At 34.6% G+C, this 72,089-nt stretch overlaps 3 protein-coding genes across 5 annotated transcripts; 2 read left to right on the top strand and 1 right to left on the bottom strand.

Moving 5' to 3' along the window:
* Positions 1–44,443: 44,443 nt before the first annotated feature.
* On the top strand, positions 44,444–48,925 carry LOC110645420 (probable sodium/metabolite cotransporter BASS6, chloroplastic). Of its 2 annotated transcripts, XM_021798590.2 has the most exons (9): positions 44,444–44,676; positions 44,770–44,817; positions 44,929–45,032; positions 45,534–45,664; positions 46,678–46,871; positions 46,942–47,194; positions 47,281–47,534; positions 47,612–47,694; positions 48,403–48,925. In XM_021798590.2, exons 1-9 carry the CDS (start codon positions 44,544–44,546, stop codon positions 48,466–48,468), a joined length of 1,266 nt encoding a protein of 421 aa, XP_021654282.2. In that variant the 5' UTR covers positions 44,444–44,543; the 3' UTR covers positions 48,469–48,925. The 2 variants fall into 2 exon arrangements, with proteins under 2 accessions (XP_021654282.2, XP_058009586.1); XM_058153603.1 differs by lacking the exons at positions 44,444–44,676; positions 44,770–44,817 and adding an exon at positions 45,273–45,357.
* Positions 48,926–49,140: 215 nt separating this feature from the next.
* On the top strand, positions 49,141–53,540 carry LOC131183233 (uncharacterized). Its single transcript, XM_058153604.1, has 2 exons — positions 49,141–49,429; positions 53,315–53,540. The coding sequence occupies exons 1-2, from the start codon at positions 49,156–49,158 to the stop codon at positions 53,446–53,448; spliced, it is 408 nt and encodes a 135-aa protein (XP_058009587.1). The 5' UTR covers positions 49,141–49,155; the 3' UTR covers positions 53,449–53,540.
* A 920-nt stretch (positions 53,541–54,460) lies between these two features.
* On the bottom strand, positions 54,461–55,408 carry LOC110644867 (protein LITTLE ZIPPER 2-like). 2 transcript variants are annotated; one of them, XM_058153605.1, is made up of 2 exons: positions 55,017–55,408; positions 54,461–54,919 (listed from the first exon to the last, which is right to left on the bottom strand). In XM_058153605.1, exons 1-2 carry the CDS (start codon positions 55,118–55,120, stop codon positions 54,697–54,699), a joined length of 327 nt encoding a protein of 108 aa, XP_058009588.1. In that variant the 5' UTR covers positions 55,121–55,408; the 3' UTR covers positions 54,461–54,696. The 2 variants fall into 2 exon arrangements, with proteins under 2 accessions (XP_058009588.1, XP_021653521.1); XM_021797829.2 differs by having other exon boundaries at positions 54,461–54,916; positions 55,017–55,401.
* Between the last annotated feature and the right edge of the window lie 16,681 nt (positions 55,409–72,089).

Here is a 72,089-nt window from a genome sequence, read left to right as displayed (position 1 = left end):
TCACTATTAAATGAAATATAGTGTTTAAAGTTAATTGTAAAATTATAAAAATAGATAATAATTGTAAAATTATTAAAATATGAGAATATGCTACATAGTCCTATTTAATTAGACTTATTATAATTTGATTTGAAATTAAAATCACATCAATCTAATTTATAATTGAAATTAAATTAAAATAGATTAAATTTAAATTTAAATTTCTTAAAATTAATATTAAACCATATTAAAAAATATCAGTATGATTAAAATGAAAATTTTTTTTCATTTAAAGATTTTCAATTATTAAAATAGAATAAAGTTAAATCAGACGAAATTAGGACTAACTTAATAGATTAAGAGATACTACTATTTTATTTAAAAAAAAAGAAAAAAGAAAAAACAGCCCGCCGGCTGGCTTGTATACGTAATTAATTTATCTTGGCTTATATACGTAATTAATTTATCTTTTTATGCACTTATTTAAATATAATTAGTTAATTAATTAAATTATTTTTAATTGTTTTATATTTTAAGGTAAAATTTTATTAGAGAGTTTTTTATATTAAAATTCCAATTTTAATTAGTATTTTTATAAGTATTAATTTTCAATTATTTTTTATACTAAAAATTAAATGTAGAAGATTACAAGAATTAAATGGCAAACTTGTCAACAAATAAAAATATTTTTATTTAAAAATTTTAATTTCATAAAAACATAATTAAAATATAACTCTAAATAAAATAAAAAGAAAAAAAATAAACGTATCCTAATTTAATTAGAGCCATAATCTAAAATTATTCCAATTTGTTAAAATTCTATCAATTTAGGAATTAGTGATCCATATATATATATATATAGCTTGGCAATTTGAATTATAGATGATAGATGGTGGATACTGCATCTTTGATTTTTTTTTTTAATTTGTTAATAAATTTTTGTGAATGGTGGATACAAATAAAAATATAGAGATAATGATTATTTAAAATTTATTTGAGTTAATTTATTCTTTTAAATTTTAAAATTTAGATTAAACAAGGATATTGAATATTGATTATGTTTTTTTTATTCAATAATATGTATATTTAAATTAATTGGAAAAAGCAAATAATCTATTATTTATTTTGTAATAACCTGAATTTCTTTTAAAATATAAATTTTGTATTTTCTACAGTATTCAAATATTATTTTAATGCTATCTAGCTAAATTATAATTTTTGTAATATATTCATCTATGCATAAATTTTAATGTTATTCTTAAACATATTTTGCAAAATCATTTTAAGGTTTCAATTTTAAATAAAAAATATATAAATTTGTTTTAAAGTATTAATATTATCATGCTTTTTAATTATACTTATATTTTCATTTATACTTAGTTAAATGAAATAAAATAAATATTTGGTTACAGTATTTAAATTATTAATTAGTGCATTTTAAGGGAATTTAATTAAAAGTTATTTAATTGTTTGTTTTAATGGATTTGGTGAAATAATAATAATAATAATAATAATAATAATAATAATAATAATAATAATAAGTTAAAATGAATTTGGACTAATTTGAAAAAGTTTTGGGTTTACATGAAAGGTCCTTAAAAGTTTAGGATTTAAAATAAAATTTTTCATAGATTTGTGCATGTATAGAATGAACCTAGACACCACTATATCTAGGGCTGAGCAGAATTCGGTTCAAACCGAAAAATCGAACTGAATCGAGTAAATTCGGTTCAATCGGTTCGGTTTTAAATTATAAAAATTTTGATTATTTCGGTTCGGTTCGGTTCGGTTTTGAAGAGAAAAAAATCTGTTAAACTGAACCGAACCGAATAGTAATTTATATAGTCAAATCAAACTAAATCGAACCGAATCGATTTTTGAATTGATTTATTTTTATGAAAAATTTGTGAATTATATTTAATATTATATATATATGTATATATATTAATTGTTTAATTTCATTGATTAATGGTTATTAGGTTCAAACCAAAGTTAAAATTAGACAAAATAACTTGAAAATCAAGTCCAAATTCAAAAATCAATAAAAAATCAAACTGATCGGTTTGATTTTTTATTGATTTTTGAATTTGGACTTGAAACCGAAATAGAACGGTTCGGTTCGATTCGATTTTTCACCCATTTCAGTTCGGTTCGGTTTCTAAAATTTACGGTTCGATTTTTATAATTTAATTCGGTTCAGTTCGAACCGAATGCTCACCCCTAACTATATCCAGGTTCATCCCTGCCAACAACTCTCCTTTTTTTTTTCTTTTTCCTTCCCTCTCGTCGGCTCTCTCTTCCTCCTCCCTTTCTTCATTCTTCTTCTCCGTTCAAGGGCCACAACGCCAGCGTACCTCACACCTCCTCCCTTAGAAGACACTAGTAAGAGCTCTAAGCGGCAAGGACGCAATCAGTGGGTGAAGCAGCCACATTTTCCGGCAATGGCAGCAGCTCCAATGCCGAGCGAAAAGAGAGAAACGCTGAAACTTCTCCGGCCCATTCCGAGCGATTCCGACCTCAGTTTCATGCGAGACGAGTGGCTATGGACTCTTAACGAAACAGACTCCCTTTTTTGACCAGTGGTGTCGCAAACCATCACCGGATTTGGGAAAATCGAGGAGAGAGAAAAATGGGCATTTTCGACCTTTCCGGCCACTTTTTCGACGATTCGGCCGTTGGATCGGAAATCTAATACCACTGGTGGACTCAGGGCGACGAAATCTTCGAGATGAAATCGGCCCCACTCCGATCAGACACCGTTAGAAAAAGGTGATCATCGAACGGTCCAGATCGCTTGGTGAGATTTTCGAACTTTTTCAATTTTCAAAAATTAAAAATAATTTTATAATAATTGTTAACAAATTTTGTACTTAATTTAGGTGTAATCGGACGAAGATACCGGCATTGGAACCGCATTTTCAGCCAGGTCCGGTTGCCCTGTCATAACTTACCCCTCCGTAAGGTACAACATGATCCCGTAGTATACCTAATGAATTACCGAACTTCGCCTACTGATAACTCATTAAATACACTACAAAGGATTTTAAACAAATTCAATTCATTTTAAAGTGAAAAGTGATGTTAAAACATTATTAAAAGTCTTTAATTGGAGTTTATGTCATAAGTAAATATTTTGGTAAATTTGATTTTTCACAATTTTTATAAAAATTTCGGCAGAGTGCTAGCTGTAATTTGAGAAAATAGTTCTTCAAAACCTGAAAAGAAAGCACTTCCAATAAAATTTTTCCCAATCTCAACTTCAATAATCCCCAATTCAACACAATTTCAACACAATCTCAATACATTTTCAATATCCATCAATTCTCAATTCAATACAATTTAAAATAAACATCAATTTTATTTAATATATCCAATATAAACACAAAAGTATAAATTTTACAGAAAAGAAAAGAAAAATAATATCATTACATATTATACTGTATAACTGCTCAACAGGTACAAAAGATACATATGAACAAAAATATTTACATCAAACTAAATGATAAGGGTATACCTAATATACCCGTACAAAAATCCTCAATATGTGCTGTTATCACTGTAGCAACTCACTCTGCTATTTTGTCCTTTCCCTTATCTGCGACAGCAAATAAATGCTATCGCTGAGTAACTTTTGCTCAGTGGTGTACGATAAAAATTTAAAGTTGTTGAACATAAAAATATACATTGATAACACATATTTAAATCCTTTTACAATCACATTTCATAAAATTGATGTCAACTTTTATAACACTATTTTATCAAAATAATTTATAAATCACAGTGTTGCCAATCAATACTGTCACGACCCAACCTATGAGCCGGACCGGCACTAGGACTTGGGCCAGCCTAAAGCCCCCGAGGCCCGTAGTAAGCCTAACTGTTCATTAACCCAACTCTAAGGCCCATTGGGCCCAAATTCAAGAAAACAAACGGACAGAGTCCGGCCATAAAATGGACTTTCCAACGGGGAGTTTTCGACTCACCCGACCTGTAAACACAATAAACCATCCATTGGGGAGCTCAGCTCACCCTCCACATACTCATCAACATAATAATAAATGGGAGCTCAGCTCCCTCATCCAATCCATCAAAACAGACTTAAAATATTAAGTTTACAGGTCCAACATGAATATAATATTACAGACCAAATTCAAATAATTACTGCTAACACATGCGGAAATTCTAGGAGTAAATAAAATTACACAAATATCGATAAACAACCTGCGAAGTATAAAAGCAGGTTAACCCAGAATAAATATCCTCCTGTGGCCTGTAAAAATTTTTGAACAGGAGTGAGCGTTCGACTCAGAGAGTAAAATATCAATCTTAACTATAATCTCTATAACTATCTGAACTAATGCACCCTGTAGAGTGAAATGCAACATAAACAACATTTTCACATCATAACATCAAAAAGGTAATTTGGAGCACTCACACACCCTGTAGTATCAATCATAACATATGGGAGCTGATCCCCTATACAGCTCTCTTAAATCCAAACTGTGCCGGTAATTACTCAAGCTCGGACTTCCACTTAATAACCAAATCGAGGGTCCCAGCGAATTACTCAAGCCGTGACTACCCCTCGAAGGAACGGGTCCCAGCGAATTACTCAAGCCGTGACTACCCCGTCCTATCCATAGTCCACACCACATCACACGCACGCCAACGCACGCACACTGCTCCAAATTACCACAACAACATCCATGGCATATTAACAGTTATGAATGCAACATAAATCGTGCCTAGAGTTTAACTAAATAAATATATGCATATAAGTGATGCATGGGCATCTTGAACATATAATAATATCGAAATTACAATTAAAATTAATATTTTACTCACAAACTTGACGACAAATTCTTGTGTGGCGGGCGGAGGAAGAAGGTCATCAGCTCACGACAATTATATTACATTTATTTAATACAAGTGACTCAATACAAGCAAAGCAAAGACCAATTACGTCCTAAGTCGTGCCGAAAATCCGGCAGAGTCTCCCCTATACCTAGGACCTACCCAACCTGCAAAAGGGTTCAAAACACACTTCTAAACTCACAATCCATATATCCACAGTTCAAACATATCACACAGTCCCTCACAGGCCCATCAAATCGATCATCCATCACAATTCGCAAAAGTAGAATTTAGTCCTTATTATTGATCATTTTTGCAAAAAGCGCCCAAACCAATACTAAAAATTATAAAACTTTGCACAGAGTTCATTATCAATATTAATAAGATATTTAAAAAAGAATCGAAATTTTATAAGCTACCACGATTATTTTATGGATTTTTAATCCTATTTAAGCTCTAGAAAATTTCGAAAAAACCAGGTTGGGTTTACCTTTGCGATTCCGACTTAGGCAGCGCTCGGGGCGTCGACAATGGGGCTAGCCAAAACCTCGGTCAATTCGGAGACTTTTCCGTGCAGTGCATGCGGCGAAATTTGCGAACCGGTCAATCGCCGAATTTCGCGAATCGAGGATACCTACACGAAGCCCATAACACGGGGTTAGTACATAAATTTTCAGAATTTTCTAAGCTCATTTAATGCTCGAAAATACCTGCGAAGTTCAGTGGGACCCACCAAAGCGGTGTCGGAAAAATTCGAAATTTATGTCGTTGCGAAGCTCTCGGCGAATGGAGCGTCTGGTGGCCTCGGTTTCTCGTGGGATTCACGGTTTTGAGAAATCTAGCCCAAAAGTCGAAATGGGCTAAAATCTTCCCGAGCAAAAATCGGACAATCCGCTCGATGGATTTGGCGTTCTTGGTGTCTATGGAAAGCTCTCGCGAGTAGATGATTTTGGACACAAGACCGGTCCAATTAGTAGCCGGATCGGCGGATTTGGCGGGAAGTCAACGCCTTGGCGCGAGGAAGGAGATCGCGTTTTCAGCGTTCCGTGGCCATTGGCCGAGCAGTGGGAGGCGGCGCCAGGAGGGAGGCGGAGGCGGTGGCGGCGGCGAGGAGGAGAGAAAGCGAGAGAGAAAAGGGAGAGGACGCGCGGGAAAGAAAAAGGAAGAAGGAAAGGGTCGGTCCGATTCGGTCCGTCCGTCCATCGGTCGATTCGATTCGATTCGAGATACAAAATTTTGAATTTTACTGCGCCTCGGGACCAGCGAGGTCCAAAAATTCTGAAAAAATTTCAGAAAACTTCGAGAAAAATCGTAGATTCCAAATATATTTTTAGTTTTGCCACGTGGTCTTTAAATTAATTTTTAAAAATCATCAAAGTTTATATTTTCGAAAAATCGAACCCGATTTTTAAAATCCGAAAAATCTCAAAAAAATTCCTAAAATTTAAATAAAATTAAAATACCAGAAATGCTCATAAAATTTAAAATTTTGGGGTGTTACATTCTTCCCCCCTTACAGAAAATTCGTCCTCGAATTTTACACAAGGCAGAATAAAGCACATGATTATACATTGAACAAGTAAGGGTACTTGCTACGCATGTCCCGCTCTGACTCCCAGGTGCACTCTTCCACTGACTGACTCCTCCACAAAACCTTAACCATAGGGATCTGCTTTGATCTCAGCTGTCTCACTTGGTAGTCCACTATGGCTACAGGCTGCTCCTCAAATGTCAAGTTCTCTTTTAGCTCTATCACATCCGGCTGCAGTACATGAGAAGGATCGGGAATGTATTTCCTGAGCATGGAGATGTGAAACACGGGATGAACATGAGAAAGGTTGGGTGGTAGCTCCAACTGGTAAGCAACTGCTCCAACTCTATCAGTAACCTCAAAAGGTCCAATATACCGAGGTGCCAACTTGCCCTTCTTTCCAAATCTCATGACTCCCTTCATTGGAGAAACCTTCAGGAATACATAGTCGCCCACTGCAAACTCCACATCCCTCCGTCTGGGGTCTGCATAACTCTTACATCTCATCGAAAGCTGTCCTCGATCGTTCTCGATTAAAGGAACTACCTCGAAGTGTCTTGCACTGCATCTACATCATGCACCTTCGCTTCCCCCATTTCTGTCCAACACAGAGGAGACCTACACTTTCTTCCATATAATGCTTCATAGGGTGCCATCCCTATGCTGGAGTGGTAACTGTTGTTGTAGGCAAACTCCACCAAAGCTAGCTGCTCATCCCATTGACCTCCAAAATCCAAGACACTCATGCGAAGCATGTCTTCCAGTGTTTGGATTGTCCTTTCAATTTGTCCGTCTGCGAGGGTGGAAAGCCGTCTTGAAGTTCAGCTGTGTGCCAAGTGCCTCCTGCAACTTTCTCCAAAATCGAAGTGAATCGGGGCCTCTGTCGATATTATGGAAGGAACTCCATGCAATCGACTATTTCTCGAATGTAGAGCCGGGCATCTTGTGCCACGTAATATGTAGTCTTCACGGTAAGAAGTGAGTGATTTGGTCAAGCGGTCTACAATTACCCATATCGAATCATATCCTCGCGTGGTACGAGGCAACCCATCCACAAAATCCATAGTGATCATTTCCCACTTCCATTCCGGGATAGGAGCTCTTGCAGCTTTCCCGACGGTCTCCGTGTTCAAACTTCACCTTACGACAAGTCAAGCACTTGGACACAAAGTCCGCTATGTCTCTCTTCATGCCATTCCACCAATAGCTATCCTTCACATCATGGTACATCTTGGTGGAACACAGGTGGACAGCATGCAGTGTATAGTGTGCCTCTTGCATGATTTCATTTCTGAGATTGTCCACATCGGGCACACATATCCTAGAACCTTGCACTAGGGCGCCATCATTGGCAAATCCAAACTCACCACCTTCGCCTTGCTGTACTCTTTCTATGATCTTCATCAATTGTTGGTCTCGTCTTTGGGAAACTCTAACTCTGTCCCTCAAGTCCGACCTCACCAAAAGTGAGCCAACAATACCCCCTCATCTGACAGATCTAGGATTAAACCTTGATCCATCAACTCATGTACCTCCCGAATCAACGGTCTCTTCTCTACTGAAATGTGCGCCAAACTGCCAGAAGATTTTCTGCTCAGAGCATCTGCCACAACATTGGCCTTCCCAGGGTGGTACTGGATGGTGCAATCATAGTCTTTCAGAAGCTCCATCCATCTCCTCTGTCTTAAGTTTAAATCCCTCTGCTGGAAGATGTACTTCAAACTTTTGTGGTCGGTGTATATCTCGCACACTTCACCATACAGATAGTGTCTCCAGATCTTTAGTGCAAAGATTACAGCCGCCATTTCCAAATCATGGGTGGGGTAGTTCTGCTCATGCCTCTTCAGCTGCCTTGAAGCATAAGCCACTACCTTTCCATTCTGCATCAAAACACACCCTAGGCCAACTCTGGAGGCGTCACAATACACGGTGTATCCTTCACCACTCACAGGTAGTGTCAACACAGGGGCAGTGGTTAGACACTCCTTAAGCTTCTGGAAACTCACCTCACAGTCATCTGTCCAAATGAATGGAACATTCTTCCTGGTCAACTTAGTTAGGGGAGCCGCTATCCTGGAGAAATCTTGTACAAAACGCCTGTAGTAGCTTGACTAAACCCGAAAACTTCGCACCTCGGTGGATCGTTGTAGGCCTAAGCCAATGAGTTTCATCTTCAAGTTTCTTGGGATCCACTTGAATACCGTCACTTGAAACCACGTGTCCCAAGAATGAGATGCTTTCTAGCCAAAATTCACATTTTGAAAATTTGGCATATAGCTGGTGCTCCCTCAACGTCTGCAACACCATCCTCAAGTGCCACACGTGTTCTTCCTCGGTCCGAGAGTATACCAAAATGTCATCTATGAATACGATGACAAAACGGTCCATAATGGCTTGAACACCTGTTCATCAGGTCCATGAAGGTCTTTGGTGCATTAGTGAGTCCAAAAGACATCACCAAGAACTCATAATGAACATATCTTGTCCTGAATGCCGTTTTGGACACATCCTCATTCCTGATTCTCAACTGATGGTAGCCTGATCGCAGGTCTATCTTGGAAAAGAATCTAGCTCCTTGAGTGATCAAACAAATCATCGATCAGGAAGTGGATACTTGTTCTTCACAGTCACCTTGTTCGGTATGCTGTAGTCGATACACAACCTCAATGACCCATCCTTCTTTCTCACAAATAAAACAGGAGCACCCCAGGGTGAAGTGCTCGGACGTATGAAACCCTTGTCCAAAAGCTCCTGTAGTTGCTCCTTCAGCTCTTTCAATTCTGTGGTGCCATCCTGTAAGGTGGCATGGATATGGGGTTTGTACGGCACAACATCAATACAAAACTCTATTCCCTTTCTCGTAGCAACCACGAAGCTCTTCAGGAAGACATCCATGAATTCTCGACAACAGAACATTTTCCATGCCGACACCTTCTACGGATGTATCTCTCACCAATGCCAAATACCCTTGGCATCCACGCCTCAACATTTTTCTAGCACTAATTCTCGACACCAAATTATATGGAGCCACACTCCTGTCACCATCAAAGCTAAACTCTTCCACACGGTATGTGGAAATACACCTTTGTTCCTGCGGTCTAAAGTGGCATAGTGAGTTGCCAACCAATCCATCCCCAAGATTACATCGAAATCCATTCTTGGTAGAGGAACCAAGTCTGCTGGGAGGATCTTTCCATCCACTACTCTTTGGGCTATCGGAAAAACCATATCTACATCTATGTTGTCACTAAGTGGGGTAGCTACCGACAAAGGGCATTCTAAGGTTGTAGGGTTTCTACCCAACATCATGGAAAACACGGGGGAGACAAATGAGTGCGTAGCACCTGGATCTATCAAAACACGAGCCTCATAAGAGCAGACCAGAAGAATACCGCCACAGCGCATTTGAAGCTTGAGCATCCCGGTGGGTCAAGGTGAAAACCCGAGCTTGACCCCTACCCCGAGTGGCGTAACCTTGATCACGACTTCTACCTCGACCGCCTCCAAATCCACGCCCACGGTCCTCGGCTCTATTAGCCATCGAATCGACGCTGCCATGTTGGAAGCGCCGGATACAAGCCGAGGAACATTCGCAATAGAACCTGTGACCCCATCGTGGCTCATTGAACATGGGGCATTCTCTAGCAAAGTGACCGGTTGGCCACACTGAAGCATACTCTGATCCCATCAAACAAGGTCTTGAATGTCCTCTTCCACACTGCACAAGGTGCCAAGGAGGATCTGAACAGGACCAGGCTTGTACCCAGCTGTGACCACTTCTTTGGATCCGTACCACAGTGCAGATCCTCGTGGTGCGTATCAAAACCACTTCTCTTGCTCCTACCCTTTCCTCTGTAATTACCACAGCCACCATCCCGGAGTACCCATGGAAGGGACACGAGGAACCCTACGCTCTGTTTTTCTTTGCTCTCCCACTTTGTCATCCACGGATAGCTAATCTCAATCTGCGGCTCGATCAACCACCACATCAAAAGATCGATCCGACATCATGGCCAGTTCGCATACCTCTGTCAAGCCCCTTTAGGAACCTCTTCACCTTCATAGTTTACGTAGCCCCGCTGTAGGGGCATATCTCGCTCAATTCGAAAGTGCAGAGCATATTCATCTCTGCACTGCCATTCTGTCTTAGGGCCTCAAAGGCCCACTGCTTCGATCTCTGAAGCTTTCGCACAAACCGATTGATAAAAGTTCCACAACCGAGCCCATGTCAATCCCTCCATCCGGGTAACACGTAGTCATTCATCCATTGTCTAGGCATAGGCCCCATGACATCTTGCACACACTCTATCAATCTTCTATCGATCAATCAGTAATTCTATTCTGCTGTCTGCAGGAATCCGTAAACCGATATGCATTGTCGACACATCATAAGTACCGTGCACCAACTTCTTAAAATTTATGATCTGCTTGTAAGGTTCCCCTCTTGGTGCCGTGGATCGCTGCTTTGTGGAGGGTGGACCATATCTTTGCGCCATCATGTCGATGGTTCTCTGAGACCAGCTAGAGTAGGCGCCATGGGGTCCATAGGACCTGTGCCATGAAAGATCGTTCTGACCGTGGGTAGTGCTCTTCTACTTGAGCGGCTCTAGGCCTCCTACCCCGCCTCCTGGCGGCGCCTCATCTGTCTTGACACCTCGTCAGCACATCCGCTCGTGCGATGGCGGCTCTCCTGCTTCTACGCATTTTCCTGAAATTCAGCAGCATTAGCCCACAAAATTCAAAACTGCACATTGCACAGCTCTATAGACTCATATTTACACACAATATATGAAGCAGAAACTAGAAGCAAAGACGACAATGCAAGACGAATGTAAACCCTATTTTTCCGCATGTGACTCCTAGTAGACTCTTCCCAACACTTAGACTACTTTTCCCTAGGAATCTGGAGCCTAAGCTCTGATACCACATTTGTCACGACCCAACCTATGGGCCGGACCGGCACTAGGACCTGGGCCAGCCTAAAGCCCCCGAGGCCCGTAGTAAGCCTAATTGTTCATTAACCCAACTCTAAGGCCCATTGGGCCCAAATTCAAGAAAACAAACGGACAGAGTCCGGCCATAAAATGGACTTTCCAACGGGGAGTTTTCGACTCACCCGACCTGTAAACACAATAAACCATCCATTGGGGAGCTCAGCTCACCCTCCACATACTCATCAACATAATAATAAATGGGAGCTCAGCTCCCTCATCCAATCCATCAAAACAGACTTAAAATATTAAGTTTACAGGTCCAACATGAATATAATATTACAGACCAAATTCAAATAATTACTGCTAACACATGCGGAAATTCTAGGAGTAAATAAAATTACACAAATATCGATAAACAACCTGCGAAGTATAAAAGCAGGTTAACCCAGAATAAATATCCTCCTGTGGCCTGTAAAAATTTTTGAACAGGAGTGAGCGTTCGACTCAGAGAGTAAAATATCAATCTTAACTATAATCTCTATAACTATCTGAACTAATGCACCCTGTAGAGTGAAATGCAACATAAATAACATTTTCACATCATAACATCAAAAAGGTAATTTGGAGCACTCACACACCCTGTAGTATCAATCATAACATATGGGAGTGATCCCTATCTGACTCTCTTAAATCCAACCTGGTGCCAGCGAATTACTCAAGCTCGGACTTCCACTTAATAACCAAATCGAGGGTCCCAGCGAATTACTCAAGCCGTGACTACCCCTCGAAGGAACGGGTCCCAGCGAATTACTCAAGCCGTGACTACCCCGTCCGATCCATAGTCCACACCACATCACACGCACGCCAACGCACGCACACTGCTCCAAATTACCACAACAACATCCATGGCATATTAACTGTTATGAATGCAACATAAATCGTGCCTAGAGTTTAACTAAATAAATATATGCATATAAGTGATGCATGGGCGTACTGAACATATAATAATATCGAAATTACAATTAAAATTAATATTTTACTCACAAACTTGACGACAAATTACTTGTGGCGGTGGCGAGGAGAAGGCTGTCGCTCACGACAATTATATTACAATTATTTAATACAATCGACTCAATACAAACAAAGAAAAAGACCAATTACGTCCTAAGTCGTGCGAAAATCCGTGAGTTTCCCTATACCTAGGACCTACCCAACTGCAAAGGGTTCAAAACACACTTCTATACTCACAATCCATATATCCACAGTTCAATCATATCACACAGCCCCTCACAGGGCCCATCAAATCGATCATCCATCACAATACGCAAAATTTCAATTTAGTCCTTATTATTGATCATTTTTGCAAAAAGCGCCCAAACCAATTCTAAAAATTATAAAACTTTGCCTCATGTCCTTAGCAATATTACTAAGCTATTGCAAAAAGAATCGAAATTTTCTAAGCTACCACGAATATTTTATGGATTTTTAATCCTATTTAAGCACTAGAAAATTATGAAAAAACAAGGTTCGGGTTTACCTTTGCCGATTCCGACTTCTGGAACGCGCTCGGGACGTCTGACAATGGGGGGCTAGCCAAAACCTCGGTCCAATTCGGAGACTTTTAGAGTAGCAGTGCATTTGGCGAAATTTGCGAATCAGGTCAGCTGCCGAATTTCCGCGAATCGAGGATACCTACGAAGCCCATAACACGGGGTTAGTACATAAATTTTTGAATTTTCTAAGCTCATTTAATGCTCGAAAATACCTGCGAAGTTAGTGGGACCCACCAGAAAAAGCGGTGTCGGATAATTTCGATATTTATGTCGTTGAGAAGGTCTCGACTAATGGAGCGTCTTTGGTGGCCTCGGTTTTCTCGTGGGATTCACGGTTTTTGAGAAATCTAGCCCAAAATTCGAAATGGGCTAAAATCTTCCCGAGCAAAAATCGGACAATCCGCTCGATAGATTTCGGCGTTCTTGGTGTCTATGGAAAGCTCTCGCCGAGTAGATGATTTTGGACACAAGACCCGGTCCAATTGGTGGCGGATCGGCCGGTTGGCGGGAAGCGAAACGCCAGCGAGGAAGGGAGATCGCGCGTTTTTGGCCGTTACAGGCGTGCCAGTGTGGGGCAGTGGGAGCGGCCCGGCGAGGAGAGGGGAGGCGGGCGTGGCAGCGAGGAGGAGGAGAAACGAGAGAGAAAAGGGAGAGGGACGCGCGAGCGGGGAAAGAAAAAGGAAGAAGGAAAAGGGCCGGTCCGATTCGACATGTCCGATCTGGTCCGATTCGATTCGGTCGGTTCGATTCAGGATACAAAATTTTGAATTTTTACTCTGCCTCGGGACCGAAAACGAGGTCCAAAAATTCCGAAAAAATTTCCAGAAAACTCAGAAAAATACGTAGACTCCAAATATATTTTTAGTTTTGCCACGTGGTCTTTAAATTAATTTTTAAAAATCATCAAAGTTTATATTTTCGGAAAATCGAACCCGATTTTTAAAATTCGAAAAATCTCAAAAAAATTCCTAAAATTTAAATAAAATTAAAATACCAAAAATGCTCATAAAATTTAAAATTTTGGGGTGTTACAAATACACAACTTAGGTCATGACACAAAATTTTCAATCGATGCCGTGTTATACACCACGACAAGGCAATCTCAACCCCACTAATCGAAATCAATGAGGGAGGTGGCTAGCTAGTTATATGAGTACTGATCCAATCTCAACCTCAAACTGGAAAGCCGAAAAGGGAGGAATATAACCAATCTCAATCCCATGAATGGAGGAGGAATACAACGATACTGTCATGCTAAGTGTGAATCCAAAACCAAATTCAAAATCATATTATTCAAACATTTCATGCAAAACACTAATCAATTTTCATTTCAAATTCACATTTACAAAGTAGGCAACACAATATTTCTCAAAGCATTATTTTAGCGCAAATTGTTCGAAAAAGTGTTCAAATAATTTTCTAATAGTAAACCAAAAGTGAAAAGTTTTTGTGCACAAACCTCTAATGAGTCGCCTCTCTACCTTGACTTACTTGTTCCCTATCCTTTCCAGTATCTTTTTCTACTGAAATACACAATTTAAAACATTTTAATATTCATTCAACTCATTTCCCATAATTGATTCAACAATTAAATTTATGCATACTAAATTTTCCTTATAAGTTTCCTATAAGGGTTGAATTCTTTGTATGTGGTATGTTTATGGTTACTATTTATTTGATCAATTAGATAAAATGTTGACTTTTTCATACTTAATAGGTATACTAGTTTTAATTGCACCCATATACCACATTTTGGGTTACAATTATATTGGCATTGATTGCCAATTGAAATTTCAAACTCTTTAAGTAAAATTCCAAAATTTCAGTTTTGAGTCACTTGGTTTTACTATTCCATTGGACCTTCTACAGTGGAAACATGACCAACTTTCCTTCATCAAAATTGTTCCTTAATGTCTTAGCTTTAATTTCATTTTTGAATCACTCCATTTGGAGTTCTGTAACTTAAGTTATGCTACTTTTTCTAAGGCTGGCCGGATTGGTTAAAAATCCAAAATTCTGGGCCAATTCTGGTTCTGGCAGATTTAGGAACCTAAGTTTGGTTGCCAATTTGACTTGGTTATGGTCAAAATTTGGGTTTGTGTTCTTCATGAAGGTTGTTATACTATGTCTAAGCTTTCCAATGGTATAAAAATAAGGTCATTTGGACCTTTCTACACTAAGTAATGACAATTTGAACAAGTACTGTTCATATAGTCAATTCTGTATAGTGATAAGATACCAAATCCATATTTAACCAAATTTTACACTAACTTATGGTTAGTTTTAGGGCAAGGTTTCTACATGAAAATTGTTGCTTTGGGTCTTAAGTTTCATCTCCAATTGGCCTTACACCAATTGGAGTAACAGAATTTCAGTTATGGCCATTTGAATGGGCAATGGTCAAGCTGTCCAGAATTGGACATTACCACATTCACTATTCAAGTCCATTCCATGCAATCAATCACACTCCTAAACATACCAATTGACCAATTTAAGCATCAATTTATGTCAATTGGCATCAATTCACTAAATTTACACATTTTCTCCCAAATTTCCAATTATTAAGAACCCTAATTCACCAATTGCTTTAATTCATGATATCCAAATGCATAAATCATCTCTAACTACTCAATTAAGCTTCCCTACACCTTTAATTTCATAAATTCACATCAATTTCAACTTCTTCCTAGGTTGGCCGAATTTCATGGGTTTCTAAATATGCATGATCTTTCATGTTTTCCATGCAATTCTCGCTTATTCAACCTCATCTCCATACATTATACTTAATTTAAATGGAAAGAAGGACTTACCTTATTCAAGAAATTTTCCTCTTCTCCAATCTTCTTTCTTTCTTCTTCTTTTTGTTGCCAATAGCTCTACCAAGGTCCAAAAGCAAAGTTTACTTGAGGAAGTTAGGGAAATTATGGCTAAAACTAGGGTTTACAAGAGCTTGGAGTAAACTTTCCTGGTGAAAGAAAATGAGAGAGAGAGGAGAGAAAAGTCGGGCGGCACAAGGTCGAAGAAGAAGTGTTTTAATTTTTTTTTTTCCTTTTAATTGGTTACTTTATGTAGGCATTATCCCAAATTTTCAAATTTTAAAAATTATATTTATTGTGTCATGCATACCTGATGGGTGATGTCATAATTCTTTTTGAATTTGAATTTTTCCTTTTCTTTTCTCTTTTCCTTTCACACACCTCTTCACTTTTAATCAAACTTTCATAATTTTAATTTTTTTATATTTTAATGGACATTTAGGCCAAAAGTCACCTCTAAGGGTGAATTGACCATTTTGCCCTTTTCCGGTTTGATTCCTTTTTCCAATAACATAAAATTGCTTTCAGAACTCTAGTTCAATTATTTGAACTGGTTCTCTATTCTTTTATGTGGTTTTCACATTACCATTAGCTTTGCAATAATCCTTAGGCCTAGGGTGCCATAAGGTTTCACTCAAAAATAGAGCAGCGACTGACCTCGCAGTCACTTCCTAGTTCGGTCACCCATCACTGTGACCTTGGCTCATTTAACCCATTATGCTTTGTTTTCTTTATTTTCATTTCACCTTCATATAATTTCTATTAATTTTTGTTTATAGCTTTTTTAGATTACTTAATTATGGTTCTAAGCCTCTTGACTGTCTGGACCGACACTGATAACCGGAATAGTAAAATGTACGAAACTACTGAACATAGGGATGTTACAACTCCCCCCCCCCCCCCCTTAAAATAAATTTCATCTCAAAATTTTACCTGGTGCCAGTCTCTAAACAGCTGTGGATGCTATCTTCTCATATCCTCCTCGCGCTCCCAAGTAGCTTTCTGGCCTGAATGATGGTTCCACAGCACTTTTACCAGTGGTATCTGCTTGTTCCTTAGTTGCGTCACCTCATGTGCCAGAATCTCTATGGGTTCTTCTTCATAAGTGAGGTCTGAATTTACCTCAATCTCCTTAACATGTTTGATCTATACCTCCTCTACATAGACACATGGAAGACATTATGTATCTTTTCTAACTCTGGAGGTAGTACCAATCTGTATGCCAGAGGACCCACTATCTTCAGAACCTCATATGGTCCAATAAAGCGAGGACTCAGTTTTCCCTTTTTGCCAAATCTCATAATCTTTTTCCAAGGGAAAACCTTGAGAAATACCTTGTCACCCACTGTGTACTCAATATCTCTCCTCTTCAAATCAATATAGAACTTCTGCCAGTCTGATGTGGCCTTGAGTTGATCTTTGATAAGTTTAATCTTCTCCTCTGTCTGTTAAACAATCTCTAGGCCTATCAGCTTCCTTTCACCCACTTCATCCTAACACAGAGAAGTTCTACACTTCCTACCATACAAGGCTTCATATGGAGGTATCCCGATGCTTGATTGATAGTTGTTGTTGTAAGCAAACTCAATCAAAGGCAAGTGTGTATCCTAGCTACCTTCAAACTCAATCACACAAGCCCATAGCATATCCTCCAATATCTGAATCACCCTTTTAGACTGACCATCTGTTTGTGGATGGAATGTCGTACTGAAGTTCAATCTAGTTCCTAAAGCTCTTTGCAAACTACCCCAGAATCTAAAAGTGAGCATTGGATCTCTGTCTGACACAATCGATACTGGCACTCCATGAAGTCTCACTATCTCATCAAGGTACCGTTTAGCCAATCTATCCAAGCTATAATCCATTCTCACAGGCAAAAAGTGAGCAGACTTAGTTAATCTGTCCATAATGACCCACACTACATCATTGTTCTTCTGTATTCTCGAAAGTCCCATCACAAAGTCCATCGTGATTCTTTCCCATTTCCACTCGGGTACTGGCAGTGGATGTAGCAAACCAGCTGGCACTTGATGCTCTGCTTTCACTTGCTGACAAGTTAGGCATTTGGATACGTACTCAGCTATGTCCTTCTTTATCCCATTCCACCAATAATGTTCTTTTACCCCTCTGTACATCTTAGTGCCACCAGGGTGCATAGTAAAAGCAGAATCATGTGCTTCCTTCATAATGATTTGCTTCAATTCCATGTCATTTAGAACACACATGCTGCCCTGATATAGCAGCAAGCCATCATCATTCACTATAAAGCTTGGTTTCTTGCCATCCCGAGTCTCTTCCATTAATTTCTGATACTTTTCATCATTTTATGCAGTCATTTTTATTTGATCAATCAACATTGGCTTCACTTGCCAACCTACTATCATTTGTCCCTTATCATCTATCTCCAAACTAGCATGTAGTGCTCTCAATTCATGCACCATAAATAAAGGAGAAATCCTCAAACTTGCCATAGTTTTACGACTCAAGGCATCAGCTACCACATTTGCTTTCCCGGGTTGGTAGTTTATTAGGCAGTCATAGTCTTTAATCAATTCTAACCACCTCCTCTGCCTTAAATTCAGCTCTTTCTGGGTGCCCAAATACTTTAAGTTTTTGTGATTTGTATAGATGTAACATTTTTTCCCATACAGATAGTGTCTCTAGATCTTCAGAACAAATACTATGGCAGCAAGCTCCAAGTCATGTGCAGGATAGTTTCTCTTATGTGGTTTCAGCTGACGTGATGCATAAGCAATGGCATTTCGATTTTGCATCAGTACACAACCTAACCCATTGTGAGAAGCATCACTATATACAATGTATTCTTTACCTGGAGTAGGTAGAGTCAGGACTGGAGCTTCAATCAAACATCTCTTCAGTTCATCAAAACTCTGCTGACATTTATTAGTCCACTAAAAATTGACATCTTTCTGAAGCAGCTTGGTTAGTAGAGATGCCAACATAGAAAATCCCTTAACAAAGCGACGGTAGTATCCAGCTAAACCCAAAAAATTGCGAACTTCTGTAATATTCCTGGGCGGCTTCCAATTGAGGATAGCTTCTACCTTGCTGGGATCTACCTTAATCCCTTCAGCTGACACAATATGCACTAAGAAAGAGATTTCCTTCAGCCAAAATTCACACTTCGATAGCTTGGCATACAACTATTTCTCCCTTAGTGTATGTAGCATAATCTGCAGATGCCTATCATTCTCCTCTGAATTCTTTGAATACACCAAGATGTCATCAATGAATACCACAACAAACTGATCTAAAAATGGCCTGAAGATAGTGTTCATCAGGTCCATAAAAGTAGTTGGAGTATTAGTTAACTCAAATGGCATAACCAGAAACTCATAATAGCCACATCGAGTTCTAAAAGCAGTTTTTGGAATGCTTTACTCTTGCATCTTCAACTGATAATAGCTCGATCTCAAATCAATTTTAGAGAACACAACTGCACCCTTCAATTGATCAAACAAATCATCTATACGGGGCAGTGAGTGTCTATTCTTTATGGTCACCTTATTTAACTGTCTGTAGTCAATACACAGGTGGAGAGTGTCATCTTTCTTCTTAACAAACAACACTAGCGCTCCCCAAGGTGACACAGTGGGGCGAATGAAGCCCTTATCAAGCAATTCTTGCAATTTCACCTTCAACTCCTTCAACTCTGCAGGTGCCATTCTGTAAGGTGTAATAGAGATTGGGTCCACACCAGGCATAACCTCTATTTCAACCTGCACTTCTCTTTCCGGAGGTAACCCTAGCAATTCTTTAGGAAATACATTCGAAAAGTCGCATATTATAGGAATATCTCTCACTGTGGGACTCTCTACTTGGGTGTCTATCACATGAGCTAGGTAAGCTTCACACCCCTTTCTGATCATTTTTCTAGCAAGTGCAGCAGAAATAAGGTTTGATGGCAGTAGCTGCCTCTCCCCATGTATTACCATATCACCATACTGTGGGGACTAAAAGTGACTGTCTTCAGTTTACAGTCAATCATGACGTAATGTCTGGCTAACCAATCCATGACCAAGATAATATCATAATCTCTGAAGGGCATTTTAATCAAATTGGATAGAAAAGTATGTCCTTAAATCACCAAAGGATAATCCCTATACATTCTGTTAACACAAATCTCTTGTCCTAACGGACTAGTTACTAGCACCTCACAATCCATTTTCATGCACAGAACAACATTAAGGTAAGCAATGCTGGCACTAACATATGAATGTGTAGACTCCGAGTCAAACAAGACATATGCATCTTGATTAAAGATTGAGAAAGTACCAGCAACAATGTCAGAAGTCTCAGCCTCTTCTCTCTGTTTCATTGTGTACACTCTAGCTGAAGTACCTCCTTATTTTGGCTGATTCATAATACTCTGACTTCCAGGTGTACTACCCCTACCTCTGCCTCTGCCTCTACTAACTGATGGTGAACTCCTTGGTGTAGAAGCTTAGGCTGATCCCTCTGATGTAGCAGATGGTCCAGAACGGCGTGCACTTGTACAATCCTTAGCAAAATGACTAGTCCCTCCACAGTTAAAACATGCTCCTGTGGCTCTATAGCATACTCCACTGTATGTATTGCCGCAGGTTTCACAAAGTCGGGCCGACAGTGCACCTCTGGGTGTCTGCTGGGTCTGCTGATCTGATCGGGGTGGTCTCTGTCCTGAAAATCTGCCTCTACCCGATTTGCGTGAACTGGATCCCCCAAAGTATATTTTCTTTCCTGATCCACTATTAGGAGCTTGACCAATAGCCTTTCCACTTTTCTCTTTCTCTTCGGTACCCTTTTTAACTGTCCTTCCTTTTTAATCCTCTCTAGTTCTAGGGCTTGTGAGATTAGCTCTGAGAAATTTTGGTGTCAGAATCCCACTACTTGCATTCTCAAATTAGGCCTTAACCCGGCCTCAAAACATTTACACTGATCTCTGGTAGTGGTAAACAGGCTTTCAACATAGTGACTAAGCCTGGAGAAGTATCTCTCATACTCTGCTACTATTTTGTTCCCTTACTTCAAACTCAGAAACTCTTGTAACTTTATGTCAACATACGTGTCGGGGACCCATTTCTATCAGAATTCCCTCAGAAAATTAAACCATGAAAGGACTGGAGGCTCAACTAAGCCTTGGGGGGATGGTTTTCCACCATTCATAGACATCCCCTTGCAGTAAAGAAACTGAATACTCAAATTTCAATTCTTCTGTGCAATTTAACTTCTTGAATACTCGTTCCATTCTTTCAATCCATTACTCTGCCTCTAGTGGATCCACAGTACCCTTAAATTCTATCACCCCAAACTTTATTAGTTTGTCATACTGCCTGGCTGGAGGCTGTAGTTGTGCTACTGGGGTTTGAATTGGGGCTTGGGTGGGCATACCTCCAGCCATTTGCTGAATAGTGTAACTATTTGCTGAGCAAACTGAGCAGGAAACTATGGCATTGAAGGAGCTAGAGTGGCTGACCCACTCACATTCTGGAGAGCTGGGACTTCTCCCTGTGCCTTAGCCTCAACAGACTATTTAACCGAATGATCCCCTTCTTCCATTTCAATTCAAAGAGAGATTATCTACTCTCTGACAACAAACACAAGGAGGATTATCTCCATTAGTTCACATTCATGATGTAAATGCATCATATGTATCAATAAATGACATTGAGCAGTTGTACTAATCAAGAAAATAATTCAAATACATAGTTCAAAATTCATTCAAAACACAGCTCTGATACCACTAAAACATGTTACAACTTACGCCTCCGTAAGGCACAACATAATCCTGATGAATTACCGAACTTTGCCTACCGATAACTCATTAAATATACTACAAGAGATTTTAAACAAATTCAATTCATTTTAAAGTGAAAAGTGATGTTAAAACATTATTAAAAAGTCTTTAATTGGAGTCTATGTCATAAGCAAATATTTTGGTAAATTTGATCTTCCACAATTTTTATAAAAATTTCGGCAGAGTACCGGCTATAATTTGAGAAAATAGTTCTTCAAAACCTGAAAAGAAAGCAATTCCAATAAAATTTTTCCCAATCTCAACTTCAATATTCCCTAATTCAACACAATTTCAACACAATCTCGATACATTTTCAATATCCATCAATTCTCAATTCAACACAATTTAAAATAAACGTCAATTTTATTTAATGTATCCAATATAAACACAAAAGTATAAATTTTACAAAAAAGAAAACAAAAATAATATCATCACATATTATATTGTATAACTGCTCAACTGGTACAAAAGATATATATGAATAAAAATATTTACATCAAACTAAATGATAAGGGTATAACTAATATACCCGTACAAAAATCCTCAAAATGTGCTCCTGTCACTGTAGCGGCTCACTCTGCTACTTTGTCCTTTCCTTTATCTACGACAGTAAATGAAAGCTATCGCTGAGTAACTTATACTCAGTGGTGCATAATAAAAATTTAAAGTTGCTGAACATAAAAGCATACATTGATAACACATATTTAAATCCTTTTACAATCACATTTCATGAAATTGATGTCAACTTTTATAATACCATTGAAAATAATTTATAAATCACAGTGTTGCCAATCAATACACAACTTAGGTCATGACACAAAATTTCTAATCGATGTCATGTTGTACACCACGACAAGGCAATCTCAACCCCACTATTCGAAATCAATGAGGGAGGTGGCTAGCTAGCTATATGAGTACTCATCCAATCTCAATCTCAATCTCAAACTGGGAAGCTAGAGAGGGAGGAATAAAACCAATCTCAACCCCATAAATGGAGGTGGAATACAACGATACTGTCATGCTAAGTGTGAATCCAAAACCAAATTCAAAATCATATTATTCAAACATTTTATACAAAACACTAATCAATTTTTATTTCAAATTCATACTTACAAAGTAGGCAACACAACATTTCTCAAAGTATTATTTAGCACAAATTGTTGGAAAATGTGTTCAAATAATTTTCTAATAGTAAACTAAAAGTGAAAAGTTATTGTACACAAACTTCTAATGAGTTGCCTCTCTGCCATGGCTCACTTGTTCCCTATCCTTTCCCGTATCTTTTTCTATTGAAATACAGAATTTAAAGTATTTTAATATTCATTCAACTCATTTCCCATAATTGATTTAACAATTAAATTTATGTATACTAAATTTTCCTTACAAGTTTCCTCTAAGGGTTGAATTCTTTGTATGTGGTATGTTTATGGTTACTATTCATTTGACTAATTGGGTAAAATGTTGACTTTTTCATACTTAATAGATATACTAGTTTTAATTGCACCCATATACCACATTTTGGGTTACAATTATGTTGGCATTGATTGCCAATTGAAATTCCAAACTCCCTAAGTAAAATTTCAAAATTTTAGTTTTGGGTCATTTAGTTCTACTATTCCATTTGACCTTCTACAGTAGAAATTTGATCAATTTTCCTTCATCAAAGTTGTTCCTAATGTCTTAACATTAATTTTGTTTTTGAATCACTCCATTTGGAGTTCTATAACTCAAGTTATGCAACTTTTTCTAAGGCTGGCCGGATTGGTAAAAAATCCAGAATTCTGGGCCAATTCTAGTTTTGGTAGATTTAGGGACCTAAGTTTGGTTGCCAATTTGACTTTGTTATGGTCAAAATTTAGGTTTGTATTCTTCATGAAGGTTGTTATACTATGTCTAAGCTTTCCAATGGTATAAAAATCAGGTCATTTGGACTTTTTACACTAAGTTATGACCATCTGAATAAGTACTGTTCATATAGTCAATTTTGTACAGTGACAAGGTAGCAAATCCGGATTTAACCAAAATTTACACCAACTTATAATCAGTTTTAGGGTAAGATTTCTGCATGAAAATTGTTGCTTTGGGTCTTAATTTTCATCTCCAATTTTCCTTACACTAATTGGAGCAACAGAATTCCAGTTATGGAATGAGCAATGGTCAAGCTGTCCAGAATTAAACATTATCACATTCACTACTCAAGTCCATTCCATGCATTCAATCACACTCCTAAGCATACCAATTAACCAATTTAAGCCTCAATTATGTCAATTGGCATCAATTCACCAAATTTCTAAATTTTCCCCCAAATTTCCAATTGTCAAGAACCCTAATTCACCAATTGCTTTAATTCATGATATCCAAGCGCATAAATCATCTCTACCTACTCAATTAAGCTTGTCTGCACCTTTAATTTCATCAATTCACATCAATTTCAACTTCTTCCTAGGCTGGCCAAATTTCATGGGGTTCTAAATATGCATGATCTTTCATGTTTTCCATGCAATTCTCACTTATTCAACCTCATCTCCATACATAATACTTAATTTAAATGGAAAGAAGGACTTACCTTATTCAAGTAATTTTCCTCTTCTCCAATCTTCTTTCTTTCTTCTTTTTTTTATTGCCAATAGCTCTACCAAGGTTCAAAGCAAAGTTTACTTAAGGAAGTTAGGGAAATTATGGCTAAAACTAGGGTTTACAAGGGCTTGGAGTAAGCTTTCATGGTGGAAGAAAATGAGAGAGACAGGAGAGAGAAGTGGGGCGGTACAAGGTGGAAGAAGAAGTGTTTTAATTTTTTTTTCCTTTTAATTGGTTACTTTATGTAGGCATTATCCCAAATTTTTAAATTTTAAAAATTATAATTTATTGTGTCATGCATACCTCATGGGTGATGTCATAATTCTTTTTGAATTTGAATTTTTCCTTTTTTTTTCTCTTTTCCTTTCACACACCTCTTCATTTTTAATCAAACTTTCATAATTTTAATTTTCTACATTTTAATGGATATTTAGGCCAAAAGTCACCTCTAAGGGCGAATTAACAATTTTGCCTTTTACCGGTCTGATCCGTTTTTCCAATAACATTAAATTGCTTCCGGAACTTTAGTTCAATTATTTGAACTAGTTCTCCATTCTCTTCTGTGGTTTTCACATTACCATTAGCTTTTCAATAATCCTTAGGCCTAGGGTGCCATAAGGTCCCACTAAAAAATAGAGCAGCGACTGACCTCGCGGTCACTTTCAGGTTCGGTCACCCATCGCTGTAACCTTGGCTCATTTAACCCATTATGCTTTATTTTCTTTATTTCCATTTTACCTTTATATAATTTCTATTAATTTTTGTTTATGACTTTTCTAGATGACTTAATTATGGTTCTAAGCCTCTTGACTGTCCGGCCCGATATTGATCACCGGAACAGTGGAATGTACGAAACTACTGAACATAGGGGTGTTACATGCCTAGCGGCTCATCTCAAAACATGGTTGATATTATAGTCAATCCTAGTATTTTCAGATGTTCTGGAAGCGTTCCAGGCGTCAGAATTGGCATAGGTAAATCTGAACTCCAAGTTACTCATTTCCGGCTAATAATGATTTAGAATAAAAATTTATAAAATATTCATGGGTGATTATAAAATTATAATTCTTTTTGCAATAGTTTTATAACCATATTAAGGATCGCGAGGCAAAATTTTAGAATTTTTAGAGCTTATTTGAGTGGATTTTTACAAAATATCAATTATAGGGATTAAAACGTAATTCTTCAAGTTTATGACTATTGTCTGATTTGGAGGGTCCAGGAGGGGCCATATGATGTTGATGAGATCTGATTGTGGAAATTGAGAATTTAGAAGTGTTATTTTAATCTTTTTACAGGTTGGGTAGGTTCTAGGTATAGGGAAAACTCTACTGAAACTTTGGCATAAATTAGGATTGCCTCTTTAAATTTATTTTTAATTAAATTAGCACTAGTAAATTCACAATAAAATTATGTAGGTGATCAGGGTTAACCATCTTCTTTCACCCAACCTCTACAGTCTTCTGCGATGCACTGTGAGCAAAATAATTTTAATTATAATTTTAATATTATTATATATTCAGGCATGCCCATGTATCACTTATAAATATGTATCTATGTAGTTAAACACTAGGCACATTTTATATTGCATTCTTAATTGATGAAGTGGCATGGATATTGTTTGTGGTAATTTGGAGCAGTGTGAGTGCATTGATGTGCGTGTGGTGTGTGGCATTAGATATGGATAGGACGGGTAGACGCTGCTTGAGAGACACTCTCTCGGACTCGGTCATTTATAGATAAGTCGGGGTAGGCACAGCTCGAGATGATCTCGCTGGCCCCCGCATTTGGTTTATCAAGCAAAGTCCGGCTTGAGAGACACTCGCTGGCAAAGATTGGATTAAGAGAGCTGTATAGGGGATCAGCTCCCATATATGTACTGTTTGAACATTATTGGGTGTGTGAGTGCTCGAAATTGCCTATTTACTATTATGATGTGATGTGTATAAAAATTTTGATGGTGTTGCATTCCACTCCTTAGAATGCATTAGTTTTAGGTAGCTATAGAAATTATAGTTAAAATTTGTATTTTACTTTCTCAGTCGAACGCTCACTCCTATTCACATTATTTTTCCATGCTACAGGAGGATTACTTGTTGTGACTAACCTGCTCCTCTTATTCACAGGTCAATTAGTAATATCTAATGTATTTTGTACAATTTAGTCAAAATTTTAGACTCTGCATGTGTTAAGAGTATTTTAATTAATTTGGGGATTGTAATATAATATTATGTTGAATTTGTAAGAATATTAAATATATGCATGACTAGATTGGATGAGGGAGCTAAGCTCTCATTGGATTTTATGATATTATGAGTATGTGGAGGGTGAGCTAAGCTCCCCAAATGATTATATATTGTGCTTACAGGTCGGGCGAGTAAAAAACTTCCCGTTATATGGTCCATGTTATGGCCGGACTCTGTCCGGTTGAATTCTTGAAATTGGGCTTAAAATGGGCCTTAGGATTGGGTTAAAGAATAGTTAGGCTTACTACGGGCCTCGGGGGCTTTAGGCTGGCTCAGGTCCTAGTGCCGGTCCGGCCCATAAGTTGAGTCGTGATATATTTAATTTCAAATTTTAAAATTTAATAAAATTTATTAATATTAGAAAATAAATTCGCCTTTCAATTCTGTTGGATAATGAATACAATTTTTTTTTTTTGGTAGAAAAATAGAACCTACACACACAACGCTCAGAGACAAGACTCGACATCTCGATAGAACTATGATAATTTTACCAAGATCCTTCATTTCATATAAGTGTCACGTATGTATACTCCACAATCAATTTTGGATTCCGAAAGATCATAGTACTTATTAAAATATTCCTCTTTTCGCTCGCTAATTTTAGTAATTTAATTATTTATTATATATTTATATTTTTTTTTCTTCAAAATTTTGATTTTTTTGTTTGATAAACTATTTGTCAAATCTCATCTCCAAAAGCATATATTATGCTTTAAAAAATAAATATTTCTATAAAATATTTAGAGTTTGAGATCATTTAATATTTAGAAAGCATAAAACTCATAGTTAGCATATGTTTATAATTTAAAAATAATATATTAATTAACGTATTTATTTATTTATTTACATTTAAAATAAAATTATAATTAATTAAAAATATTATCATTAATAAAATTTTATAATACAATTATAAAAATATAAAATACAAAATAAATTTATATTATTAAAATAATAAATAATCCTGCAATGCATAGCTAAAATGACTAGTTAGTATTGAATAAGAAAAATGTCCTTAAACCAAACTTGATCCAATTAGAGAAAATTAAAAAGTTTTCACATTAGTATTTAATGAAATAAATTTTATTTAAATTTAAATTTAGTTATTAATTTTAATTTAAATTCAAATAAAGTAATATCTAATTAAATAAACTTAATTTCAATTTGAATTTAAATATTGCTTTTATCTTATTTCAATTTAAATTTAATTAAAGTGTATATATAAAAAAAATTGTGTAATTATCATTTTTCTTTATTATTGTTTTTAAATAATTATAGAATAAGAATCAAATTCCATCACTGACAATTTATTGTGTTAGGTATCATTTTAATCTTTTCTTTTAATTATTTCAAAAAAATCAATTTTATTATTTTTTTTCCATTAAAAGCATGCAGAGCTCCTCTAATTCTCAAAATGGTTAAAGCTTGCGAATTAAATTTCAATAATTTGTGCTAAAATTAAATTGGATGATTTATAAATTATTTTATAATTTTAATTGGATTGATTTATAATTTATTATTGTTGCTGTTTTCTTTTAAATTTATTTTACATTTTTCACATTTAAATTATACTTTAACAATTCATCTAATAACGAATATTGTTAACGTATAAGATTTGCTTTCCAATAAACAAAATTAACAATATAATTTAAGTATTATTCAATTTATTATTGTTTTTAAATCGACAAATAGATTTAAATAAAATAAAATAAATATATTTAAAAAATTATAAATTTAAGAAAATATAATTAAAAATGATAAAATAAATAGAAGATTGTATTATTTATAATTTATTTATAATATATGTAAAAGTACAAATAAGTTAGTGAACTTGTGAACATATAGAAATATTCTTATTTTTTAAATTATTTATGATATTACAAAATAATTATAATATTAAAATTATATTTTAATTTAATAATTTCTATTAAAATTTTAAAATTCCTCACTCGTAAAATTCATAAAAAAATATAGTGATTTGAAAATGAATTAACAAACTTTTAAAAGTTAAAAATTGTTTTTAAATACTAAAAGACTTCATTTATATTATAATTAATAATAAAATACATTATTTACAAATATGAAAATATATTTAAAAATATATAATCCTAATGTTTTAAAAATATATAGTCCTAAGTACTTTAGCTAATCATTACTTTTTAATATAAATCTTTTTCTATTAAATATTCTAATTTAAAGGACTAATTGAAGTAATATTAAAATTGGCATTTATAACTTTCCAATAAATATGATGAGATTCAAACTATTTTTTTAATAAATTATTAATCTTAATACTCAATATTGATAATGTATTTAAAACTGCTCAATATTGATAATGTATTTAAAACTACTCAATATTGATAATGTATCACTTTTAATTATGAATGCTTTTATGATTTTTAATTTTGTTATTTGATAATGAAAATTATTACAATATAAATACAAAGAGGTAAGGGGAGAGATGAAAAAAAGATAAGAGATAGACAGATTATTTAAATTATTTTCTTTTTAACATAATAATTAAAAAATGATAACGATATATTAGAATGGTTTTATTGTTTACAAATCAACGTTTAAATAGTTTTATGTCATATAATTCAAGTTCAGGAATAATATGATTATAAGGATTAAAGTTGATAGACAATATATGAAATTTACTCGAAAATTAAAAAATTCATTGAATTCTCTAATGCAAATGGAATGATATAATTTATACATTTGATGATGATCATACATACATCATATTATAATTACAAAACTCAAATTTAATTATTTTATTTTAATTATTAATTTTTCATGATATTAATAATATGGTTTTGTATATTTTTATTTTATCTTATTCATGCATGAATATAAACTTCAGTCTATTATTGGGTGTTGGAGTTGAAATAAATAATTTTGATGAGTTTTAAGATTTTTAATGAGTAATTATTTGTGATTTTGATATATATAAATTTTGATAAATGCTTTTTTCTCAATTTTATTATTTTTATCTTATTTTAAATTTTTTTCTTAGGTCAATATATTAATTAATGGAAAAAAAAAAACCAAATTGATTATGTAACACCTCAAATTTTTAAATAATTATTTTATGTGTAATTATATGATTTTTGACTGGTTTGGTGGGTCTAGTAGGGGCCATATGATATTGATGAGATGTGGATATGGGAGATATATTTTAGAAGTGTTATTTAGATCATTTGGCTAGTTGGGTAGGTCCTAGGTATGGAGGGAATTCTGCCGAATTTTCGGCAAAACTTAAATGTCCTTTGATTCTTCAAAGTTTTATTTTAAGTAAATATTGATCAGCTTGTAATGTAATTGTTTAGGTGATCTGAGTTAACTCTTCTCCTTTGCCCAGTAGCCTCAGTGATATCCGGTTAATCTGTGAGTAGATATTGATTGTACTTATAATTTCAATATTATTATGTATTCAAGGCATGTTCATGCATCACTTATAGATATATGTACTTAGTTATTTGCTAGGAATGCCATGTATTATTACATTTGTATTTGATGATGTTGTTGTGATTGTTGTTTTATAGCAATCTGAAGTTGTGTGTATTAGTTGGTGTGTATAAGTTGTGTATATGGATATGGATAGAACGGGTAGATGTGACTAGAGCTTGACTCGCTGGGACCCGATCTTTGAGTTGATCTCGGCTTTGAGTTGAGGTAGACACGGCTTTGAGTTAATCTTGCTAGCCCCCACATTTGGATATTAAGAGAAAGTCCAGCTTTAAGTTGACCTCGCTGGCAAAGGTTGGAACTAAGAAAGCTGTATAGGGAATCAGCTCCCATATATATATATGTGTGTGTGAGTGCTTCAGATTGCCTTTGCTTGACATGTCTGAACTGTGTAAAGTGTTGCATTCGTTCTTAGGGATGCACTAGACTTAGGTAGTTATAGAAATTATTTGTAAAAATAAATATCTTACTCTATGAGTCGAACGCTCACTCCTGTTCACCCTTTTTTTTAGGCTACAGGAGGACTCTTACTTGTGTTTAACCTGCTTTCTACCTTACAGGTCTCTTAGTTGCTCTATCTATGTTTATGTTGTAAATTTTGAAAGTTCTAGAACTCCGCATGTGTTAAAAGATATTTTATTTGACTTGGGATTGTAATAGATTATTATTTGAAATCTATAATTTATTGATTCTGCATATGTGGATTTGTGGATTGAATGGGTTATGTGGATGAGAGGGCTGAGCTTCCAGTGATCATATTGAGTTGTTGATGATTATAAGGGCGAGTTGAGCTCCCCAAATGATTTTATTTTGTGATCACAAGTTGAGTGAGCCAAAAACTCCCCATTGAATAGTCCAGTTTATGGCCAAATTCTGTCCAGTTAATTTCTTAAAAATGGGCTTCAATATGGGCTTTGAGATTGGACTAGAGAATAGTTAGGCTTACTATGGGTTTTGGTGGCATTATATAGATCCAAGTCTTAGTGTCGGTCTGGCCCAAAATTTGGGTCATGACAAAGTTGGTATCAGATCAAAGTAGGGACGGCGATACATAACGCCTATGAATCATGGGAACTCTCACGCGTGAACTGTGGCAAAAGCATGGCTCTCCGCCTAGGGGCTTACTGGGACAGCGATACGTAACGCCTACGAGTGCCTTGATAGGTACCCTCTTTTGCCACCAAAGACAGTGAAAGTTGGTATTAGAGCTTAGGCCCTAGATTCATGGGAAGTACATGTCTAAGGCTTAAAAAGAGTCTAATTAGGGGTTCACATGCGTAGTATAAGATCCTGTTTCGTCTTCTTCTGTAATTCTTTGTTTCTAGATTCTGTGTTATTTTCCGGGTAATATAATAGTGCTTTAGTTAGTGTCTTAGTTTTTGTGAAGTACGTAGAGATGTGAAATAGAGTTAGCAGACATATTGAGGTCTGCCATGGGGATACGTATTCCAAAGAAATGTTATGTTTCTATCATAGTGGGGCTAAATGATGTGCCTATCTAGTGCAAGACATGAGTACTTGAAGGTGAACTATGACAACGTAGCTATCCCAGATGGGAGAGGGAGTACCACTGCTAGCAGTCATTGGTGGGTAGCCCAGTCAGAGTAAGTGTATAATATTAGTGGGTTCAAAAGAGATAAGAGGTTAGGGAAGTCTGGTAAATTGGGACGTACTGTAGTAACTATGCAATATTCTCGATATTTATGCTGTAAGTTGCAAATTACAGTACTGACATGGGATTATTGTGTAGAGCTACGTGCTTCCCCACGGTGTTCCATGATGAGAGTGTTTGCAGGTAATCTTTGGTTTGGTATAGATATGACAAAACAGAGTTCTATATTTGGAGAGGAGTTGGAAACTCCTAGTTAGGGGTTTAAAATCCTTGAGTTAGAATATCAAAGGCCATAGTTAGGTGATAGCTAAAGTTAGTGACTCGATTATCCTAGCATGAGCTTGAGTTATATCAGGAGTTACCATAAGATTAGATGTTTTAATATAGTCACAAGTAAAGGTAGCACTTGCAGAGTGAGATCATTTGGTCTCCAATGTGGGGTCTTGGACAATTTTAGCATTACAATTGACGTTATGCCTAAAATTTAGTAAAAATAGTATCTTTTTTTATGTGGTATCAAGGCCCATATATGACTTTGCTCCCCTTCATAACTTGTGAAATGAAGCTTTATGGAGTTTACAGTATAATAAGAGAGCATATAGGTTGACATGGTTATGGCAAGGTGACAGAAGCAGTAATTCTTTTACAGTCAGTTGTAATGTAGGGTATGGTTTTTATCTTTTCAAGAGAGACAGAAGGTTACTACTATTGATGGTGACCTATAAAATAATGTCCCAAATGGGTCTATAGAGTGTGATAGAGAGTTGTCGGCTCATGTATCCTGGAAAGGGTACAAGTTCCATTGTAGGAGCCATAAGTGATAAGATCATGATGGATGTAAAGCCTTTGATTTGAATGGTGGGTTTGGATACCCAGTATCTTAAGTTTTGGCTAAGTGAGTGGATATAGGAAAATAGAATCCCTGCAGATTCCCTCATCTTTTGGCTAAGTGAGTGGATATAAGAAAATAGAATCCCTGTAGATTCCCTCATTGAGATTATGTAGTATAAAGGACAGAAACAGAGATCACATAGTGAATGCATGGCTACTATTCCCTGAGTTCCTCCTTAGCTTCTTATTGCTCAAGACAAAAGTATACTCTAAGTAAAGGAAAGGATAAGGACAGAAATTAGCATAGATAAATCATAAAATATGTATATATATAGAAGAAGTGCAGAAGGAAAATATAAAATAGTTGGTTTAGATGTAGCAGAAGAAATAACACAAATGCCAGTGAAAGTGCTAATTAGAGTAATATGAGGACCAATTCTAAATAACACCAAGGTGTAGATGATTGATAGAGATGGTGAAAAAGTACAAGTTTTTGGCATGGCGATCAGTTTAAGAAAGAGAATAGAGCTAAAAAATAAAATAATCAAAGTTTGATTTTGGGTAAGAGAAAAAGAGTCAGCTAAAGAATAAATTGAAAAGCCCAGATCAAGATAAGATTAGGAAGAGTAGAGTTAAGATACAAAAGAGGCAAATGTGGTTCTAAAGAAGGTAAACGAGGTAAACAGAAGGGTAAGGATATGGAGAGCTTAGAAAAGGATGACATTAGGGAGAACATTTGTCATGGTATAAGACCCAAAAGTACAACGTTTGTCATGGTAGATGACCTAGAAGTGCAGAACTCAGAGCAGGTCATAATTGATGCAGTGTTAGGAGCTTAAACCTAGAGCACAGAGTTGTAGGATTTGGATTAGATTTTGTCTGTTTTCCGTCCCCAAGGTAGAATAAGGGGCAATGGGATAAAAACCCTTTAGATTATTAACAGTATGAGGCAAGTTAAGTAAAGTATTCAACCAAAGCAGGTAGTAGCTATAGGGTGTGTAATGGTAGTTTGAGCTGTCCTATTACGCAGAAAAGCAAAGTCAGTAGATAGTAAGTTGAATAAAAGTCAACCTAATGGATTCAATTATGCTTGATGAGAAAAGAATAAGGGATAATGACACATAGGCTTTAGGTTAGACTATTGAGATAATGAGAAGGTAATTAAAGATTTATTATGAATGTTAGGCAAATGTTTTTAGTGTGATCAACAGAGTCAATTTGCAGTAAAGCAACAGTGACAGAACAATAATAGGGGTAGAATGGGAAGCGACGGGTATAGGTAGTTATAAGTCACTAGAAGTTTAAGGATCAAAATAATAGTTATAGGTAAAGGTAGAGTTAATACTGGAAGAATCTGTTAATGAGAGGTATCTCCCAAAATACAATAGAAGGCAAGCGACAAGATAAATATAGTATATCAGGATTGGATAGTGGTATAACAGAGGGTTGGTGAGGCTGATATCCTATAGGTAGAGCATAACTTTTGCAAGGAGATGATAAAATTTGAAGAAAAAAAATCAAGAGACATGGGTTAAACATTATTACACGAAATCATATGTAGTTAACTGTAGGAGGATATTTCTCCTTCTCTTCAAGTTTAGCTCGTACTTTTGGCTCTAGAGGGTTATATAAGGAACGGAGACTGGGTGGAGGTGACCCAGTTATTTGAGAGCTTAGTAGGCAGCAGTTCATATACAATCTCCTGATATAAGAATGATGGCAAGTGCATACCTAATGTGAAGGATGGATGGATGATTAGGGTAATGACAGGAATTAGATCAAGTTAGTTACCAAGGCTTATAGCTCTTCTTAACTATAAATTGTAGGGAGTGCTATCTGTGGATGAGATTCGATGGATGAAACTTTTACTAATGGGTAGATTCAAGGTTGAAGTCTGAAAAACTGTAGGCAATAGATGTGGCTACATCAAGAAGAATAAATACATAAAATATCTTGTCTAGGATTGTGGTACAACACACATTTCTCACTGCTATGACAATTTAGGTGGAACTTATAGGTTCAAGGATACTTATCTAATCATGAAGTGCAATTCTTTATAAAGGATAGTAGAGGACGATAATGTTTTGGTGGTCATATTAGGAAGGAGGAACAAGAAGGATCATCCATGGTGAATGGCCTGTGTTCCATAAAATGAGTAGTAGGTTAGTACTATTGTGACATCCTTTATCCATTTACAGTGTAGGCGAGCAAGGCATGTCACACTCGGTGCCAGAGCGCCTTAACTTATCTTATAACATTTCCTAGTATTCACATTTTATTTTATTAATTTAGGTCAATTTACTGATCGGAGAAACTGACAGAGTTTTCCCTAAATTATTCACAATTTTGGCGAATCCCACCTGTTTAAAAGCTCAATAATAATTTCAGACATATAAATTTTTCATAATCTCAAGCTTCATCTCATTTATCTCAAACTCAAATTTTTATTCATTCATTCCATACATAGTAAATTCAGACTCACATTCATAAAGAGATGCTCAATTTCATTAATTTACAAAATTTAAAAATAATTACATAAGTTTATAAGTTACATAATAAAATGAAAGTCTAACTATAAAATACAAAATCACTGACAGGCCTAGTGGGTCCTATCAAAATATACTGCATGGATGAGGTGACACCAGACACGAATGCAGATCAAAACTCTGATTCTCAGTCTAAAGCCTACTAGGCTCACGCTCCTGGTCTCCAGTACCTACGCGTGGCAAAAAGGGACGCGCTAAGCATACAGCTTAGTGATGCCAATATAAAATAAAAATAAACTAAATAAATAAATGCAAAAAATTATGATGTTATTTCATGCAGACTGAATTTTTAATAATTATTCGTAATATTCTTACTTTAGTGATTTTTTTATATTCATTATTTAATTGTAAATTTTTTAAGATTTATTTTAGTTGCCCAAGTAACCTATACTAGTTGACTGGACTGGATAAATGGATAAACTAACACTGGGTACAAGGTACCTAGGGCCATCACACCATCGATCACATAGTGTCTACTAGATATGCAACAGAACAGCTAACAAGCCATAATAATCATCGGGCACAAAGCCAAGTATGTCAAGAGTATCAAAATGACCAAAAACCATAATATTACAAAATGGCACTAAATGCCATAAATTACAAAATGGCATGAAGCCATAAGCAGTACTGCAATCGGAATCCTATTGACATGCCAATCTATCAAAACTAATCATACTAGGCATACTAGGGCATATTAATAAAGTTAGGTGTTTAGTTCTTTGCATTTAATATTATGGAGGTTACTATTCATATTACTATTTATGCAAAATATTGACTTTGTCATAATTAATAGGTATGTAATTTCTAAATATACTATAATACCACATTTTGAATTTTACATTTATTGGCATTAGTTGCCAATTTCAATTCAAGGCTCATTAAAATTTCAGATTTGGTCACTTATGTTTACTGTTCCATTATATCATTCTATAATGGGAATTTGGCTAAATTTGCTTCATCAAAGTTGTTCCTTAATGTCTCTACTTTAATTCCCTTTTTGAATCACTCTATTTTGAGTTTTGTAACTCATGTAATGATATTTTTACCATAACTGGCCGGATTGGTTATTGTCCAGAATTTCTGGGCAAATTTGATTCTATCAGTTTTGGCGAGCTAATTTTGGTTAGCAATTTGAATAGGTTATGGTCAGAATTTGAGTTTTAGTTCTTCATGAAAGTTGTTCTAATATATCTAAGCTTTCCATGAGTCTAAAAATCAGATTATTTGGACCTCTCTACATAAAGTTATGGCCATTTGAACCAATACTATTCATTTGGTCATTTTTTCCAGGTCTAAATTTTGGTTACCCGGAATTAGGCAAATTTTAGGTAACTTTAAGTTGGTTTTCTAGTCAGGGTCTTCTCATAAAAAATGTGGCATTATATCCTTAATTTTACCTCCAATTAGCCTTACACCAATTGAAGCTACACAAGTTAACTTATTACTGCCCAAACCCAGTGGACTCAAGTCCAGAATTTTTGGCACATCGGGCAGCTTAACCATTTCACCATTCAATACCATAATTCATTCCAAATTAAGGTCAATTCACCTCAAATGGTCACTAATTGACCATTAGAACACCAATTCACCATCAATTTAGCAAAACTCTAATTTAGCTCAAACCCTAATTCCCAATTCTCAATCTTGCACCACACATGAAAATCAAAGTTCTAATACATATATTCTCATTATAGACCATCACTATACCACTTTAATTCCATTAAATTCATCAAAACCATCTTTAATTCATGGCTACCAAAATTTAGGGAAGGTATAACATGCATAATTTGTTTCAATTACAACAATTTCTCACTTAATTCATGGTTCTAATAAAGAATATAAAGAGAGAGAGAAAGGAATTGGCACTAACCTCTTGAAACAAGATTCTAGGATTCCGATTTTTCACTTTCTCTTCAATTCTTGGCATCCAAACACTTTAGCAAGGTGAGATGTCAAGTTTTGATGAAGGAAATTATGGATTTTATGGTGGAAATCAAGAAATTTGAAGGTTGATGAAGAAAGAGATATGAAGGAGTGAGAGAGAGAATTCAGCCAAGCTTATGAGGACGAAGATGGCTGATTTTTTTTTGTGTAATTATTTCTTTTTTTTGGCTTTTATAGTTAGTCTTGTTTAATTGTGATTGGATAAGAAATTTTTAATTGCATCATCATGACTCATGCATGATTTCATAATTGAGTTTTAATTTCATTTTATTTTGTTTTTCTTTCTTCTTTCTTTTACTCATTTTTAATTAAATTTTTAGCAATATTTATTCACTTTTTAGGACATAAACCTCACTTAATTAAATGGACAAGTTGGTCAAAAATCATCTTTGAATGTTGAATAACCAAAATGCCATTCGTTTCGCTTATCAAGTTAAAATTGTCTATACCGATTTATAAAATTTTCTTAGCATTTTCTTGGCATTTTATTGTCATTTAAGCCTCAATAACTCTTCACTGGAGTCCCAAAAATTATTTCATAGGGTTCTCATTGAGTCTAGGGTCGGCAACTGTCTTCACAGCCGCTTTCCGTTAGAGTTACCCATCGTCGTAGCTTCAGCTAATTTGACCTCTTTGCATTTAATTTCTTAAATTTTTTTCTTAATTTTTCTTGTCATTATTTGAATTATTTATGACTCCTCACTCTAGTTTAAATATAGTTCCAGACATTCTGACTGTCCGGACAGACATTAGTTACTGGAACAGTAGAATGTACGGACTACCTAAAGTGAAGGCATTACAACTATAGTGTGACACTATATAGTAGATGTGCTAGTGAAAACTAATCACAGAGTTAAGATTAAGAAATAATAAAAAGGTGTATTCTATATTCCTAAAGTGGAAGAGTTTAGCTTTGATGGTGACAGGAGTATAACTCCATATAACTTAGTGTCAGCCATTAGTGCTAGAAAGATGTTAAGGCGTGGGTGGGGTATTTGGCACTAGTGAGGGACTTGATTGAAGGTACTGATGTGGAGAATTTACTTGTTATCAAAGAATTTGTAAATGTGTTTCCTGAAGAGCTTCCACCGGATAGGGAGATAGAGTTCTGCATAGATATTGTACTAGGTGCAAATCCCATTTTTATGCCGTCTTATAGGATGGCACCAGCAAAGCTAAAGGAACTGAAGGAGCAACTACAAGAGTTATTGGATAAGGGTTTCATCTGACCAAGCACTTCACCTTGGGGTGCTCTTGTTCTGTTTGTGAGGAAAAAGGATGGAATTTTGAGGTTGTGTATTGATTATAGACAATTGAACAAAGTGACTGTTAAGAACAAATATCTACTTTCTCGAATTGATAACCTGTTTGATCACCTATAAGGAGCAAGGTACATTTCAAAAATAGACTTACGGTCAGGTTATCACTAGTTGAGGATTAGAAGTGAGGATATGCCAAAGACAACGTTTAGGACTAGGTGTGATCATTATGAGTTCTTGGTGATGTCTTTTGAACTTACTAATGCACAACCGACCTTTATGGACTTAATAAAGAGGGTGTTTAGGCCGTTCCTAGATCACTTTATCCTTGTATTCATAGATGACAATTTGCTGTATTCTTAAACTGAAGAAGAGCATGTGTGGCATGCAGTAACTAATTGGCTTAGGCCTACTACAGTCACCGAGGAGAGAAGTTTTCTAGGCCTAGCAGGTTACTATAGGTGTTTTGTGTAAAATTTCCCCTGAATAGTAGCTCCTCTAATACGGTTGACTCGAAAAGAATGTCTCGTTCTTCTGGTCAGATGAATGTGAAGAAAGCTTCCAGAAGCTTAAGGACTGTTTAACTACAACTCCTATGTTGACTTTTTTAATGAGTGGAGAAGGGTATAAGTGTACTGTGATGCTTCTGGAGTTGGGTTGGGGTCTGTCTTGATGTAGTATGATAAAGTAGTGGCTTATGCTTCAAGGTAGTTAAAGAAGCACGAGCAAAACTACCCCACTCATGATATAGAAATGGCGGCTATAATCTTTACACTAAAAATCTAGAGGCATTACCTATATGGTGAAATGTGTAAAATATACATTGACCATAAAAAGCTTAAAGTATATTTTTTAACAAAGGGATTTAAATTTGAGGCAGAGGAGATGGATGGAGTTCTAAACAGCTGGTTACATAAGACAGGCAGGAGTTGGTACAATGACCTTATGGCAAAAAGTAGACTAGAAGCTTATAATATCATAGAACTAAGAAGTACATGTGCTTTTATAATGGAGAAAAGTCTTGCTAACACTTCAATGGCTAAATAGGATTAGCAATAATTTCCGATAAGATGCATACAAAGGGAGTTATTTCAGAAAGGCGCTTAATGATACATTATATGATAGGAAGTGTATATCCCCTCTGTGTTAGATAGAAGTTGGGGAGGCAAGAGTACATGATTTAGATCTAGTATAGTATACTGCAAAGATGGTTTCTTTGATCAGAGAACGTTTAAAGACAGCTTTCAGTAGGCAGAAAAATTAAGTAGATTTAAGGTGGAACGATATAGAATTTGCAATGGGTGACTATGTGTTCTTAAAGGTTTCTCCTATGAAAGAGATTATGAGATTTGGAAAGAAAGGCAAGTTAACACCCCGTTATATAAAACCTTTTGAGATCACGAATAGTGGGAGCAATTGCCTATCAGTTGAAGTTGCCATCAAACCTTTCTCATGTCCACCCACTATTCCCCATTTCTACACTTAGGAAGTATGTTCTCGATTATTCTTATGTGTTGCAACCAGACACAGTAGACATAAATGAGAATTTAACCTTTGAGGAGCAACCAGTAGCCATAGTAAACTATCAGATGAGACAGTTTCGGTCAAGGCAGATCTCTATGGTTAAAGTCCTATAGAGGAGTCAGTCTGTGGAGAAATGTACTTAGGAGTCAGAGTGAGATAAATACAACAAGTACCCATATTTATTTGATATATAACTGTGTCATTGCTTTGCCTTGTGTAAAATTTGAGGATAAATTTTTTTTAAGGCGGGAAGAATGTAACACCTCGATTTTTTTAAATAATTATTTTATGTGTAATTATACAATTTTTGACTGGTTTGGCAGGCCCAGGAGGGGCCATATGATGTTGATGAGATGTGAATATGGGAGATGTGTTTTAGAAATGTTATTTGGATCATTTTGTAGGTTGGGTTGGTCCTAGGTATAGGGGAAATTCTGTCAAATTTTAGGCAAAACTTAGGATGTCCTTTGGTTCTTCAAAGTTTTGTTTTAAGTAAATATTGATCAGTTTGTAATGTAATTGTTTAGGTGATCCAGGTTAACTCTTCTCCTCCACCTAGCCACCTTAGTAATCTCTAGTTAATCTGTGAGTAGATATTGATTTTACTTATAATTTCAATATTATTATGTATTCAAGGCATGTTCATGCATCACTTATAGATACATTTACATAGTTATTTGCTAGGCATGCCTTGTATTACATTTGTATTTGATGATGTTGTTGTAATTGTTGTTTTATAGCAATTTGGAGCTGTGTGTATGAGTTGGTGCATATGAGTTGTGTATATGGATATAGATAGGATGGGTAGATGCGACTGGAGTTTGACTCGCTGGGACCCGATCCTTATTATGGAAAAGTCGGGAAGGCACGACTTTGAGTTGATCTCGCTGGCCCCCACATTTGGACATTAAGAGAAAGTCCGACTTTGAGTTAACCTCGCTGGCATTGGTTGAAACTAAGAGAGCTGTATAGGGGATCAACTCCCATATATATATATATGTGTGTGTGTGTGTGAGTATGGATTGACACACGGGTGTATGAATGCTCCAGATTGCCTTTGATGTGATTATGGCTTGACCTGTTTGAACTGTGCAAATGTGTTGCATTCATTCTTAAGGATGCACTAGATTTAGGTAGTTATATAAATTATTTGTAAAAATCAATATTTTACTCTATGAGTTGAACGCTTACTCCTGTTCACCTATTTTTTTTTCTAGGCTACAGGAGGACTCTTACTTGTGTTTAACATGTTTCCTACCTCGCAGGTCTCTTAGTTGCTCTATCTATGTTTGTGTTGTAAATTTTGAAAGTTCTAGAACTCCGCATGTGTTAGAAGATATTTTATTTGACTTGAGACTGTAATAGATTATTATTTGAAATCTGTAATTTGTTGATTCTGTATATGTAGATTTGTGGATTGAATGGGTTATGTGGATGAGGGAGCTGAGCTACCAATGATCATATTGAGTTGTTGATGATTGTAAGGGTGAGCTGAGCTCCCCAAATGATTTTATTTTGTGATTACAGGTTGGGTAAGCAAAAAACTTTTTGTTGGATAGTCCAGTTTATGGCTAGATTTTGTTCGGTTGATTTCTTAAAAATGAGCTTGAATATGGGCTTTAAGGTTGGGCTACAGAATAGTTAGACTTACTATGGGTTTTGAGGGCCTTATGTCAACCCAAGTCCTAATGTCGATCCGGCCCAAAATTTGAGTCATAAACTCCAATGGTTTCATTTCTCAACGATAAAAAGAATGAATGTTAGACAAAATAATAATAATAATAATAATAATAATAATAATAATAATAATAATAATAATAATAATAATAATAATAATAATTTGATCGATCATGATATAATAATAAATAATTTAATATTTGCACAAAAAACCAATTTAATATAATTTAAAATATCTCATAATTACATTTTACAATTTTTTTTAGATAATAAAAATATTAATTATAATATTTATCACCACAATGAAAAAATTTTACAAAACCTTTTTAAAAAGATAAGTATTTATACAGTCACTAATGATACTTACAGTCAAATTTTTAATACCAGATGTATTAATATGCATAAAAAACGTTAGAGTTAATAATCATATAACATATAGTTGTCAAGAAAATTAAAATTATCATATTTCTAGAAATTTTCTCTCATAATTTTATAATATTAAATATTTAAAAAAAATTATTTATAACAATAAAATAATAAATATAACAACATTTCAAATATCTTATAAAGTAATTACACACATTAAATTTTTTATTAAGATTTCCTGGATATTGGATTTGACTGGATTGAGAGTCTCCTGAAAATCAAAGAACAGGTGAGGACCAGTGGTGGTTGGCAACCACTCCGATACTCAAGTCAGTAATTGGATTATGAGTTGAGTATTTAGTATAATAGAAGTGAGAGTATTATTTGAATACCTGTTTTTGAAGCTTTATTTTGTTTTTATAGTGATTAGGATAAAATCTTTGCCAGATCCTCGCCGATTCTCTATTTAAGTTATAACGGTAACCTTCCTTTGATTATGCTGAGAATTAAGCGTGATCAGTAGCGTAGTCGGTTGTATGATCTCCGTTTGGTCCGAGCTTGGAGAGTACCGATCTCTCTGATATTGTCTGATCTCTTTGAAATGGGTCAGAACATTATTTGGGCTTTCCTCAAAGCTCAGTGTCTTTGAAATCAAATGGGCGAACTCTATCAGATGTAGAGCTCGGATGGGAGAACTCTACCTGATTCTGAACTTGAATGGGTGGACAGTTCGGTTTTAAGTTCATAGAGTCAAGCTTCAGTTGGATCGATTTATTGTTTTTTATATCATTAACAGTCACAAAAATGATGCTTGCCTTTTATTTAAATAATTAAATTTAATAATTTATTTTTTATATAAATAAAATAATTAAATTTTATAAATAATTTAATGCATGTGAAACATATGTACTTCAAAAACTAATAATTATAAATATAAATATATAATATATATTTTTGACACTAAATATATAATATAATTAAATAATTATCTTTTTAATTATATTATAATATTACGTATTTTATAATAAAAAAATTCCTGACTAATTTATGTAAGCTTTTTTTAATAAAAAAATAAGACAATTAAAATTATATATTTTTATTAATAATTAGTTGCTATCAGCCTATCACTTAAGAGTAACTTGATTAGTTTTTATTCATTTTTAAAATACAGAGATTGAAAAATTTTTAAATTCAAGTCGTTATATATATAGTTAATAAAAAAAAATATTTTACTATTATAAATAATATATATATATTGTAAAGTATTCAAAATAAAACAAAGGGTGGACTTAATTTTTCCCAATATGTTTGGGCCAAAATTGTTGATTCCCTTGCAATAATCCCTTTAAATTAATTTTCATTTTATAATATTAAAATTTGAAAAATTGTTGAATTCACTAATATGTAATATATATTTTTTGTAATTTATAAATAATTTTTTATATGCCATTTCTTATATGCATATGAATAATCATTAAACTTTAAAATTTACTTGTAGTTTTTGAATTTAGACATTCTAATATAATCTTTTTTTTTTTAATTTGTAACATAATATTTTTAATTTTAATTTAATAAATTATAATTTTTCTAACCTATTATAATTAATTTCATAATTATCATTATTATTTTTATAAATAAAAAAATAATTAACTTAAATATCCCTAAATAACCAACCATTTCCCTCCATTGTTTGTTGCTTCCCTCTGCATCCGTCTCTCTCTGTCTCTTATCAGTATCACAAACTCCATCTCTCTCCCTCATGCTCTATTCATCTCTCTTCATCACTCTCTATCTCTCTCCTTCACACTCTTGATCTCTTTCACACGCTAATACTTCCTTTCTCCCTCATACAGTATGCACTCCTAAACTTTCTAAATCTAAATCTAAATACAATCCAAACTCATTCGGCTTAATCTAACCCTTTAATTTGATTATACCCATCAGCAGCCAATACAGCGTTGCATCCATTCACCTTACCGTTGGGCTTGTATTTTACCTTAAAAGCCCATTTAGAGCCAATAGTCTTCTTTCCTCCATTCTTCTTTAAGTGCAGCTAATTTTTAGAAATTTTTTTTATCTACATTCGATTTATTATATACTTAAAAAAAAGAATGTATGATGATGAGATATATTAATAAAATATATAAATTTTATATTATTATATTTTGAATTTATAATAATTTATTTATTTTTAATATTTTTATTCAATTTTTTTAAAATACTAACTCGATCGGCTTCAAAACAATAAAAACTTATCATTTATAACACATCTCGTATGATGCTTATACACAAAGCAGTTAGAGTTTTCTCACAACTTAGATGGCAACAGAAAAAATACTTATGAAAATTATTATATTTAAATTTAAATTTAATTAATATTTTTAAAATTTAAATTTAAATTTAATTAATATTTTCAAAATTTAAATTTATTTTAAACTTGATTAAAATTTATTATCAACTACTAAAATTCATTTTAAAATATTATTATTAAAAAATATCTGAATTTATTTAATTTTATATATTTTAATTAATAATTTATATAAAATTTTATTTTTCATTAATAATTTATATTTTAAAATCTTAATAATTTCATAAAATATTTACATTTTATTTTATTTAAAATAAAAATATAAAATTTGTAAATATTATTATAGAAAAATATATATTTTATATTCAATTAAATATTTATATAAATAAATAATAAATATTTAATATATAAAATTTAAATTTATTATGAGTATTATTTTTTAAATTTAAATTTATTTTAAATTTAATTATATATTATTTAAATTTATTCAATCATATTAAATATTTATAAAAATTTAATTTATTATATATTAAAATATAAATATATAAAATTTATATATTTAATAAATAAATCTACGTTAGATAAAAGAAAAAAACATGCCAAAAATGCGGTTAGACGGTCAAACTAACTAGCTAATAAAATTTTCCCACCACTAATCTTCATCAAAGCCCCCCATCGCACTGGAGCTTTATTTTGTGCTCTGGTTGGAATTTACCAAGAAAAAATGAGTTTCAACGCTAAGCAATGTCAGATTCAACGCCCGTATATCTCTCAATTCCATACCCAAAACAATCCCCATGTTCGGAAATGTACTCCTCTTCCACTTTTCACTCGAAAATGCTTCCACGAGCGTTCAGGTTTGATTCGTCTTTATTATTATTTTTTTATTTTTTCAATAGTCTCGCTGGTAGAATTTTCTAAACGATTGCTTGCTTATATTTGTTTGTTAGAGTTGCGCTCTGTGGGTTTTTCAGTTCAGTTAAACCCCCAACCTAAGTGTGAGTTTGAGTTTATCCTTGTTTCCATTTTTTTAGTTTTATTGATTCTTCTCGGCATGGTTTCAATGGGTTTCTTTCTTTCAAATGAGTGTGTTTGTATTGATGTTGTAGTAGCTGGAAACCCAAGAATTTTATTGAGCAGATGCTTACCAGGAAAGTTCTCGGATCCTTTCGAACAGGATCCAGGTCAGAATTCTATAACCGAACAAAATAAGGTACGCACATGTTTATTGGATTGATAACAGAGTTAACGTGCATAAGTTTCCTAGGAGTTTGCAGACCAAATTGAATTCTTTTATTATATGGGTTAGTAGGAATATCGTTTCTGCGATTACTGATGTTACTCAGATGCCTTATGGTTTCATTTCTTATGATCCTTGGTAGGATTGATAAAGAAAATTAGAAAATCTCTAGTAAAGTATAGAGGGTTAACCACATACATGCTAACAAAACAGGAAAGACTATCTTTTTCGGACATATCAATGAGTGTGAGCGGCTGTGCATGAACAGATGACAATAATGTTATTCAGTAGGAGAAAGGTATCACAAAATCTGAAATTAAATTTAGTCTGATTCCTTTTTTATTTGCTTGTTTAGACTTGCATGTGTTTTGTTCCTTTGTAGAGATACTTCACTAGTTTGTGTTCACTGCCATATGTGTGATGTTAGTTATCCCAGGCTCGTGTTGATGTTACTTGCTGCATTTCTCATTTCAGATGGTTGAGCAGAAGAAGTTTTCTGTGGTGGATATCTTGAAGCAATCAAATTCACTTCTGCCTCATGTAGTTCTTGCTAGTACACTGTTGGCTCTTGTTTATCCACCCTCTTTCACATGGTTTACCACCAGGTTGTTACAAGTTTCTCTAGAGTGATCAATAATATACCATGCTTATGTTTTTGAGAGCAATTTGAACTTTGATGTGAGAATTATTTTAGTTTGTAATCCTTTCTGTGATTTGTGCTGAAGTGATTTAATAGCGCTGAGAAGAGTTATTTGAGAGAGAGAGAGAGAGAGAGAGAGAGAGAAGAGAAGAGAAGAGAAGGTCAATTTTGCATCCATGCTGGGATGCCAATATTAAAAGGATTCTTCAAGGAAGCTGGTACTTCCTGCTTCATAGCATGGCTCAAAAGGGTATAGAAAGACAGCCAGCCCTCATTGTTCTCACCTTTCTAAGTACATGTCTATTTTGTAGTTTTAAAAGAAGCATCTTGTTCTTCTAGACGTAATTTGGTTGCATTGTTGACCAAGTCTCAATTTTATTGGTAAAAAAAAAAAAGCATGTGGATTGCACAGAAAAATTAAGAAAATGAAATGAAGAAAACAATGTTGTTAACTGTTGCAGTAAGTCTTTTCATGTGGTTGCTTTGTTACATAATCAGTGCATTTTTCTTGTTTGTTTGATGCGCTCCTGGTGCAGAAAATTTCATCAGGAAATAATTATAAATACATGACATTATTTTTTATTGCTCCTCTTCCTTTTTTCTCAAGTGCAAAGTGGAATATATGTTATCTATACATCTTATGATGTCTTGATTATCATTTTTTTTTGTAGACTATATGTGGAAAATCCTATGTGAATTTTCTGTAAATGTCTGAATAGTTATGGGAAAATGCAACACTTTTGTTCATTTAAAACCCTCCTAAAATTGAGTAGCTGATTTATTCATCTCTAAAATATAAGGCTAAGCCAAATACTTTTGTGCAACCACATTGTATGGGGGGATTTGAGCACTAAATTATTAGGGCTGTACCAGATGATTATTTTAAAAGGTTTATGCAAAAAGTAAATTCCAGGATGCAATAGAATCAAATAAACTTTTGTGAATTTGTATTATTATGATTTTTCTTTTGATCCATAGGTACTATGCTCCTGCATTAGGGTTTTTGATGTTTGCTGTTGGGGTCAATTCCAGCGAAAAGGATTTTATTGAAGCATTCAAGAGACCAGCAGCTATTTTGGCTGGTTATTTTGGTCAATTTGTTGTGAAGCCTATTCTTGGATATTTCTTTGGCATAATTTCTGTATCAATGTTTGGTCTTCCTACTCCTATAGGTGAGATTCTATCTGTCTTACCTCCAGAGCTGCTAAGGCTGTGCTAACATTTTGTGAATCTATGAGCTAGGTGCTGGGATCATGTTAGTATCTTGTGTTAGCGGGGCCCAGCTTTCAAATTATGCTACTTTTCTGACTGACCCACCAATGGCTCCTTTAAGCATTGTCATGACATCATTGTCTACTGCTACTGCGGTTTTTGTTACACCCTTATTATCGTTCTTGCTTATTGGAAAGAGACTGCCTGTTGATGTAAAAGGAATGGTATCCAGCATTCTGCAGATAGTAGTCGCCCCTATTGCTGCAGGATTGTTTCTAAACAGGTGATAATCTCTCTTGTTAAGTGTTGGAGTGATATTTTGCTGAAGAGTCAACACGTAGTCAGCTTCATATATTATTATTTCTACAGGTTCTTTCCCAGGATTGCTAATTCTGTTAGGCCATTTCTGCCTCCTCTTTCAGTACTCGTGACAGCCTGTTGTGTTGGGGCACCACTTGCTATTAATGTCAAGTCAGTTGTATCGCCTTTTGGAGCTACCATATTATCACTTATTATTTCATTTCATCTGCTGGCATTTGTGGCTGGTTATGTTCTTACTGGTCTTGTCTTCCCCAAGGCACCTGACCTAAAAGCACTTCAAAGAACAATGTCGTTTGAGACCGGTACAGCCTTTATGATTAATTCTGTCAAATTTACTGACGTCTATGTCATTCTGGCTGACAATATTGTTCCTTTGCAGGAATGCAAAGCAGTCTTCTGGCCCTTGCACTTGCAAATAGGTTTTTCCAAGATCCACTTGTGGCTGTGCCTCCAGCAATCTCTGTAAGTTAAATGGCAGATTTTCTTCCTGTTATATTCCATTTTTCTTTATATAAGAGAAAATGAAGCAAGGTTCATAGTTTTCTTTCTATAGTGGCGGCCATTGTAGCAGGACATTAAACAGGGAAATCTGTTATATTTTCATTGCAGCCATCTTTTTCACTGATCAATTCAACATTTAGTATTAGTTCACATGAGTAGACGTCATTGACAGTTACTTTATTAATATCTTGCATCTTTATGTGTGAAATGGTCTCAAGCTTTAAGTATATTGGTTCAGCTTTTGATATTATATCTGAGAAATGTTACAAACTCACTCCTAAATTTTTGGCGATCTAATTGTTACCTTTAGTATGTGTGGAAAGGTCCCCCCTGGTTTTTACATAAATGCACTGTATTACATAATGTCAACAATTAAGTTAGATGAGGGTTACTTCAGTTAAGTCTTTAGTTTGCTGGAAGGATAATGAAATGTTTCGATTTATAATACTTCTTTGTAGGTAACACATTGCGTTCACTTTTCTTCTAGCTGTCAATTCCTTAGAATTTATTGACAATTAGACCACGTTATAATACCATTCAGGCTGCACAATATGCTTGCCAAAAGACTTATTGCATGTAATGCAGATTTACTGCTGTTTCTCTGTATTATCTGGCTTTCAGCATCGCTTATCTATCTTGAGAATCATTTACCATTTCTGTGATTTGCAGACTGTAATGATGTCTTTGATGGGCTTCTTTCTTGTAATGGTTTGGTCTAAGAAGAAAGAAGTATGAGGAAACATATCTTGTTCAAATTTCTGGAGTTTGATATATTGCAACTATGTCCTTTGCTGACTTGGTAATAGTTTTGATGGGTTTCTCTCTCATTGTTCCTTGTGTTGAGAAAAAGGAGTAGCAACAACAAAAACTAAACTGAGATATCATTCTCCTGGGGTCAGATACATTCCTGTAACCATGCAGCTGTCGAAAAGCTTGTGAAGAAGGATCATATAGATTACTTTTGTTTCTGTATGTAGCTCATTTCTGACAGGTCAAGGAACTCAGGTGTATAATTTATCTCTATTGATTGTAGTTGAGAGACATGCTAAGAATCATGATAAATTCTGCATCAGAAAATGTATGCAAACCACACGAACTGAAAGTTGTCACATCTCAAAACACTTATACTTGCTGTTATATGACCCTTTGTATTTGTTGGGATCTTTATGAACTTGCACCTTTGAGAAGCGTATGAGGCCTGTTCTGCTCTGAGTGACTGAGCTGTCATGTGAAAGTTTGCAGCAGTGTTTTTAAAACCAGAATTGACCAGTTCGAATACGTATGGATTAATTGGGAAGTAAAACTAAAAAGCAGTAAAGCTACATGTCGTTTATGGATGGGCGTGCTGCTTGTGTTGATGATCGCTAACAGAAAAAAAATAAAAAAAAAAATCTTAAAATTTTATCTGCCGACAAAGCACCAATGGCAACCGCCTTATCATTTTTCTCTGCTTTCTCTTACATATCCAGACAGACCCTTCCACCTGCCAACCGCTGCTCCTCAAACCTTCCCGTGACACGAAAACCCTCCAAATCCAATTATACTACCGTTGCGGGCATACTTGGGGCTGGTTTGGCCCTGACCGTAGTAGGACCCGCCTCAGCTGCAGTTTTACCTTTGTCGGTTAGCTCAGTGAACCCGTCAACGCGCTATCTTTGCTCACCTGGGCTATTCATGTTTCCAGTGTTGTTGAGTGGTGAGTTCCCTGCTCCTTCTCTATCTTTCTGTTTCAGTTCAGTTCTGATCATTTTGTTGGCGATTAGTATGTTGGACCTTCTTAATTGTTTTGTTGATTATGATTTTGGTTAAAATTGAGGTAGCATAATACCGACTAATTCCTGGTCTAAAGGAAAAAGAATAATTGAGCTTAGCTTAGCTAGCTAGTTCTTTTCTGTTAATTTCCGTTTGGTTAATGAGAAAATAATGATCAAGTTTGACACTTGTGTCAATAGCCCTGCTCAAAGCTTTACCTTTCTCCCTATGCTTTCTCAACAACAGAATGGGATGCTTCATTATGTACCCTTCGGTTAATTTTTAATTAAATGTTAAAACCAAATTCTTTGCTAAACAGGATTACAGCAATGGTTTTAGCGAGGCAATGTGGATTGATATCTGGATTTGAGGGTAAATTGCACCGACCGTCGTTAAACTTTAGGAATTTTTCATTTTTGTTATTCAACTCCAATTTATTAAAATAAAATCATTGAACTTCACACGAGATCCATCTAAAATCCAGCTATGTCCCTAAGGTTAAAATAGCTTTCTCTTCATGTAACCCAGTCCTCACCCCATAGCTAGCCTCCCCTTCCTCCATTTTTGATCATTGCCTCCCCTTTTAATTCTCCCTTAAACCATTCCAAGAAAGCTTCCACTTAAACCATTCCTTCTTCCTGCACTTCTTTTTTGTTCTTTGTTATTTAGTGCCTCAATATCACATGCGTAGCCTTTCTCTGTCCTCGCGGTACTTCTACTCGGCACCATGATTTGTGAAAATGAAGACCCAAGTTGTGACGCAGAGATCCAATTACTCATGACATAGATCCACTCATAAATGTTTTAACAAAACCATCAAACGAGTAAATTACTCTCCATCTAATGCAACATATTGTTTTATAGCTCATTGTCAATGCCACTTCTACAACGACACACTCACTGCCTGTGGATCCTATTCCTACTTGCCTGTACCAGCTAATTGTCAATGTTGTTTACTTGTTTGTTATTTATTCGGTAGATTGGGACTTGGTTTTGTCAATGTTGTTTACTTGTTTGTTATTTATTCGGTAGATTGGGACTTGGTTTTGTTGAAATTTGTTTGGTTAATCTGTTATGTTTTTACCTCTTTAAGATCTCAATGTAATTTATATTTTGTTCAGATTTGTTATTCAGAATTGTGTTTTGATTTGATTGGGTGTTGATCTGTTATGTTAATTCTTTAGATGGTATGTCTTCCTTGTTTATGATGTTCTTATAGCATGTTTAGGGATCAAATAATTTTTTTCCCTATCATTTCATATGGCATTCCTTCGTTTTATGGGAACCCAAATCTCCGCAGTTAAGGTGGTTGGTTAATGCTCTCTCCCATGGGCTATATACTGGAAGACTGCACTATATAAATTGTTAATAAGCTATTTGGAGGAGTTATTCTCACTGTGGTGTGAATTTTTCCATTTTACCACCTGCGTGAAGTGTAATTGTGTGCTTCATATTGTATTCTTCAACTTTGATGCATATCGATGTTACTAGTATACATAGCTAGATTAGTTTTTTCATTCATAGCAAAAAATTATCATTTTAAAGGGAGATGAAGATGGAGAAAGATAAGGGAGAGGAGAGAGAGAGAGAGAGAGAGAGAGAGAGAGAGAGAGAGAGAGAGAGGACAATAAAATAATTAATTTAATAAATTTAAATTAATAATAAATAAAAATATCTAATTAATAATTTTTGTAATAAATTTAATAAAGAAAATAATTTTATTGATAATTAATGATTAATTAATTTAGTCATAAAAATGAGAGAGAAAGAAAATGAGCAAAATATTTTTTTTTGAGAGGGGTAAAATAGTAATTTTATGACTTTTTAACTTATAAACCTGCTATTGCAGGTAAGAGTGATTATTTTGAAATAGAATTAAAGTTGAGTGATTTTATTTTAATAAATTGCAGTTGAAGGACAAAAATGAAAAAACTACTAAAATTTAGGGGCAAATAATGCAATTTACCCCTGAATTTGAATCATGGAAGGGACTCTCTTGGGGGGTATGGTGAGTTATTCTGCTAACTATTGTGAATTAGATGCCAATAATTGAAATAATCTTTTGGTTAAATTTTCAATGCGGCGATGATTCCTATTAGATTTGTTAAGAAGTTGTTTGCATCATCAATACATTTACTTCTGACGTAGTAATATCTGCTTATGTAATGCCACAATGTGCATTGCTGCATTCCGAATATACAAGTCAACGGAGAAACGTCCCAAGAATCGCTGAGTTTCCAAGTCGGTATAATGCCCTCTGTTAATTGCAAGGTAAGGCTGCCTGGGTAGAGCTCTAACCAAAAATTGAACATTTGAACTGCTGATATTACACAAACAAAACACACGAGCACACATGTGCATGTGTATATACATAAATACATGTTATTTTTTGTGGCTTAAATTTTAGATACGTTTTTCTTGGATTCGAATTGTGTCCTGATTCGAAAGTTTCACGTTGCGACCCAATTGAGATAAAAAGTGATATCTATGGTGATAGTGGAGAGCACGGGTATAGGAGAGTTGTGAGGTATTCGAAAAATACACTGGGGTTAAAGTTGGAGAGTTCTGAGTGATTGTATCTTGCTCTTTTCATCATAATGAAATTTTCTCTCTTGTCTTGCTCGTGGGCATAGACTTCATGGTTGAACAACGTTAAATTTGTGTTATTTTTTCTCTCTTTTATATATTGTGCAATTTGTGTATGTCTTAAATTTGCGTACTTATTATAACAATGCATGTATGTGTATTGTTGTGTGTATGCTCTATGTGCTTCCTGATATATCCAAAATATTTTACTCGCTATCAGAACATGTTTCATGTACCATGCAGGAAACTTCATAGTTCAGGACAAAATTGTGTTCCCACAGTTGGCCATTTGAGCCACAGTGGGAAATGCCAGGTGATTTTGTCAATCAAGTGGGATTGAGTTGAGCCTTTCTGCTTGATTAATTTACATTTTCTTTTCAACTGTTTGAATTAACCAATGGAGGATTGCTATAACTGCAAAAAATATTTTTCTTAGCAGCAACTTTAACGTTGATGCCAAATAGGCTCTTCCTGCTATTTAGTTATTATCCTAAAATGATTTCAATTTTAAATATGATTGCTTTTTGACTGATATGCTAGCTGCTGATGCATCTTATCAGACCATAGGAGCCTTAACTTCACCTACAAGGATGGCTGTGCAGATTTCTAACTTGCAATTATGAGTTTTTGACATGACAAAGGATAGACATATTACTGGAATAGTACGGCTAAAATTTCGAATATGAGTATCAATTATAAAAATAAAAAACTACAAAGACAGATGACAAAAAGATATTAGATTATCTCTTATTGCTAATATGTAAACCTGGAAGGGTAGAATTGCAAAGCCTTTTATGGGTGTTGAAAAAGAGATAATAGTAATAAATAATAATTGAGGTAAAGGAACTCATCAGGCGTGCTTGATCCCTGAAGCTCAATTGTTTTTATAGAATTTTAGTTAGCTTTCATTTATGGGTGAGTATCCAATTGAATTAGAGAAAAACTAAATTAAATCAAATTAAACAAATTAAAAGTTTTAACAGATTGAATTGAGTTGAATTAAATTAATTTAATTTGACTTAATTTAATTTATTGATTTAGATTTTATTAATTTTTCTTAGAAGACTGAACCAAATAGGATAGACCAAATTTCTTAACATAAAAATCAATCAAACCTAATTACCAAAAAATCGAACTAAATTGATTTGGTCAGTCCTCCTCGGTTTCTATTTTCCTTCTCGTTGCTTTGTGGTACTATTGTGGTGACCCTTCTTGATCCGGCTCCCTTGTTTTCAATTTGTAGGCTTGGCTGTAGGCCTGGCAAGGGCCGGTTTGGCTAGCCGAAAATTGGTCGACAGTTCTGGAGCTGGAATTGGGAGGAAGGGGACTAATTGTGATGCCACCCTCATAGCAATCAACTCTCTTTCCTGGCATTGATTTGCATATGTCGATAATTCAGTCATGAGCGTATTTTGTATATTTATTATTAAAAAAAAATAAAGTATAACTTAAAAAGAGTTCTCCATTAACAGTGCTTTTCAATTGATTTTTATTTTGGGAGTTACAATTACATCTTTCTCCTTTACTTTTAGGGATGATAACAACTATTCACGAAAAATATCTTAATATTTTTAAAATTTAAGCGATCGTAAATTTAATTAAAATTTATTATTAATTATTTAAATTTTATTATTATTATTATTAAAAAAATATTTAAATTTATTTAATTTTATATATTTTAATTAATAATTTATATAAAAAATTATTTTTTATTAATAATTTAAAATTTTAATAATTTTATAAAATATTTAAAATTTATTTTATTTAAATAAAAATATAAAATTTATAAATATTATTATAAAAAATATATATTTTATATTTAAAGTATTTATATAAATGAATTCAAGTTTATTATCCAAAATTTGAATTTGATTTTTTAAATCTAAAATTAGTTATATATTATTTAAATTTACCATATTAGAATTCAATCAGTACTGGAGTTTCAAATATGCACTATTGACATTTACATAATTTAAAGTTTAAAATCTAATTAAGATTAATACCCACCATTTGCTATTTAGGGAACATCTTTTGGCTTTTTTTTCTTTAAATTTTTTATAAAAAGTTTAGCCCTAACTAAATTCAAGTTACAAAACCCAACAATCAAGGTAAGCATCACCAACCAGACAAAATCCCGTCAAGTGTAAATCTTGACTTAAAAAAAAAAAATTAAAAGAAACGCTAAATCTATATATATAAAATAATTTAACTGTAGTTTGAATTTGTAACTTCAAAGCTATGAAGATGATATTTATCAAAAATTCAGTAGAATTATATATACATAATCAAATAAAAACGATATCCACATTTTTTTTTTCATTTTCAGGCTTCGAAACTAAGGAAATACGAGAATCATTAAAGCTTTTGGTTGATACATCAACTTCCAAAATTAAAATAAAGAGAAAATCATTAAATGATATTTAGTTGGTATACAATATTTCATCACTTTCATCATCATTTACCATGATATTAATAGCAACATCTACTTCTAGACAAACCCATTACATCTTATTAACATATTATTACTTAGAAGAAGAAGGAGAAGAAAATATAAAAAAGAAAGAAATTAAAAGAGATGAAGATAGTCTTTTTTTTTTAATAAGGAAAAAAAATCTCTCATAAACATTAGTGTTTATTATGTAAAAGAAAAAGAGTGGAAGAGAAGCGATCCAAATGAGGGAATTTCTTTCGAAATTCTGACATTAAAGCCAAGTTTTCTTGGTGCAGAAGATTGGCTTTCTTCCTCAGCTTCTCGTTCTCTTCAACAATACTTTGGTTCTCCAAATACAGCTTTAAGTTCTTTAGTTCCATATCCTTGCCTTCATCCTCTTCTTTGCATCTTCTTCTGCTTATATGTTGAAATAAAACAATATCAAAACATCTCCTACTAGCATATAATAAAGAACTAAAGTCTTGTGCATATGTAAGGAGATGTAAGTATATACCTGGAAAGTCCAAGAACTTGAACCTTAGGTTTCTTTGATCGTTGCTTTCTCTTAGCAGGGTAGAAAGGAGGAGATGGGAACTTGTCTACTCTGTTTGTACCCATTTTTCTTAGGGTGTGACTTGTTTGTTCTACGAGAATTAGGATGAAAGAACGAATGAGAATTGGAAGGAGAGTGGGATATGAAAGTTGCTATAAATATGGGCGCGGCTTGTGTTATTATCCATGTGGTGGGCTGGTGGGCATGTGCTGAGAGAGAGAGAGAGAGCGAGAGAGAGAGAGAGAGAGAAGTATTTCTCCTCTATGTAATGATGGCAGTTGGACTCATGATTGCCAAGGGAAGCAATCCCATATTGATCGATAAGGAAGAAAACAAAAACAAAAAAGAAAGGAGGGGAGGGGGCGGGTGGTAAGCCTAAGCAAATAGAAGGTTCTATATAATTTTATATGCTTAATCTTCCCTTTGCTCTTTCTAGCCTCAATAGTATATCTTTTTTCTTTTGCCTCGGTGACTTTCAAAATAAACCAATGAGAGATAATAAGCTTGTGTTCAAGGTTTATTGTCAACTTAATTGGAACTGTTTGATAATTAAAGGGACTAAGGAAGTTAATTAATAATAATAATAATAATAATAATAATAATAATCTTCAAAGATACATGTATAAGCCGTTTTCTTCATGAGAGGGGATCTTAATTTGATAGGTGATAATGATTATGAAAACCAAGTATCTGAAAAGGGATATATTGGTAGGTTGGCCTACCTAATTTCTCACTTGTTATTTTTAAGCAAGTTAATATTCAATATTAATTTCTAAATTTTGTGCTAATTCTTTTCTGTCACTAATAGATTACACAAATCTAGAAAGACAAATTAATGGTGGGTTTGAGATGGCAGTCCAATATATATATATATATATATATATATATATATATATATATATATATATATATATATATATATATATATATATATATTCATGGATTGATAGGCTGATTGCAAGTGGCTTCTTGGCAACACCTTGTCTTTGGGGCCCCATTAAAGACATAGTAATATAAGGTTATCCCTCTGTCTGACTCTTGATAATGGTGGACCATTTGGAAGAAGAAGGGATTGCATTGGCACCAATTCATTCATAATATCATACTCTTTCCTCATCACCTCCACTTTTATTTACCTCATTATACTTAGTTTGAACACAAATTTCTAAGAGTCAAATGTTACATTGAGGGCCTGGAAACCCTATCAACTCTTTATTATTCTTTCCTTTTGATGACAAATGATGCTTGGACAAAATTAAAGGAGAAAAAAAAAATGAAGGATTTATTGTTGTCATCATGATGATGACGGTGTGTGTATCTAATCTTATATGTACAATGTACTTTAAAATGATTTTATTTTAAAAGGTAAGTTTTTTTTTTCTTTTATATATATATATATTATCTCTGCTAATCATACGAAATTTATTTTGAAAATATTATTTTTGTGTATATATATATATATATATATATATATTGGGTGTACCATTGGGTGTACTGTGTTCCTAATAATATATATCAATTCAAACCGTCAGCTGTTCTGCTTTGGTAAAGCAACTGATAAACAATTGCTATCTGTAATATAAGAAATTATAAATATAAATATTTACATTATTTTTTTAATGGTTTCTAAAATACTAAAATAAGAGACAAGGTGTATGTTGGTCATTGTTGAATATTTAAAAATCAGAACTTTCTTGTATTGGCAAATTTTCACATAACCACCGTTTGGATGTTATATGCAGTTAGCATACTGGAATTGGTACTAACTACTTTCATTATCAATAATTAGCTAATAAATGAATTTGATTAATCAGATAATATTTATACTTATTATTACGTATGCAGTTGTAATTAATGTTTTAAAATATGCTCCTATTTGAGAATCATGAATGTAAAGAATTAAGGTTTAATGGTTAATTAAGATTGAAACAAAATCAAATTATCATACTGTTTATCTTAATTATGTAATTAATAACATGATTCTAATGCTAATTTTAGCACTCTGCTTTCTATTTAGGCAAAAAAGATTTTATTTTGAAGGGTATATAAATAATAGAATGTTGCACCCAACTCTTTCCAATTTCTGCATTATAAATTAATTAATAATAATTCTTTTTCTTTCAATGGCAAAGAATTAATATTTCCTGAATTCATGCATGGACGTATAATTTAATATATATATATATATATATATATATATATATATATATATATATATATATATATATATATATATGTGTGTGTGTGTATATATATTTCATAAAATCCATGAGTGTATGCACATTGTAACCCTAATAATGATGCCATTTTTGAATGGGGAAGAAGAGATTCGAAGAGGACTAGAAGCACTCACGGGAGCCTCACTTATTTCTTCTTTTACTACCTCTACTACATAAAACAATACATGAGTGAGAGGCTAGATACGTGCAATATATAGTCAACACACAAATGAAATTCTCCTCATTTATCTTCTCCTCCATCTTCAAGTGCCCTAAAAAAAATTAAAATTGCACACCATTTTGACATAGCTAGGTCTCACTTGAATTAATAATGATGGTTGCTGTGTGTTAATCCCACGAGTGGGTACATCTCCACAACCCATAGACTATCTGATTTAAATGTCTAATCCAGTATATGTGCTCTGCAATTGATTATATTTCTCATATTGGTGTATACATTCATCATCAACCTCATTCCCACCACATATATATGTATATATATCTTTGAATCATGGCAATTTTGATCCTTCCCATTTTTCAACTTCTATATTATGTTAATTGATATTGGTTTGGGATAAAAATTTTGTGCTCTATATAAGATTTGGATAAATCTCCTCTTTTGAATTAACTTTTAGAGTTGAGTTAAGCTTGGTGCATTTTTTCTACATGATATCAGAATTTATCCTGCTTCAATATTAGGCCATCCATAAATGTGTATGGTTGTAAATTTCAAACTCCAAATATTTATGTCTAGATATAAGGGGATTTATTGTTTCACATTAGTTTGGAATAAAAATTTTCTGCTAAATATAAGATTTGGATAAACCTACTTCTCTTGAACTAGCTTTTAGATTGGAGTTAAATTCAATCTATTTTCTCTACACATTATATTATGTTGAGATTATTATTATTATTATTATTATTATTATTATTATTATTATTATTTAAACATGCATATAGTTGGAAAAATTAATGAATTGTTGCAGATGATAAATTAACATAATTGAAAATGAATGAGAGTTTTGTTGATTGTAATTAAGTATATTGGAAGAAAAAAAAATTAAATAAAAGGAATGTTTAGGAATATGCTGGAAGCTGAGATCATTGATAGCTACTCATGCAAACCTCCAATATTAGCCAACCTTCCTGCTCAAGAGTCAAGAGCTATAGAGTTCCCAAAAATAATTGATAGCAAATGTGGACAACTAAATCATCCAAAATAATCTGCCATGCCTCATCAATTGCTATTTTGTATATTTCTTTTCAAAAGATGGAAAATGCAAACCATAATCATTTCCATTGATGAATATATTGTTATCCCAACATATCCAATTGGTTAAAACTCCTCCTCTAATTGTAAGCCTCATGGTGTCAGTAATATGGATTGCAATTGATGGAATATTTTTAGATATGCTATTCCATTAAATTTATTGAGATCGGTTTAGATAATATATAATTATGTTTGAATGGGTTTAAATTAGAAAATAATATTCGTGTTGTGTTCGAATTTTATGTGTTAAATAACTATTACCTAAATTAATTAATATAAATAATTAAATAAATATAAAATATATTTTTTTAAGAATATTTATAAATTTTATATATTATATTTTAAATAAATAGAATGTAAATATTTTGTAAAATCATTAAATTTTGAAGTATAAATTATTGATAAAAATATTTTTTATATACATTACTAATTAAGATATATAAAGCTAAACAAGTTTGAGTATTATTTAGGTAATAACAATCCACTTTGAAATGGTTTTCAGATATAGTTTAAAACAAATTTTAATCGACCTTAGAATGAGTTTACATATTAGAAATACTAATCAAATTCAATGATGGTGATTTTCATGACTATTATATAAAACTTGATTGTTCTTCATAAATGATGAACATAAACATCAATCATAAACATGAAATTTATCTATTACCCTAACAATTATATCCTAAACAAATTAAATTCTTACAGATCTAGCATATTTGATACAAAATTAGATTGAGCCGTATTATTTATTGGGAGAAACCATTTTAATAAATTGATTTCTTCTTCTTGACAATTTTTGATCTCATAACTCTTAGTAATGAAAACCTTTATTAAGATGACCTTAATATTTCTGATTTTATAAAAAAATGTACATATTTTTAATGGATAAAGAAAGACCAACTTATAAATATCCCCGAAAACTTATTCTGATATGTACATCAAATAATATATTTATGGACATAATTTATTTTAATAAAATAAATACTAATTAATATCTGCAACAATAACTAACTTGATTTTAACCCAACAGGATAAAATCTTTCATACCTAGTGAATAGGAATTCATAAAACTAGCTTTCTCAGTGTCTATGATTTCTGTTGAAATTTTATTTATTGAATTTACCTGTTCTTTCAATTGTATATTATTGAATTTATGAACTTATGATGTAAGAACATTAAAATTATATTTAATATTAAAAATTCAAAAAATGTTTATGAAAATTTAAAAAATAAATTTTATAATTGCAATGCTTTTTTCAATACATGAAAGTTATTATATAGGTTAGACAAAAGAAAAAAAATCATTTCCGAATCTAGAAATTTTTTGGATTTCATTGGTTCAGTAATGCAAAATATTCATTTCAGGATGACAATTATCTTGACTATGTTTAGGAGGGGGCGTGATGCGAAATATCATCCACTAAAATTATATAAAATGCACCAAGTAATACTCAGGAAAGATGATGGAGTCACAATGGTCTCATTTAAGTGTCACTTCCTAAGACAGCGTTTCCTAGACATGCAGTTCTTATAATCCTAATAGAATTAAACAACTGGTAAGTACCATCTTCTCATAACACTACCACGGTATTAAGGATTTATGCCACAAAGGCATAGATAGACAGGAGTCACCACTCGGGTAATAACCGTGACATATTCAGTGTTTCTTTCGAGGGTCATGGATGGTAAGTTACTCCTTGTAGAGTTATTTCAAAATCTTGTTCTGCCTTGACTCATTTCTCTTTCATGAACTCCATTCTTTGTCCTAACTTTTGCCTGAAATACTCTTTTGAGTTTTCATTTCAGCGGGCTTACTCTAACTTTTGCCTAAGTGGCCCTTTCGGGTTTTTCACTTAGCAAGCTTTCTCTCTCTCTTTTTCTCTTTTTCTTTTTCCTCTTCTTCTTTTTTTTTTTTTTTTTTTTTTTTTTTTTAAACTAGATAATCACTAGGGCATTCATATCAAGTACCTATTCTGTCATGCTCAAAAGATATAGGTTAAATTAAAATAATGCAGTTCAATTACTTGATTATTTAATGTATCTCTCAAGACACAAAATTCACAATCATAATTAAATAAAACCTATTCCTAGTTAATACAATAAAAACTTCTTTATTTATTCAGGTACACCATTACTCCTTCTTACATTTAGTTTTGCCAAATTTTTAACCTTTCAAAGTTAGAAATAAGCTTTATAACCTGCCGAATGGCCTTTTTAGGTTTTTCATCCAAATCTTCTCTCATCTCTCCTTTTGCCTAGATCGCCTTTTGTAAGTTTTCAATCTAGCATTTTTTTTCTTTTTTTTTTCTTTAATCCTTACTTTTGCCTTGATCGTCTTTTGTAGGTTTTCAGCTTAGCAAGCCTATCTCACATAAAGTACCATTTGAGTCTGTCTAAATTGACTAGTTCTTAAAATTCATTCCCATCCAGGACTAATATTCTTATAGTGGCAAGATCTTTTTTACTATGTATAGACCATCCTAGCTTGAGTTAAACTTTTCTCTTAAATTAAAAGGGATGGGCCGAGCTTATTTCAAAACCATGTCTCCCTCTTTGATCTTTTTTTGCTTCACCTTCTTATTAAAGGCCCTAACTATCTTCCTCTAATAAGCCTGCCTATGATACAAGGCTCATATCCTCTTTTCATCAATCAAAGCTAGTTCTTCATATCTCTTCTAGGCCCACTCATTTTCTAGGATCTTAGCTTCTAGCATCACTTTTAAAGATTTGACCTCTTGCTTAATAGATAGCAATACTTTAGTCCCATACACTAAAAAGAATGAGGTTGCCCCCGTGGATGTCCTTGCAATACTATGATAAGCTTAAAGAACATAAAGGAGTTTTTCAAGCCAATCCTTTTATGTTTCGAACATTTTTTTCCTAACTAGAACCCTTCCATTCATATGGGGACCACACATGCCTGCATGCACTTCTTTTATTATTTGCTAAACCTATTTTTCTATCACTCATAAGAGTTTGTAAAATTGCCTCCTAGCTAAAGTAAGTTAAGTGGCTAATCTATGAATTATTGCTCTGTCTCTTTTGTTGGTTGATTGCGAGTATTCTCTCACTTCCAGAGGCCTCCTTATGTTTTCATATCATTTTCCTTCTCCCTCTAGATCTACATGTGCTACTATTAATCCTTCATAGCACGAAATTTTACTCGTCATTAGGATAACTAACTAAGTTAACTTTTCATTACCCTTTTCTTATAGGGACACTGGCGTGACTTAGGAATCGACCATTTGATTTTAAGCTTGAGGCATGTACTTCTTGGTACTTTGTTAACAAGGCTATAAACTTATCTCTTTCTTCTTGGGTTAAATCTTCAGCTAACTTAATGTCTTTAGGATTATTTGATGTACCCAAATTAATAGAGATTGATTTTGATGCATTAATAGAAATAATATTTAGATGATTATGAATGCCATGCATATGCCTGTTAGAATAAACATCAAATAAGTAAACAGAAGGATTGGTCATGTTAGTAATCTTCACCTCAAAATCAGCATCAAGTATATCAGAAATGGAAACATCAGTATCACTACTATGAGCATTACAAAAGATAGACTCAAACTTAGGAGTGTAGCTTTAGGTGCTTGGTTTCCATGTAGTCTTTAGATCAGTGGTGCTGATTTTTTATTCTAGCTTTTTCACATGTGGTAACCCCCTAATCATATGTCTAGGTAATTGCCCCCTCTTTCAAGGACTTAGGAGGCTTTGGCTCTTCTTTCTCTTCAGTTGGTTCATAGCCCAAACCATAACTAGTGATCTGCCCCTTCATCTCAAGAAAAGTCACTAGACCATCTATACTTTTTCCTAGGCCCATGCTAGAAAAAAATTTTATCCCTTTCTTTACAGTAGCCACTTTTGGATCTATCAAGTTTTCATAGACCCTAGCAACTTGAAAACTAGACATTGGTGGAGTTAAACCATCTACTTGCAATGCAATTACCTCCTTATCAAAATCGGTCCAAACATCCAAAGGACCCTTATCATAGCTAGAATTATGACAAATGTCAATAACCATCATAGATTGAGGTTCATTGGGCTTTTGGATGGGTTGGATAAAGTCAATAATTCTATCAGGGTTATTTAGGGTGGTGGAGATCATATAGAAACCTGGAGGAGATGGAAATTTTGGTTAGGCATAGGGCTAGTACGGGTGTTTGGTCAATTTTCTGGGTCGATTATCTTTTTGGCATCAATTAGGTCTTAGATATCATACTTAAGTTGAAAATATCAGTCGGTGTCATGATGTGTTAGTTGTGAAATAGTTTTCGCAAGTGCACGGGTCACAGTAGTATAGTTTTAAAAATAATATCGTTCCCACAGGGAATTGTACTTAAATTGAAAATAAAAGAATAAGCTAATTAGAATGGTAAAATGTAAAGATATTAAAAAAAATGAAATTTAAAATTAGTATTTGAGGAATTTAAGCTAAATCAAATAATTAACTAAATTAATTAAACTAGATTACCAAAATTCAAATTGAAATTGCTAATTATGAAATTGGGAGGAATTAAATCTAAATTCAATAAAAATTAAAGTGATTTTAGAGATAGGGTTTCCAATATTGTTTGCATGTGGTTTATCCCCAATTTAGTCAAACACATGAGAATTACAATTTTGAGGGAAATCAATTCTTAGTTCTTTGAAACCTTTTTCAAGCATTTCAAAGTTGGTATTCATCAAATCAAACTCTGTTTTCACGGTATTTCAAATCTAATAAAAACCCAATTAAAGCTCTAATTGATTTTTGAAAGTCCCCTTAATCCTCTTAGCTTATCTCTAACACTAAGAAAACTAAGTTTGTTGCAAGATTATCTATCCCAAACATTCACTTTTCAGTCTATCTGTCAAGGATTAAAACTTAACTTAATGAGGGTCCATTCATCAAGCAAGGCAACAAGCTCACAAGCAATAAATCAAAATGCAGTAAATCTCATTTAAATGACTAAATCAGTTCAAAAACCACAATACAAAGCAATAGTTACAAACCCATCTCTAGAATCTCAAAGATCTACTCACAAATCATGGTTTCAAGACAAACCCAAGTATATAAATGAAGAAATAATGAAAATCTAAGCTAAGGAATAGAAAAACCCAGTAAAATGATGAAGAATTTGTTGCTGGAGAGTTGCAGAAAACGTCTTCTGCTGCTACTGCAAAATGATCTCCCGTGCTCCTCTTGCTCTCTCTCTCTCACTTACAAAATCTCCTTTTCTCCTTGTGGAAAGAAAGATAAAAAGACGATTTTATATGGTTTAGAGATCTGCCCTAGAATAGGTAAAAAGGCAGAAGATTCTAGAGATAGTGATGTATTAAATCAGAGGGACAAAAGTGCCATTGTCGACACCATATTTTGGCCGATCCCTAAAATCAATAAAACTTTGAAACTGACCCCCAGTACTAAGTCTCCTTTTGACAGCTAATCACATTTCCGATCCCTCTTTGATAGACAGTCACATTTCCGATCTCTCCTCACAAAGAATTGAATCAATGCTAAGTCCTCACATCAGTCAAAGCCTTACCAGTCTATTAGATCACTCACCGATCTCTCAAACCCATTGTCGAATCTCCGGACCAGTCAAGTATATTCCTGATCTCTGTTGGCAAATGAAATAAACTGACAATAGATCTCTTCTTACCAGTTTTATTGCCGATCTCTCTTTCAAAAGTTTAAGAATGATTAAAGGTTCCATACCGGTTTAATGATGACCCCGATCCTAAGTGTTTAAGCCGACTTTGACCAAGCCCCGTTTACCGATCTCATGCTCATTGTGTTTTCCGATCTCTCACACTTAGGTTAATAATCATTTTCAGTTATTTCAACATACTCAGACAATCAAGTGTTGAATAATTTAGAAATTTTCCGATCATAACCATTCATCGAACAAAAAAGGGCATTCCACTTCATTTCATTTCAAAAATTTGTATAAGTCATTCGGCTGGGGGATCACCCCCAGCCTGATCTACATTTTGCTCATTTTCTCTCTCATCCTCGGCCTCCTCTTCGCTTTCCTCCTCACCTCCGGGAGCCAGGTCGGCCATCCAAGAGAAGTCCTCCTCTAGGTAACGCTTCTGGAGCTCGGCCAAGAGATCCTTGTGAGCGTTCACATAAGCACCGGCTATTCCTGTCACCATCTCTTCATCTTTTGCCTTAAGCTCCTCAGCAAGATGAGCGGCCTGAGCAGCTTCGTTGGCCCGGAGCGCCTGGACTTCTCTAAGAGCATGATCCCTTTCAGCCAGAACATGAGTCTGTTCGGCCAGCTTATCCTCATAGTACTTCATGCGCCCCTCAATTTGAGATATGTAATCCTGAGTAGATGAGAGTTGGGATCGGAGGGATGCCACTTCTTGACCCTTCTTCTCGATCTCCTTACCTGTGGTGCGCTTTTCCTGACTATGTCTTTGGTTCACTGTGCACTCTACATTGCACTCATGGATCGGGTTAGGATGTCGTCAAGATTGTCCGAGACGATGTCCGATCCTCCCGAAGGCAGATAGAAGACCCCAAGACTTTGGCAAAATCGGGGTTCTCCCGAACAGTCCGGTTATTCTCCAGGGAAGCGATCAGCACTTGAGCGCCACGAGAAGAGGGCCTCGCAGAAAGTCGAGAACGACCCCCTTCTGTGCTTGGAACAACTGGAGGAGGTGGAGGCGGCTCTTCTCGTTGAGGAGGAGATCGGACGCCTGCGACGATCGGTCCCAAGGTCGGGCCTCCTTGCGTCTCCCTGTGTTCATGACCGGGTGTTTGAAGCAAAGGTTTAACGCTTCATCTCTTTCACCTTCCGAAATCTCTTTCTTTCTTCCGCTTCCTGGAACCCTCACCACCCGCCATACCTGCACAAAAAAGAGGTCAGTGAGATCGCTAAGGTCCAAAGATCTGAGAAATAGAAAATACCGATGCCAAGATCAGAGAGCTGAAGCCCGCGATTTTCGCTCGTGATCAACTCCATCGTCCAATGATGCAGCTCGGCAGTCACCGCATCTAAATAGGAGTACTTTTGAGTGGCAGCTTGATTCTTCAGTTCCATCACTATTAGGTCTTCCTCCTTGTTCAGGGTAATACGCCTCGGAATCAAGGGCCCCTGGTGCCACCAGCTACGGGGGAAGTCCTCAAAGCATTTTGGATTTTTGCTCCTCAGAATGAAGAAGCGGTTCTTCCAATTCTTAAGGGAGGAGGGCAGATCGGTAAAGAGCCCACAATGAGGCTTCGCTTGAAAGAACTAGTGCTCGTCGTCCTTTCAGCGAGTTAGCCTGTGCAGTTCGGCGAACACCTTAGCCGTAGGTCTGATTCCCTTAGCTCGGCACAGGCCTCGGAAGGCTACCAAGATCCGCCACGAGTTAGGGTGAATTTGGGCAATGCACACTCGGTGATATTTTAGGACCTCTTTGAAGAAGTCGTCCAGAGGGAACCGAAGACCGGCCTTTAACTGTTCCTCGTATACCATAACCATGTCATTCTCTTCAAAGAAGTGATCGGCTCGGTGATCGCCGTGACACCGGATAAGTTCATATGAATCGGGCTCAATGTTGTACTCCTGGCTAAACGACTGCAGATCGGTTTCTTGCAAGATCGATGGCAGTTCGTCCATAGGAAGATTCTCCCTCCCTGAGGAAGGTGCAAGCCTCGATGGTGCGGTTCGCCCCCGAGCTGGAACGGAGACCCTAGAAGGTTCTGGTCGTGCGCTTGGCCCAACCACCTCTACTTCATCAGACGACCATGAAACATGGACGGAAGGTGGGCTTGCCGCTCTCTGACCTTCGGCGCCGCTCATTTTTAAGGAAAACAAAGAACTTAAAGCTAAAAGAAGGATTAAAACCCTTACCGGAGCTTGAACGGAGTCGGAAGACCTTGAAAATCGGGAGAGTTTTGAAATTGCTTGCGAGAGACAGAAAATGGCATAAGTAAGAAACTGGCTAACCCCTACCCCTATTTATACTCGTCCGAGCATTTAATGCTCACGATGTCCCAGGCAATGCATCGGTTAACGGGATTCGCCAGCTGTTCTGACACGTCTCTCGAACACTCCAAATTCCATAAAGAGAACGGCTAATTAGAGATCGGCATATTAAGATAAATGTTAAGGGTTGTTCAGTTAGGAACCAGATCGGATAAACACATCAGAAATCGGAAAATAATCAATGCAATAATAATAAGATGATAATTGACTTTTATTTCCAAAAGATCGGATTACATCATTTGGGCGATCTCTAGGGATCGGAATAATAGAGATCGGAAGATGGGAGATCAGCATGAGAGATCGGAATAGGAGCGTGGGAGGGATCGGAAGGCAAAAAGAATAAGACAAATCCCAAATAACTGTCGTCAGAATCAGAACCGAGGTAGTTAAAGCGTGGCAGACGAGATCTCCACTGCACGCCTAAGAATCGCCCGCAATGCTGACAGGTGCCAGGGTATGTCATGACAGTCCTGTACATCCCAATCTCCACCGTTGATCTCACTTGTAAGGACAAACCCGGAACCCTTGGATCAAGAGAGAAGACGACAAGACCAGCGTCTTTCGCTCTTAGCCCTCAGATCGCTCCAGACAAGAGGATTTGAGACCGTCAGATTGAAAGAAGAAAAGGACGAATATTCTGAAGAATAATCTCAGCCGTTCACTTTGGTTCTCTTTAATTCTCAAGCATCCGATCATGTCCTTCAAAATCCAGACCCTCCATCTCCCTCAAAATAAATCCTGACCCTTCATGGGGAGCACCCGATTCCTATAAATACCTGCCTGAAAACTGTTCAAGGGGACGGAAAAAAAAAACATATAGACAAGAGGCAGTAACTATAGCAGAATAACTCTGAAACTTAATTCAGTTTGTTACTCTGCTATTTTTTTTTTTGGAGTTTTCGTAGAAAAAACTTTTGAAACTAGTTTTCTGAAGTGTTTTCTTGCAAAAGGGATTCTTGAATACTGAAATTTTTCATTTTCAGTTCGTTCATTATCCTGTGGCACTCCCACTTTCTGTCTTTGTTATCCTTTTTTTCCATTGTCTAAGCTCAACTCCACTCAAGCTTGGTTATTTTGACCTGTTTACATTTTAACAAAGAATACTTCATTTCGAGGCAAACCATAGTCCTTCGGCTGCCAACCTGCAATCTTGCTACTTTTTGCGATTCTGTAGTTAGTTCAATAGACTCGACTCCCTACAGGTCAGTGTTAATATCGCCATTTTATTAAGTCTACTTCTCGTTTTACGTATTTCCTTTTGTCCTCTTTCTTATGCCTGTTGTTTTCATTAAGTTCATGTCACGCTAAAAAAATACAAAGGAAAGATATGCTCTAGTTTACTCCCGTGTTGGCTAACCCACACTTTTGTTAATCTTTATTATTTCTGAACACAAGTCATCTAGCCCCGAGTTACGTAGAAGCAGCTAGACAAAATGTAGGTAACTGTGTTTAAAGTGTCTCTTTGAAAAAAGAGGGTCTAAATAACACGTCAGGGAAATAGCAAAATTGAATCACTAGGCTGATATGGGAGGCGATCCGGCATAATGCCATAAGGCAGAATAAAAAATCAAAACTCAGATAAGAAAAAGGGTACAGATGGGATACTGGTAAAGTGACCTTAGGGGAGGTCAGTAAAATTCAGTCCGGCGTCCCTTATTTAGTCACAAAGTACCAACGAGTTAAAAAAAAAGAGTCTTATTTCGACCTTTGGCACCTTTAAATATTATAACTCTTAAACTTAGACTCTTATGATATATGGCTGTGTCCAAATTTCGAAGAGGTCGGAAGAGAGTCTTCATCCGTTCCTCAAACAAAATTTTTAACAAATAATTTAAAAGAGATCGGAGGAGAGTTCTTATCCGGTTCTCAACTCAAAATTTTAATAAATATTAAATAGAGATCGGAGGAGAGTTCTTATCCGGTCTCAACTCAAAATTTTAATAAATATTAAATAGAGATCGGAGGAGAGTTCTTATCCGGTCTCAACTTAAAATTTTAATAAATATTGAATAGAGATCGGAGGAGAGTTCTTATACGGTCTCAACTCAAAATCTTAATAAATATTAAATAGAGATCGGAGGAGAGTTCTTATCCGGCCTCAACTCAAAATTTTAATAAATATTGAATAGAGATCGGAGGAGAGTTCTTATCCGGTCTCAACTCAAAATCTTAATAAATATTAAATAGAGATCGGAGGAGAGTTCTTATCCGGTCTCAACTCAGAATTTTAATAAATATTAAAGAGTTCGGAGAAGAGTTCTTATCCAATTCTTAAATTAAATTTTAATAAAATATTCCTTTCAAATAAAATTAACATACAACAGTAACTCACTAAGGTTGTCTCATTTACTTATGTATCTGGGTGATCCGAATTTAGTGAAAAATTAAAATTTCCTTTTGACAAAAGGATTAACATCTCCATCCGAGCCCTCCTAACTAATTTATGAAAAACGCGAAGTTAAATCTACTTGCCCTTATTGAGGGACGAGGTGGGGTGCCTAACACCTTCCCCACCCGTTTACGGACCCCGAACCTAGAATCTCTGTCTTGAAGTGGTTTCATTTCAATCTATTTTCACAAATGGTTTTCTTTAGTTTCCCTCAAAACTAAGGTGGCGACTCCTCACTCTTTCCCACTTCGGTGAGGGTTCGTTCAGGCGACCGCAAAACACCTTGCGACAGCCATGTCAGCCATTTTCATTAAAACGACACAAGCTGAATCGGTTGTGTTGCGCCTTGTGTCGCAGGTTGTGAAACCTACTGCCCGAGAAAAACTTCATATCTGACAATTGACACAACCTGTGGCATAAGCTGTGTCGTAGGTTGTGCAACTTTCGGTCTCTTTAATTCAACTTCAAAATTTTGCAATTCAACTCTAATTTGTTCCAAATAGCTGCTTTGATCAAAATACACCAAAATTCTCCAAATTTAACCTACAAAACAAATAAATTCCAAAAATTAAACTAAGAAGTGTAAAAAGGAAAAATTGACTAAATATATGCTAATATCTATAGTAATAGCTTTGAACAAGGGTAAATTATGTGCAAAAATTATACGTAAATAATGATAAAAAATGCATGCATCAAATTCCCCCATACTCAAACTCTTGCTTGTCCTCAAGCAAAATTTCATTACAACTCATTTGGAAGGGAATAGAATCAGTCTTTGAAAACACAAAAATCATTAATCCAAACCACCAACTTACCCCTAGCCACCAACATTCTAAATTCCCACCAGCAAAGCACAAAGAATGAAGCAACCACTCTCAACAATTACAGAATAGCTAAGAATTAACCAAGCAACCCAAGCAACAAATACCAACCAGCTACAAGAGTCAATTGTGCTTAAACAAACCTAAATGAAATAGATAGCCAATGTGTCTCAAATAGATAGTGAGTAATGTATGGAGGATTATATTGCCAAACCCATATGCAAGTATAAAAAATCTAACCCCACTAATGTAACAAGCATTTTTCAAAGAATCATTAGGTCTTTTAAGGGTTGTAATAGGGTCAAATAAGGTAAAATTGTGGTTAACAAAGAAAGGGAATAAGGAAAACAAAATATGAGAATAGTATTAATCATGAAACTCAAAGTGCATCCAATATTCTTCTTTTTTTTTATAATAATTTTTTTTAAATCAAGAGGAAAGAAATTCATAATAAATCTCAAGTGCTATCACAATGATTATATAAAGGGACTACTTCTTATACTCTTTTGATTTTGTACTTGTCCCTATTTCATGTCACACCCAAAATTACATTTGGGATATTTTGGTGACTTTTTTTTTTCAACTTTTCACAATTACTCTAGTACTTTTCAATATGTTTCAATCCTCCAAAATTTTTTTTTATGTGCACTTAATTGCTAAAATATTATTCTCATAAATAGGTGGTAGTTTTTAGGTTTTATGGCTAGGTAAATGATTTGGGTTCCAAAGAAATTAGGGAATTAAGGTTCAAGGGGGTTTGCAAGGGTTGAAATGAAATTAAGGTAGGTTAAGGCTAAATATGAGGTTTAAAATATGAAGGAATGCCTAAATCATATTCTTATCAAATGCAAGTTAAAAATTTCGCTTTGAAAGATCTAAGATGCTTGTTCTAGGAATGATGAGACGACAATGACCATTTTCTTCCTTAAAGGCTTATTCAGACACTCAAAAACTCAAAATAACTAATCAGAATCTGCATACCTGGATGAATATATTAATTTTCAGCTATTAAGTAAGAGAAAGAATAATGCTTAAGACTTTGTACCCAACTGGAAACTTTCATTCCACTAACCATCTAAAGGCAAGTTAGATTGCTTGAATAAGCAACTCCTGGAATTCAAAAACTGGTTTAAAAATCCAAAAATTTTAAATGAATAAATGAAATGCATGAATGTATAAATGTATAATGAACCTATATGCAACTAAGTATGCATAACTAAGTATATGAAGCTATATGCAGTGTATATATGTGAACGTGTACAAGTATGAAGTATGTCACTATATACAAATGAAAAGGAAAAATAATTTTTGCAAAGAATTTACCCTCTCCCCCTATACTCAGAATGGACATTGTCCTCAATGTTAAAAGATTGCAAGGAATGGGATAATTTGGCTATAAATTCAATGGGTTCTCTCAAATATTGTCCAGAAAATAGGTGGCTAATATGTGCATAAAGAATGGATATGTAAGCCTAAAGTGGATAAGGGGTACCCTGTTTCATAAGTGGTAGCACAACTTGTGCTGAAAATGACACAAGCTGAGATAAGAATTGTTACCTCATTGAAGGTGCAGCCAATTTAATTAAATAAAATTTGGACAGCTGCTGCACTCATTGCAAAAGAAATAGTGGAATGGAATCAATTAAAGCAATTAAATTCAAAAAGTTGAAATAGAGAGGTTAAGCTCAAAAAAATATAACCATGAGATATCCACTCATCAAGTGAAATTCCGAAGTAGCATATAAAAGCAAGTGAGCAAAGCATTAAAGATTCAAAAGAAAAATGTGCTTATGAGTGACTAAAAAAAATTACTTAATAAGCAAATGTTTCAAGTAAAAGAAAAGCAACACAAGCAAAATATTAACTAAATAAGTAGCTAAAAACACTAATTAATGAAGCAACTGAAATAAAGACATGAAATATGTAAACTGAAACTAAAAGCTGGTCAGTCACGAATGATAACTCCTTTGCCCTTGCCATCTGGTGGAGGTGGTGGTATCTGGTGGAGAAATGATGCTCAAAATGAGTGCCTGGTTAGTTTCTATCTGTTCTAGCTTAGCTCGTATGACTCTCAACTTGTCTTGCATTTCGACACTCCTATCCAAATATATATCAGCTAAATCCCTTAATGTCTGAAAAGAGACATCTGTCATCTGGCGAAAGGAGTAGATCTCATCACTGAGATTCTCCATGAATGTCAGAAGGGTTGCCATGGAGGGTCCAGAAGCTGTTGATGAAGCAGGTTGTGCAGCTTTTGGAGCCTGGCATGGAGGTTATGTAGAAGGCTACTCAGATGGTGAAGAGGAGCTAATTGCAGTAGGGGAGCCTAGTGGTGTTGCTGCTGGTGCTGGAATCTCATAAAGCT

The sequence above is a fragment of the Hevea brasiliensis genome, chromosome 9 (genome assembly GCF_030052815.1).
Source record: "Hevea brasiliensis isolate MT/VB/25A 57/8 chromosome 9, ASM3005281v1, whole genome shotgun sequence".
Taxonomy (NCBI): Eukaryota; Viridiplantae; Streptophyta; class Magnoliopsida; order Malpighiales; family Euphorbiaceae; genus Hevea; species Hevea brasiliensis.
This window is presented reverse-complemented; position numbering and strand designations above follow the sequence as displayed.

What these genes read in the sequence shown, in the direction of transcription:
- LOC110644867 (XM_058153605.1), bottom strand. Translation starts at nt 55,120, where the DNA reads ATGGGTACAAACAGAGTAGACAAGTTCCCATCTCCTCCTTTCTACCCT. An exon ending in CAAGTTCTTGGACTTTCCAG is followed by an intron (nt 54,920 to 55,016) that starts GTATATACTTAC and finishes TCAACATATAAG; the next exon opens with CAGAAGAAGATGCAAAGAAG.
- LOC110645420 (XM_021798590.2), top strand. Translation starts at nt 44,544, where the DNA reads ATGAGTTTCAACGCTAAGCAATGTCAGATTCAACGCCCGTATATCTCT. An exon ending in CTATAACCGAACAAAATAAG is followed by an intron (nt 45,033 to 45,533) that starts GTACGCACATGT and finishes TTCTCATTTCAG; the next exon opens with ATGGTTGAGCAGAAGAAGTT. An exon ending in GCAGGATTGTTTCTAAACAG is followed by an intron (nt 47,195 to 47,280) that starts GTGATAATCTCT and finishes TTATTTCTACAG; the next exon opens with GTTCTTTCCCAGGATTGCTA.
- LOC131183233 (XM_058153604.1), top strand. Translation starts at nt 49,156, where the DNA reads ATGGCAACCGCCTTATCATTTTTCTCTGCTTTCTCTTACATATCCAGA. An exon ending in GTTTCCAGTGTTGTTGAGTG is followed by an intron (nt 49,430 to 53,314) that starts GTGAGTTCCCTG and finishes TTCAATTTGTAG; the next exon opens with GCTTGGCTGTAGGCCTGGCA.